Source organism: Leopardus geoffroyi, chromosome E2 (assembly GCF_018350155.1).
Source record: "Leopardus geoffroyi isolate Oge1 chromosome E2, O.geoffroyi_Oge1_pat1.0, whole genome shotgun sequence".
Taxonomy (NCBI): Eukaryota; Metazoa; Chordata; class Mammalia; order Carnivora; family Felidae; genus Leopardus; species Leopardus geoffroyi.
In genome coordinates this window covers 51,287,481-51,347,933 of record NC_059335.1, presented here as the reverse complement: position 1 = coordinate 51,347,933, position 60,453 = coordinate 51,287,481, and the positions used below count along the sequence as shown (strand labels likewise).

Below are 60,453 nucleotides of genomic sequence, written 5' to 3'. Positions count from 1 at the left end.
AGAAGGCAGAGTCCCCCTCGAATAGAACATTTTAAGGCTAAATCTAGATTCCTCACCCACAAGAGGGCATGGTCTGATCAAGGGTGAGGCTACCATGTGCCATCCTTGGGTTGGGGAGAGGTGGGGTGAAGACACACAATCACTGACCCCAGTGCGATCTCATGACTATTCCTGGATGTGCACTGGTTAGGGGACGGGCTGGGGCAGACCATCCACTGAGCATCTGCCCAGCCCTGACAGGAGGGCTGGGTTGGGACATTGGCTTTGCCCTGCGTGTGACCTCCACAGATCACCTGCCAGGGCATGGGCCTGTGTGACACCTGTGTGACAGAGATGTCATTGTTAGGACAACACCTTGTTTCCTCACCAAAGTGGTGATGCCATCCTTCACTGTTTATTTGCATCATGCTATCTTTACAGCAATAGTTGGTACCACGATAATCTTGTGCACTACCATCACCAGTTGAAATAAGCGTAAATGTGATGCTTTCATTGACATTATAATTACCTTACCTATATAATTGCTATTAGTTCTTTTTTTTTATTGCTATTAGTTCTTCTGCAAACATGAAGATGCTCCTATAAACAGGTTTAGATAATCCATACTTTACATGTTTTTGAGACATGTGAATGAAAGGTAACCTTTTTTATAATGTAATGTCCACAACTGCTGCCATTTTGTTCCTCACATATAAGAATCATAGTAATTAGCATAAGTACATGAACAAAAATAACACTAGAGCCACATGCATTATGTGCTGAGCACTGCTCCATGCCCTCTATATGTTTTAATAATTTAATAATTATGTAATTGCTCATAACCATCTTGGAAGTCAAAATTATTCCTATTTTAAATAGAAAGCTGCGAGGGACGGAAGTGATAAATGTTCTGCCCTGTGGATTCACAATCAGGACGAACATTTCCTGGATTCGATCCTAGGGTAGTCTGAGGTCTAGCTCCTTTCTCTTTGACAATGTTCCTCATAGAAACTTGTTACAAGCCTCTAGTGTCTGAGTTTCATCCTTACTGTACTGATGTCATGGCAGTGGTGGTGTTGGCAAGGTCAGCTGACGATACGCACTTCCACGAACACACACAGGTCAGTGAGTCTGTGTGGGGGCACCAATGAGGCTGGATTCCCCAGCAGAGCCATTCTCGTGTGGGATAGTTGACTCATGCCAATTGCTTTGTCCTTCACGAATCCCTGTGGTTGCTTCCTATCCATGTGTCTGGTAACACGGAATCCCTCACGTCAGGCGTCCTGCCTTCTGAGCTGCCCCCAGAACACTGGGCTTGTGGATTCATTACCCTTGGGTGTTCTGAGCCTCTGGGATGGATCCCTGTGAACCATGGAATGTCCTTTCATGGAGGTATCTGGACACACTGTGTAGGCTCTAATGTTGTATCATGCTTTCCCTCAAAGTTGCCTGTGTAGCAGAGAACTGAACTTTAATATTTGTCATATGGGGTTCTGGGGGGGGCGGAGGTCCTTTTCTGAGCAAAACCAAAGCTTCCTAAAGGTAGGATTAAACTATCTCATGAGCAGTCCCCAGGGCTGCACCTGCAGCGAATGTCACTGTTGTGAGCTCCTTCACCTTGTTTCCTGGCCTCTCACTCTGCTTTCTGATCCTATCACTATTCTCTGTACCTCTGTCCTCCACTCCTTCTCTCCTTGTTCCGTTCTACCTCACTACCCCATCTCTCTCCTCTGTGGCTTCACCACAGCCCCATTTCTTTTTCTCACATGCCCCCATTCACTTCTCTTGTCTAATCGGGGTGGACTCCAGTAACGGAGAGCAGAGGGGACCTGACACTGCTGGACATTGAACTCTGTAGACAGATTGTAAAACTAATGTGAGTTGCTGCTTTCCTGAATTCCTGTCCTGTCCCATGGGGCATATTTGCCTGAAAACATTGAGTTCATTCACTTGACCTTGACCAGCTCCAGCCTGCCCTTCCTACTTGGTCACTGTGACTAGAATCACATAAACAAGAGCCTCCTGCATTTCACTCACCTCACCCAACTGATGAGCCGTCTTACTCCGTAGGCTCAACAAACCGCCCAGGCCACCCAGGCTCCCCGACGCCGTAAGTTTCCCAGGCACACCAGTCATGCCAAACACTCCATTCTTTCTTCCCGTCAGTTCCCTCCAAACCCTCAAAACTCACCAAGTGCATGATTTTGGATCAGTGCTTGGGCACTTGTTTTTTTCTGCTTCTTGACTTGCGTCTTAGTGAAACAGGTGTGTAGATTTTGTTACAACTCACAAAGCTGTACGCACACAGTGTTCATGCATTTTGTCGTTAAGTTTATGCATTAACATAATATAATAAGTAAAAAGTTGACAAACCTCCTCTGTGTTTCTTCATTCCATTTGATTTCACCACTTTGTGTTCTCTTTCATCTGCAAGTCGCACTCCTGACCCTGGTTTTTCTCCATGTCGAGTACAGCCTGTGTCTTTACGCCACCGAAAGTATAAAACCTGGAGGTAGACAAGTGCCAGGTCCAGAGTGCTCTAGGTTAAGAAAAGTTCTTATATCTCGTGAATCTCCCTTAAAGTCTGTGGAAGGCATGAGTCATCTGGGGTAGAGAGACAGGGAGAACACAGCCTGTCTGGAGGGTTGAGTGATAGGTCTGGCCCCTGATCCCCACAAGGTCTTGGTCAAACACAGGAGATGGACTGGAGATGTGAGTTTAGTTTAAGGAGTAGGTCCATGCTTCATGGATGCCACTGGCAGCTTGACCCTTTTTCTCCGATGAGCTTGTAAGCCTGGCTCCCGGTCCAAGGCAGGAACAGGGCTATGGTTCACGGGGTAGTGGACAGGCTTGTGGAAAGGGCATGATGCACAGGGAAAGCTTCCTGTGTTGTCCGTGACATCCCCCTGTCTAGAATTTGATTTTCTCCTGAAGATTAATGGCCCAGTATCCCTCTTCCTGGTCTCCTGTTTTCAGGCGGCTTTTGGGGAACTACACTGCTTGAGCCAGGAAGCACCTATTGTGGGTGCTCAGGAGTTATGGCAGACTAGATGAACTGGTCCAGGCCCAGACAATCAAACTTACCTCCTCCAAAATCCCCTGGGGACTTTGAGAGGACAAAGGGTGCACCTAATCAAATAGGTTTGTTTCTGATATGCATGATCTCCTGCTGTGTGCAGAGGCGGTCATGGGGAATGGTTACAGCCTGGGGTCACAATCCTAGTGAAGGACCCTGGAGGGCAACAGGGGCATTGGTGCCTGGCCTTCCTATGTCCTCTGGCCAAATGCCTGTTCATCTCTGGGTCTTCCCAGGACTGAGGAAAAGCTGAAGATTTGGCTACAGATTAATGTGTATCCAGCATTTATGAAGGTATGCTGATTGCTTTCTGACCTGTAATTGCCCACTCATTAAGTCTTTGACTTGATAGGGACATTTCCTTGCTTGACGTGTGCTCTCCTGTGACTCTTGCACACAGGATCTCCAATGCTCAAGGACACATAAGACTTTTTAAGGGGTTGACAAACTGTAGTGCAGACCAGATGAACTGGTTGAGGTCTTGAAGCCATGGGTAAGAGGAAGCCAGATTCTCTGTCCATTCCCTGAGGAGGCATGGACTGGCTTTGGTAATGTCTTGGGCATGGCCAATCTTGTAGTTTGGGATGAGAGCCATAAGCATCGACCACTGACTTGTGTGCGACCTTCCAGTGAGGGCCTGACAGGTCTTGAACATTCTTAGGATGGGGGTATGGCCATTAATGTTGCATATGATTGGCTCAGTCTAGGACCTGGGAGTTATGCTGCGTCTCTATAATGCTTCATCTATGGTTGTATTTACTTTTCTGAGAACCAGGAAAGGTTCTTTACTTTTTAAGATTCATACAACTAAGTTGGGCACACCCAGATAATCCAGAACACTCTCCCCAACTCAGTGTCCTTACATTTAACCAAATCAGCAAAATTCCTTTTGCTATGTAAGGTACCACATTCACAAGTTCTTCACAAGTACATCTTTGGGGGAGCCATTATTCTGCCTATCTTCTATGAATTGAATCATGCCCTCCATAATTCATATGTTGAAGCCCTAACCCCTAATGTGATGCTATTTGGATATAGGGCCATTAGGCCATTAGAAGGTTGTGAGAGGGGGTCCTCATGATGGGATTAATGGCCTTATGAGAAGAGACCTGAGAAGTTACTTTCTTTTTCTTTCTACCACCTGAGGATATGGCAAGAAGGCAGTGGTCTACACACCAGGAAGTGGATTCTCACCAGATACCAAGGCTGTGGCCACTTTGATTTTGGACTTCCCAGCCTGCAGAACTGTGAGAAATAAACTGGGTCTGTTGTTTAAGTGCCCCAGTCTATGCTATTTTATTATAGCAGCTTGAATTGACCCAAACACTCCCATACTCCTCAATCCCATGCCACACTCCTATCTTTTTACAGGTGATCAAGGCTACTGAAGGGGTATTTGAGTTCATTTATCTGACTTCTAAGGACAACAGTGTTTACATTCAGAAGTGGACACCTCGGGAGAAATTCTTCATCTAGGATGAGTTGATCACTCTCCAAACTCCTACCCCTAACCCTTGGCATGTGTTCCTCCAAAGCGGACCATTCATCTTCCCAGGCTAAGAGGTCACCCTCTCTGCACATTATTCCTCATGAGGCACCCAGGACACTGCACTCCCAGGACTGGTCAACCATGCCCCATTCTATACCTGCCCCAGGGTCCCCTGAGCCTCTGGAATAGACTATTTGTGGACCACAGTGTGTTCTTTTCTGTGGATACCTGCATGCACTTAGGTCACCCTCAGGCTCTGACTTCTTTTCCCATGAGTGCTTCTGAATCATAAGAAATTAAAACTGAAGGCAAGCCACAGGAATTACTAGGGAGAAGATTTTTAGTTGGAAGTGGTAACAAGGCAAACCACAGATCTACAAAAGAGGAGGCAGCTATGTTATTTATTTATTTATTTATTTATTTATTTATTTATTTACTAAAGTTTATTTTTACTTACTTTGAGAGAGAGAGATGGAGAGCAAGTGGGGGAGGGGCAGAGAGAGAAGGAGACAGAATCCCAAGCAAGCTCCATGCTATCAGCACAGAGGGCTCGAACTCACAAACCGTGAGATCATGACCTGAGCTGAAATCAGGAGTCGAATGCTTAACCGACTGAGCCACCGGATGCCCCGCAACTATGCTATTTTAGACTATATTGGGAACATTTTGACTATTATTTGACATGGTTCCTTTTAAAATCTTCCTTTTTAGTAAGTGGCCCACCCATTTGGTTTGGGAACACACACTCTGGCCTACTGCCATGGGCTGTAGTTCAGCTATGAACTTAGCTTTCAAAGCCTTTGCAATGTGATTCTGGGACTTCTTCCACTTGTGTGCTACCCAGAGGCCAATTGTGAAACCTGTTTGGTATTCTATACAGTAGTCAATTTCTCAAACATTTTGCTGTGTTGGCTCTGGTCATTTTCATACATGCATCTCTTAGGAGTTTGCCAGGACATCGTATACAAATTTAGTGAATCCCTTTCTCTGGCTCCATCGTTTCCATAAACAATGCTTATACGCTGTAGCTGGAATAGGGTAAAGTGCCATCTTGTTATTGAGGGGAAGTAACAAGGGTGTAGGGATGGAACGCCAAGCTCTAGGAAATAAGATGACAACAGTCACACACACACTGAGGGGGAAACAGACTTTTTGTCCAGGCAAGTCACTAACCAAACAAATAAAAATCCAGCCACCACAACCACTCACAAGGTGGGAACAGAATCCAAAGTTGGTACAATGTAGTATCTAAATCGCCAATTTTTCAGTAATACATGCAATGAAATAGGAAAGTATGCCTTTTACACAGGAAAAAAAAATCTGTCAGCAGGCATACTGAGGGGCCTGAGATGTTTGACTGAGCAGAAAAGGACTTCAAAACAGGTATTATAAATATGTGATTAAAATGAAAAGAAAGCATAGGTAAAGATGATTACATGACTCATAAAATAGATAATAGTTGAGGTTATGAATACAAACCAATGAGAATATCAGGAGTTTTAAAAGTATAATAACTCATACGGATAAGAGAGTTTCCATGACAGGTTTCAGCTAGAAGTAGGAGGAATCTATAAAACGGAAGACAGATCAATTAAGAGTATCCAGTTGATGGACAGAAAAATAAAAGAATGAAGTACACTGAACAAATCTTATGATACCCTTGGGGAGCCATTAAATATATTGCATTAAACACATAACCTTAGTTCTAGAAAGAGAACAAAGAAAGAGGCAGAAAAATTTAATGGCTGAAAGCTCCTCAAATTTGAGGAAACGTATTCATGTGTGCACTTAAGAAGGTCAACAAATCCAGGGGCGCCTGGGTGGCTCAGTCGGTTGAGCGTCTGACTTTGGCTCAGGTCATGATCTCACAGCTCGTGAGTTCGAGCCCCGCGTCGGGCTCTGTGCTGACAGCTCAGAGCCTGGAGCCTGCTTCTGCTTCTGTGTCTCCCTCTCTCTCTGCCCCTAACCCCCTCGCATTCTGTCTCTGTCTCTGTCTCTGTCAAAAATAAATAAACATTAAAAAAAAAATTAAAAAAAAAAAAAAAAAAAGAAGGTCAACAAATCCATAACAGCTTAGACACAAACATACCTGTCCCTGGAATCTATGGACTAGATGCACCTAGTCTAGGTCACTGTTCTACAGCGTCTCCCCTTTGGCAGTCTCAGCTGAGACGCACCACAAAGTTTTGGCAGGGCCTTCAAGCTCCTGGGAGGATGTACAGTCAACTGTAGTTCATTTTCATCTTTTGGGGCGTAACCATGAGTAAAATACAGGCTAATGATGGGTTCACGGGGCAACTGGAATAATTCTTCTTAGTTTCCTTTACATTGGTCGCTAACTCCACCTGCCCATGGGCTCCTTTGTTTTATTTTGTTTATTCTTTTAGAGACTTTTGATTCTATTTGTTTATTAATTTTTTTTATTTTAGAGAGATAGAGAGGAGAGGGAGAGAATCTGAAGCAGGCTTCATGCTTAGCATGGAGCCCGATGTGGGGCTGGATCCCAAGACCCTGGGATCATGACCTGAGGGGAAATCAAGAGTCAGATGCTCAACCGAGTGAGCCACCCAGCTGCCCCTAAAATTTTGTTTTTTAAAGTATGACTTTTTAAATAAAGTTTTAGGGGTACCTGGATGGTTCAGTTGGTGGAGAATATCCCTCTTGATCTTGGGGTTGTAAGTTTGAGCTCTGCGTTGGGTATGGAAATTACTTAAAAATAAAATCTTTTGAAAAAATAAATAAATGAACTTTTAACTTGGAATAATTTTAGACGTACAGAAAAGCTGGAAGTTAAGTATGGAGGGTTCCTATATACCTTTCATTCAGTTTCTTCAGGGTTAACATCTTACATAACCTTGGTGCACCTGTCAAAACAATGAAATTAACATTGGTACAATACTGTGAGCTAACCTAACTTTATTCCCATGTACACAGTCTTGCCACCCATAGCCTTTTTCACTTCCCTGATCAGATCCAGGAGTCTCTATTTGCCTTCTTTAGCTTTTTACAATATGTGACAGTTTTCACTCTTTCCTAATTTTTCATGATCTCGATAATTTTGAAGAATACAAGTCAGGTATTTTGTAAAATGTCTCTCACTGTTGGTTTGTATGATGTTTTCTCTTGGTCAGATTTGGATTATAGGTTTTTTAGATGAATATATCACAGAAATGGATTGCCCTCTCATTGTATCATATCAAGTGATATCACTACGAGTTATCCCTGGTTATATTCACCTTGATCCCCTGGTTAAGAAGGTGTCTTCCAGATTTCTCCACTCTAAAGTCACTACTTTTACCTTTTCGTATGTTATTTGGAAGTGAGTGAGTCACTGAATCCAGCCTGCACCCAAAGAGGAGGGAAGTGAAGTTTTGCAGGGGTTTCCACAATTTGCCCCTTTTCTTCACTGATTTCTTTATTAATATTTTATTTACCACCATCTGGTAAAATATACTTACTTTATTCTTTTGGGGTGTAAGCCTATACGACCAACATATATTTTGGGCAAATTGCCCCAGCTTTAGCCATTGTGATGTCCTTCAGATCTAGTGTACAACATGATGAACTTTGGTTAATAATACTGTATTGTATACTTGAAATTTGCTGAGAGAGTAGATATTAGGTGTTCTCACCACACACATACTCACACACACATGCACACAAAGTCACTAAGTGACAGATTTGTTAATTTAGCTTGACTCTGGTCATCATTTCACAATGTATACCATATATCAAATTATTACATTATATACCTTAAATGTACATAGTGTTAAAATCAATTGTACCTTAATGAAGCTAGAAAAAAAAATCTTTGATTTATGGCATGAGATGATGCCCCAGGACCACTGTGCATTTTCATTTCTTCAGCTCTGGGATCAACTGTTTCTCTAAGGTCCTGCACTCTTATCACATCCTACCAAATTCTTTCCTAACACAAAGCCTTGCGAGTGCTTCCCATGAAGTCAATAACTGAGAGAAAGTCATAATACATCCTAGCCAGGGACATATTGAGCCTGCTAGCAAAACAGGGGCAATATTTCAATAGAATAGTGGAATCTAGCTGTCATGTACTCACAAGAGCCTGGAGGTGGACAAGGGACAAGAACCTGTGATTGGTGGCCAAATGGTATTGAAGATTAAATTTGGAGACAGGACTTAACATCACCACGTTGTACACTGGATCCTGTGAACTTATTCATCTCATTTCAAGTTTGTACCCTTCAGCCAACCTCCTTTCTTTTCCACCCCTCACCCCCACTGGTAACCATGCCCTAGAAGGATGTACAGTTTTTAAATAAGTAAATAAAAGTTACAGATATACCAAAAGGACACGGGAGTCAATCTGAAGGGCATCACAATGGCTAAAGCTGGGGCAGTTTGCCCAAATGGCAGGAACTGCATTAGATGGTGGGAACATGTTTCTGGGATGGTTTCTAGAAGTGGGGAATGATGAAAGCCCTTGGTGGAGAACAGCCAGAATTGCTATGGCAGACAGCAGAAGTAGGCACATTCGAGGGGGTAAACTGTGTAAGACCGGGTAGTTTTCTGGCACCTGAGGGGTGTTAGCAGGCCTGGTAGTGTTTTGAGCCACTCTTACTACTTTTCGGACCTACTCCCTTGTGCTGACTTCCAAGTTAGATGAAACAGAGATGAACAACCTCCGTCAGTCCTTCAGATAAACCACCAGACAGGTTTGAGCACACACACACACACACACACACACACACACACACTAATTTGCCACTAAGGTCTATTCTGTTCCTTCCTGATTCAGGGAGCAGGGTGCCTCTCTGGAAATGCAGGTTGCTATTGCTTTAAAACCACCTTATAGCTGGGAATGGGGGGAATAAAGGCAAATAAAATCACCACAGAACTTTTCTACTGTGTTGAAGTCATATTGTTTTCTTGATTCAGCATTTGCTTGGCTGCTGTCAGTTGTTGATTGTTTCGCAGAGTTCTGATAAAGTTGGTTCTGACATTTTCTGCTTGTTTTTTGATGTGTCTCGGGGGGAGATGAGAGCTTGCAGCTGCCTACTCTGCCATTCTGATGACATTACTCCTCTGGATATTGGTTTTTAAATACCATACTCTGATTTTAAAAATATGGGCTTTGCAAACGGGTACAGAAGTCAACCTGAAATTACTCCCCATAGGCAAAGCTAGAACAATTTGAGCAAATACATAAATAATATGAGGACTGGATTATAACCCCCAAAACAAAATAAATCTCCATGAGTCCATAATAATGTCAAATAACTAACTAAATAAATAGATGGGGGTGGGGAACGGGAGCAGATCTCCCTTACAGAGCAATTTGAATTAATTCCAATTACTCTCCCTGCCCTGGAATGTGGGCTGGACTTAGTGACTCACTTCCAAATGAAAAGGTATGGAAGGAGAACATAAAAAGTGGCTTTACAGTGGAGAGACCTGGTAAGTCGCCACTTTAACCAAGTGATAAAGGTTAACGTCGCCAGTATCATGTGTATATAATGTACCCCTGATACGATTAGATGAGAAGGGCAATTCTTCTTTGTGGTAATTTTCTCCACAAAAACCATAATTTCAGTCTAATAATAAGAATACAGGAGACCAACAAAAATTGGGGGACATTGTACAAAATAGGTGAGCAACACTCTTTTAAGTTTTCTAAGTTAATGGAAAACAAAGAAGGATTAAGAAACTGTCACAGATCAGAGACTGAGGAGATACAGTGACTGAGGGCTGTGATATTCTGGATTAGATTCTTGTATGGAAAAACCACATTTGTGGAGAAACTGATGGAATCTGAATAGAGTCTGCCATTGAGTTAATAGTATTGTGTCCATGTTGATTTTTTAGTTCTGACCGGCGTCCCCTGGTGATGTAAGATGTTCTCATTAGGGCAAGAACTAGGTGAAGGGTATGAAAAAAAATTCTACGTACCATTTTAGAACCTTTTATGCAAATCTAAATTTATTCTATGATAAAAAATCGAATAGAACAAAAAATAGAGGATACGCTTTTGTGGAAGGACTCTGAACAAGTTTGGAGATGACAAATTATGCTAAAAGGAGAAATTCAATCAATTCTCCCAAACACTAATTTTTCAGACCTCACTTATTCTGTAAATTCTCTACAATTCTACCCTGGGTCTGCATCTTGCAGTGTTTTCATCTTACAGTGTTTATGGTATTTGGTTTTATTTTGGGAAACATGTTTTATTTTAAAGTAGTCAGATTGATTAATAATGGCCTTCACATTTTGTGCCTTCTGTATCTTGGAGTCCTAAAGATAGTCTCCTTTGTGTTATCATAAAAGTTTAAAACTTTAGTGTTACGGGAACTGGAATATTCTCCCTTTCCTCACCTAACGATTCTTGGTTGAGCAAATTACGTAGGGAAGTTTCAGGATATGTCAGCTGGACTTTGACCCCAGGCTTCTCTGGATCTATTTCTTTTTTGTATGCTCTGTTTTACTTTGGATGGAGTGAGGCGTCTGATGTTAGAGAACCCCAGACACAATGGATCTTTCCTTTCATTCAAGTTAATTTTGTGTCTTTTGAGAATGTTTACAGTTCATACATACTTTAGAACTTCTAATTTGTTGATAGTTTTTAACCGTTTTGAAAATTACATGCACATTTTATTGCTAAACCACACTGAAGGTAAATCACAGAAATCAGTATGTTTCACCCCTGAATATGTGCATCTCCTAAGAACTAGGATATTTTACACAGCCAAGAAACTCACATGGGTTAGATAAACTTACCTAATATATATTAAATTTTGAAACATTTTTTAATCATTCAACTAACATAAGGTTCCACATTCTTGGGCCTCTAGAGCCCACATCATAGACACCTCTGTTTAAACATCATTTATCCTACAGACCGTGTGCCATAGACAAAATAGATTCCACATCTCAGATATTTCAATATCCTATTCTAGACATTATTTCTAGAGACTCCATTGCTAAGTCCAGAAAAAAAATCCGTTTCTGGTACCATTTCAATCACTCAGGTCTCAGCCACATTCACTTACCCCACGGACATTTGCTACTGAACCCACAGACACTAATCACTGACCCCATACAAGTCCATCAGTGTCTCCATATACCACCATAATGAATCTCCAAAGTCCTATCACCTATTTCACAAACTAAATTCTACAACCCACTGTTCCAGTGAGATTTGTGGGCAAGTCCCCAGGTGGGGCAAGAAAGAAGAGAGGCACCAAAGACCCCATCTTTGCTCACATAAAGATTGTTGTCCTTTTCAAAAATGACCAGCAGATGGCAGAAAAATACATGTTTTGGATATGTAGACTCCTGCTCCAAACATTATGGAGCTTTGAGATAGGGTTTTTTTGTGTGTTTGTTTTCTGTTTTTGTTTTTGTGTTTGAGACCAGCTAATCAGCCTGGTGAATAATGAGAATTAAAGATCATTGTGATATCAGAAAATTCTCCATCAAAACATTTTCTTCTCAGCCCATTGCAGCCCACCAGTGTCACTGATAACACTCCAGTGTCACCGATCCCAATCTGTACCTATCTGAAGATTCTTGTGGTTCATGTCACCCTTCTCTTCATTAAAACCCATTAGGAGGAAATAACTACTTTGGGAACGATTTATGAAAGTCTTGAATGTAGTATTTCATGTTTCCTACTAGAGTTTTCGGCATTGCCATAGAGATTATTTGTTAATCCAAAGTGATGAATCTGTAATGGCCAGAGTGGTGTATATAACATATTTGGATGAAACTAAGAGTTCGTCTGCCTCTTAAATTAGGTTGGTGGAGGCTGCCCTATACTTTTTGTAATAATAATAAGAGCCGATGTTTGTTCAGCACTTACTATGTGCTAGGCACTGTACCAACCACTTTACATAGTAGGCAGATTGAATCTTCACATTAACCCCACAAAGCGATGACTATTAAACATTTTTTACAAAGTATACAGATGCCCAGAGATTTCAAGTAATGTGTTTCAAGGCCCTACAGTTAGAAAAATGCTCAGGACCGCATCTTTGCATCTATTCACACCATATGCAATGAATACTATGGTGGTAGCATTGTTGGGGCTTTATGGATTCAAAAGAAGTTCTTGTTCTCTTGCCCCTGCAACCCAATGTGTTGGAATCTTCTCATTACAGGATCTGGGAACCAGTTTCAGTTGTGTTACCCTGGGTAAGCATGACCATTAATTAGCTCTTCAGGGGGCATTGTGACAATATCTAGGCTGATGTGAGCAGAATATTTTAAACCAGGACTGTCCCACTGGCTCCAGGTTACACGACTCCCTTGAGGGCAGTGGAATGTTTAAATTACACATCCCAGCTGTTGGCAGGGATCAGTTCAAGTCTATCTTCTTTTCCTTCAGGCAAAATATCACTCCATTCTTCAACTTGCTGTGTTTCTCTGGTGGTATAGCTTGATGCTCAAGAGCTCTGAGCAGCAGCTCTGTATCAGCACCCCAGGGCTGTTGTGAGACATGTGGTGTGCAGTGTCACAGTGCCTAGAAAGCAGTTTCCCTACTCATTGTCCCATCTCCTACAACTTGCTACAGTAGTTGGGATTCTGGGTTGAAAGTAAGAGAAACCAACTCTAAGGCCCTCATTTAAAAGGGAGTTAAGAGGGGCGCCTGGGTGGCTCAGTCGGTTAAGTGTCCGACTTCAGCTCAGGTCATGATCTTGTGCTCCGTGAGTTTGAGCCCCGCGTCGGGCTCTGTGCTGACAGCTCAGAGCCTGGAGCCTGTTTCAGATTCTGTGTCTCCCTCTCTCTGACCCTCCCCTGTTCATGCTCTGTCTCTCTCTGTCTCAAAAATAAATAAACGTTAAAAAAAATTTTTTTTAAATAAATAAAAGGGAGTTAAGAAAGGGTTGCTCATCTTTCTCTATCAGGAACTTCTCCCTCACACACATGGCTCTTTTGGTCATGACCATCTTTCCCTGGACATAGAGTAGAAGGCTTGGGTCAACCCAGTCCAATCAGAGTACCCCAGGTCAGACCACACTTATTGGGGAATGAAGGGTACATGGCCCAGTGAGAGTTCTCGTTGGATTTTTATGCCCGAGAAGAGAAAAAGCTGGTTATTTTCTGTGGGGTTTCTGAGTTGGCAGATGAGAACCTGTCTGAGGAAGGATGCCAGAAGAGTCTAGCAGATTCACGAGGGGGAGAGACGGACTAAAAGTCCTGCGGGTATTGAGTCCTAGCATCAAGCTAGGCCTGAAGCCAGGGGCAGTTCTTTATTTCCTAATTAGGAGAGCTCATAGATCTCCCTCTTATGCTGAAGTGACTTTGAGCTAGTTTTCTGTCACTTATAACCTAACGTACTGGTTTGTATGCCTCAATCCACAACAGGCTCTGTGTGTTCCTTCAGGCCCTATTTAATCTTTTCCTTAATGGATGATTATTTTATTTGTAAGATCTTTATTTTTTTAAGTTTATTTGTTTATTTGAGAGAGAGAGAGTGCAAGTAGGGGAGGGGAAGAGAGAGAGAGAGAGAGAGAGAGAGAGAGAGAGAGAGAGAGAATCCTAAGCAGGCTCCGTGCTGTCAGTGAACTGTGAGATCGTGACCTGAGCCAAACCCAAGAGTTGGAGGCTTAAGCAACTGAGCCACCTATAAAGATTTTTAAAGGAGAGCATCTCACTAATCAGCAACAGAGCCCTAGAATGTCACCATTCATCATCCTTCAAAGTAGCCTCAATATCTGGTGCTGGCTTTGGCATCATCTGGTGTCACATTATAAATGAATTCATAGGTTTAGGGATATTATCTTGTTATTGTCTGTTTTCTCTTGGGTGAAAAATTTAAGGTCAAAATCATTAAGTAATTTTTGTAAAGGCAAATTGCTGAACTTGAGGAGAAAATCCACTAAAACTTTTCAACTTTAATATTAGGCATTCCTAAAACCTAAATACGGAACCAGGGGATAATTACGTTTGCACAAAAATTTGGCATCAAGAGCATGAGTTAAATCACACACAGATCACTTAAATTAGCACAAATGGTCTATCCTCATCATTTGTTTGCCAGCTCACTTCCCTGACAAGCAATGATGGTCTCAACCAAATACTGTAGAGACTCCTAAACTCCCCTCAGCTTGCAAAACCAAAAACTGAATTCAGAGTATGTGAAAGAGAGATGTTGTAAACATGCTTATAACAAGATCTGGAAATTACTAAGTATGCTATTTTTCAACATATATGTGCTAAGCATCATGAAGGCCAGGATACCTCCATCTTCTGTCATTAACAATATGAATTGGTTATCTCCGAGGGAAGTATTCAATTTGAGTCACATTTTCAGGAAACATCTTGAAAGACTGGAAGGTAAGAGCTTATATGCCAGTAGTCACATTTTGAGATTGTCTGCATTGTGTTAGTGGGTCCTAGATAGATGAGAAAGTCCAACAGAAAAAGAGGACAAAACTGAATGGTCAGCATTTCATTTTGTTGCATTATTTTAAAGTTAGTGGTTATGCAAAACCAACAGCATACTGTATACACAGTATGTTAGCCAACTTGACAACAAATTATATTAAAAAATAAATAAATAAATAAAGTTAGTGGTTATAGATGCAGTCATACAAATTAAGTATAACAGAGGTTTACAAAGGAATTGTAATTTAAATACAATGCATTATGCAACATATGTAAGTAAATTGCACTTTGAAAAGAGAAAAGGTGTTTTTTAAAATGTACTCAGAGGTGGAGTATGATTTTCATTGTATATGATATTGCTATAAATGATATCTGCTGTTATTAGCCTTGATCACCTGGTTAAGATGGTTTCTTCAGTGTTTTCCTACTAGAAAATCACTATTTTCTCCTTTCCGTATTCTATTCTCTGGGACATGGTAAGTCCTCTCCATACTTAAGAAAAAGGAAATGAATTTCCCACCTCCTAGAAGGCACATATCTACACATGCTACTTGAATTGTTTTTAACTTTTATTTATTTTTGGGAGACACAGAGAGACAGAGCATGAGAAGGGGAGGGGCAGAGAGAGAGGGAGACACAGAATCTGAAGCAGGCTCCAGGCTCTGAGCTGTCAGCACAGAGACCGACATGGGGCTCGAACCCATGAACTGTGAGATCATGACCTGAGCTGAAGTTGGACGCTTGACTGAGCCACTAGGCTCCCTTGCAATTCTTCTGTAAGGAAGATTTGTCCCTTCTCCTCATTTATTTAATATTTTGTTTTTATTGGCACAGAATGATGGATATTTATTTTATTCTTTGAGCTATAATTTAATATTATGTATTTGTTAGGAAAATTGTCCTGTATTTTAATTGTTTCAGTTGTTAAACATTTTGCTTGGAAAATTGTTCCAGCCATGGCTATTGGGAGTTTTTTCATATTGATTCATGTGTCTTTTTAATATACATGGGATCATCCTGTGTTTTAACTGCCCTTGCCCTGTATACAGCCCTTTTCCAAAAGAGTTCTGATTTCTTTTATTAGATAATGGTGTTTAGAAACCAAGATCTGGGCACTAGGTGTGCTCATTATTATCAGGGTGTCAATGCCTCTAGGTCTGCTTAGGAGACAGAGCCAGTAAACAAACAAACAAACTAATTTAATAAATAATACAAACACATATTTATATATGCATATTTATATATACATACATATGCTAATCTTTGTATATAAGCATATCTATTTGTGCATCTGTGCATCTGAATATATATTAAAATAAACATGAATTCATACTGCACTCATATATCTCTGACCACAGATACAATGTGGTCTTTCTCCCCCTTGCTTATGCAGGGGTATTAGATGAGTTCATGGGTGGTACTGAGAGGCCCTGATAGGGCATAGGAACAAGCAATTGATCCTTGACCCATTTGGCACCTTCTCCTGATGCAAAAGCCTGGGCATGTGGCTAAAATCAGGGTGGGGTGCCCAAGTGGCTCAGTGGGTTAAGCGTCCGACTTCAGCCTAGGTCATGATCTCACTGTTCCCGAGTTCAAGCCCTGTGTTGGGCTCTGTGCGGACAGCTTAGAGCCTGGAGCCTGGAGCCTGTTTCAGATTTTGTGTCTCCTCCTCTCTCTCTGCCCCTCCCCCACTCACGCTGTGTCTCTCTCAAAAGTAAACATTAAAATAAATAAATAGGGGAGCCTGGGTGGCTTGGTTGGTTAAGCGTCCAACTTCGGCTCAGGTCATGATCTCACGGTCTGTGAGTTCGAGCCCCGTGTCGGGCTCTGTGCTGACAGCTCAGAGCCTGGAGCCTGTTTCAGATTCTGTGTCTCCCTCTGTCTCTGCTCCTCCCCTGTTCATGCTCTGTCTCTCTCTGTCTCAAAAATAAATAAACGTTAGAAAAAATAAAATAAATAAATAAATATCAGGGCTCATGGCCTAAAAAAGATTAAATGTTATATATTAGAGGCATAGCAATAGGCCCCTGATTGGCAAGTAAGGTCCAGCCGAGTGTCTGCCTGAACTTGGGAATTTGCAGAGAATGGAGAGAGAATGGTCATTGTAAGTTGAGGATGTAGGGACATGGCTATGTACAAGAAAATTCATGGCCGACTTTGAAGGACATTGGGGGAAAGTGACTATAGGGACTAATCTCTGAGCAATTTTGTGACATCTTACAGAGTTCTTTCATATTCCAGGACCTTTCCAGGGCCAAAGAAGTAGTCACAAGAAAATATTGGTTTCCTTTTAGGAAATGAGGATGATTTCAGTACATTGTTAATTTGCATTATCATAACATTAAAACCATGATTAATACTACACTAGTGAATCTGGTTCCTTTTTAATCTATATGAAACTAGGATAGTTGTGATGTGCCATTGATATCATTTTTTGCTTTTACATTAACAATATGACTGAAATTAATACTGCAATTAGGAATGAAGAGATAGTTCAAAACTAGGAGAATACATTCATATTTTTATGAGTATGGTGAGGCTTGAAAGAGGTAGATCCTTGGGGTGCCTGGGTGGCTCAGTTAGTTGAGCGTGCAATTTTGGCTGAGGTCATGATCTCATGGTTGGTGGGTTTGAGCCCCACACTGGGCTTTGCGCTGACAGTGTGGAGCCTGCTTCAGATTCTCTGTCTCCCTCTCTCTCTCTGCTCTTCCCCCAATCACACTCTCTCTTGAAAATAAATAAACATTAAAAAAAAAGGGTTAGATAATTATTTATTAAAGTAGTGTTCATTATTGCTAGTGTGAGTAATAATAACTACTAACCATGAAATATACAATACAAGTCCAATTGATTGAGTGCTTACTTGGTATCAGGTAATACTTCAAGTACATTTCATATTTTTAACATTTAATCTTGGCAGTGGTCCTGTATGAAAAGTTCTGTAATTATTTACATTTAACAGTTGAGGGTTCTAAGGAGTGAGCTGTTGAACGAGCTGTCCTGAGGTCCTACAGCCAGAAATTAATGCAATTTGGATTTTAACCCAAGTACCTTGAGTCCAGGTACTATTAAGTTAAAATTTGTCTCTCATGATGATTAAAGGAATACTTACCACAAACCACTATTATTATTTATCCACATTCTGTAATATTATGTTATATCAGTAAAGACAGAAGGACTGTATGAAAGTCTTTTCCTAAATCCTTCATTGGTATCCAGGCTCCTACCTGGCTCCCAACTTCCTGGTGGTCTCTGTATCCTCCTGGCTATCATGGCCATGCCTGGGCAAGTCTACTCTTGTATGCTATTATACCACTGGATTGTTTACTTAGAAGTTGGTGAGTCTGTAAAGAATGCAGAGTCCCTGCCTATGGTATTTCACCATTTGGTTGTAAGGGGTAAGAATTCTCCCTGCTGTGGGGGATAGGGCATGTGGGTGCCATCGGGCTACACATTTTGTCTTCCTGAGACTTGGCTGGAGACACATGAATACATAACCATGAGAGGGCCCATGTATACTCTTTTCCAGCCTCTCAATCAAGATGTCTTTATTCTAGGGCTTCACCATTTCAATAGGAAAATGCAACTCTATGAAATCACATTACCAGGTTCACCCTACCAGCTCCTCTCCATACACATCTCCCTACGAGAACAGAGGATTCTCCATCCTGCTGTGAGAGAATGTGCAGTACGTGGGGGTCAGACAGGTCCTGGTCAAATACCAACACTGCAGCCTCCCATCCCACACATATTCCTGAGTCTGCATCATTTTTCCTCTTTCCTCCACAGATGATCAAGTCTCCTGAGGAGAAATTTCAATATACCTACACGTCTGATGAGAAAAAGTACCATGGTGAAAAAATACATTCATGAGTGAGTATTTTCTAGCAAAAAAACACTCCATTTAGAATGAGCTCATATACCCCAGCACTTTGTTTTCTCTGACCGCCAACGTGAACCCTCAATTTTGGCCAACAGACCAGAAGCACAGTCATTGTCTCTCCTTAATAATTTAGGACATTGTGCTCCCAGGACTGCCCATCCAGGGCTGATCTGCTTCCTTGCCCAGGGTATCCTGAAGCCCCAGGGCTGGATTCACTCAAACTACAGAGGGAACACAGTGTGCTGACACTCCAAGTTTGACTTCTTTCTTCATGAGCGGCTTTGAGTAACAATAAATTAAAATTGAATAGATGTAGCATGCAATATGGGAATGTACAACTAGGAGCAGAAAGAAAGCATCTTGGTGTCTACAAGGCAGAAGCTAATTCTACCATGAGTGATCCACCAAATGTTCTTTCAGCCCAGGAGCTATTGCTTTCTCTCTCCAGCTGTACCTTGCTCCGTCTCCCTCTTCATTTTTTTTTTTTTGTTTTTTTTTTTGTTCTCCTTCTATCTTCATTGCCTTTACTTATTCCTTGTTTTCTTTCTGTTTTTGCCCATTCTTTATATTTGGTGTACCTCTTTGTCTTCTCTTTTCCCTATCATCACTACCTGCACCAAGCCTTTTTCTTTACTCACAAAATTTGACCCCCTGATGGACAAAGACAGACCAGAGTTGTTAATAGATGGGCTGGCTTGGTGTGTTGAAACAAGGTGAAAATGGATGGCTACCATATGATATGCTAACACAAGGGTGACTTTCAGACAAAGAGATGAGGGAAAAATTCTCCCAATTCAGAGAGGACAAGGAAGTGCTCCTGGTCATATTGTTTCTGTGGAAAGAGAAGTGACCTGAAGTTAAAAAATACCTGCATTAGTTTTCTAGGACTACCATAGTGAAGTAACACAGACTGGGTGGTTTAAACAACATAAATTTATTTTCTCACAACTATGGAGGCTAGAAGTTCAAGACCAAGCTGTGAGTAGGGTTGGTTTCTTTTGGGGCTTGTCTCCCTGGCTTGTACATGGCTGTCTTTTCCTGTGTCTTCACATGGTCCTTCCTCTGTGTGTGTCTGTGTCCTAATCTCTTTTTATAAGGATGCCAGTCATATTGGATTAGTGACCCAATGACCCCTAGTGACCTCATTTTATTTAATTATGCCTTTAATGACCCTCTCTCTAACTACAGTAATGTTCTGAGGCACTGGGGGTTAGGACATCAACATATAAATTTTGGGAGCACAATTCAGCCTATAATAATAAATGGACACATGGGCAGTGGCAAATGAATGTTCCAGTCCATTTCCATCAGCAGCTAATTGCAGATGGTGTCACATGGAGGGGAGGCTCCACCTAGCCAACCCATGGAATCACAAGAAGTAATAAAATGATGGCTACCGATGTGATCAAATTTATAATGGAAATGGACACACAATGCAACTTGCACATTTCAATCACACAGTCTAAAGAATTTCTGTGAATAAATACACTAGGTAACAATATCTTAATCAAGAGACAGAAAAACAGCATAAATACTCCAAGTCTCTCATACACGTTTGGAGCTAATCATTCCCTTAGGCCAGACAAACATTGACCTATTTTCTATAAATGTAATTTTGGATGTTCTAGAATTTAACATAAATAGACTAGTTCAGTGCAATCTCTTTAATAAATGGTTTCTTCCTCTCAGGACAATGCTTATAAAATGCATCCACGTTGTCATCTATACTGGTAGTTCGTTCCTTTTCTTGGTGGTTACTATTACATTGTATGAATAAATCAAAATTTGTTTATTCATTCAATTACTGATGGCAAATGTTTATTTCCCAGGATTTTTTGCCATTATGAATAAAGCTATTATATACATTCACTACAAGTCTCCTTATTTTTAAAGATGTTCTCTGTTTTCATTATTTGTATAAATTATACGTTTGTAATCTGTTGATCCTATGATAATTGTATCATTAACTTCATAAGAAAATGTTGAATGTTTTCCAAGTTGGTTGCAATATTTTATAATCCCAAGAACAAACTGGAAGAATTCCAGTTACTTCAAATCCCTGTCAACACTTGGTATTGTCATTCTTTCAAATTTTAGCCATTGTAGTGAATATGAAGTTGTATCTTATAGAGGCTTTATTTGTGTTTTTCCAATAATATTTTTAGCGACTATTCGCCATTCATGTATCATGTTGTTTTTAATATTTTTTTAATGTTTATTAGTTTTTGAGAGAGAAAGAGAGAGAGAGCATGCTTACAGGCAGGAGAGAGTCAAAAAGAGGGAGACAGAGAATCCAAAGCAGGCTCTGTGCAGTGAGCACAGAGCTTGATGCCGGGCTCAAACCCACCAACTGTGAGATCATGACCTGAGCCAAAATCAAGAGTTGGCCACTTAACTGACTGAGCATCCCATGTATCATGCTTTATGAAGTGTCTATTCAGACATTTTGCTCATTTTTATTGTTATTTTTCCTTTTGAGTAGCAAGAGTTTTTTTTTCTTTTAATATATTCTGGATATAGCATGTTTGTCAGATATATGTGTTTTGCATTTAACTCCCCTCTCTGGGGCTCATTCTCTTATTTTTGGAATTGCAGCTTTTGAAGAATGAAAGTTTTAAATTTTAACGAGGCACAATTTATCACTTTGTCTTTTATACTTTCTGGTTTTTGTGCCCTATGTAAGAAACTATTCCCTATGCAACTGATAAATTTCATTTCATTTAGTCTCTCAGCAGATAAAGCTTCCTAGGAAATATATGTCACCTACATATACACAAATATTTATAAACATTTTTGTAACTGTGTGTGTGTGTGTGTGTGTGTGTGTGTGTGTGTGCACATGTGTGTGTGGCCTGATAGGCACAGAAAACCTTCCTGTTCCCATTTGGTTCCCTAAGTCTGTGCCATTTTTTCCACAGTCTTCTTTTCTAGAATTCTCTTCTGATTCCAAGGTCACTGGTTGAACTCCAGGGAGAGCGAGATCGCAGACAATTGGTACGTGGATTTGGCAGCCTCTTCTGTACCTATTAACCATAACCATGTCTACTTACATTCTTGACCTTCTGCCAGGAGATCTATGTTTCTCTGAGAGTTTTAAATGGGAAGACCTGCTCACTGGAAGGTTGAAATTGGGGGTCGGGATCAATTAGGTTGGGATTGTAGATGTAGAAATATCAGGCGGTGTCTTTATTCCTGGCAATGCATGTAAGTTCACCCAGATTTCTGAGTCTGCACCATGTCCCCTAGGGCCTCCTTTCCCAGAATGGACCCAGGTGTGTTTGGGACCCTTTGGGGCCTTAGGGTAGAAACTGTGTGCATGTGAGTTTGAATGAGTGGATTTATGTTAAAAACTACATAAACCTGGTACTATATTGGTAAATTTACTCTACAGGGGTACATGCTGAAACTACTTTACATATATACTAGGTTCGAACAAATAATAAAATAAAAGTCAAGTTTCCTATTGTCAGAAAAAAAAGGTACAAATAATCAATAGGTGAGAGCTATAATGAGCACTATATTATTCTGTAGTTGGCATTAGTATGAAACTCAGGTTTATTTTAATATATATTGAGAGAAAGGGTCATAGTTATAACCATGTGGATATACTTAAATTCATATGCATACATATGTTTCCTAGTTCTGTCTACTGAGAAGGCCTGGAAGCAGTGACACCCCAGTAGCAATGACGAACCCGTGTCCAGATACGATTTTCTAAATTCCATTATTCAACTAAAAACCAATGGGACATGGCGAAGAGTATAAAAAGGAAAAACGGTGCCTTTCCAGTGGAGAAACTAGGCGGACCCCAGCCTAACCAAGTGATCATTGTTAACACTATCAGTGATGTAATATCAAGGCTAGGTACTTGTGATACAGTGCAATGAGAGTAAGTATTTCCTCTTTGTGCTATTCTTGAAAATCGACAGCCCCAGTCTGATCATGAAAATACAACAGACACATCCAAATTGAGGGAGTCTCCAGAACACCAGTACACTGTAAAACTTCCAGGTCACTGAAAATGAAGTTCCATTAAGAAGTTGTCACAGACCAGGGGTGCCTGGGTGGCTCAGTCATTTAAGCATCCGACTCTTATTTCGGCTTGGGACGTGATCTCATGGTTCATGAGTTTGAGCCCCCATCTGTCAGCCCAGAGCCTGCTTGGGATTCTCTCTCTCTCTCTCTCTCTCTCTCTCTCTTTCAAAAACAAATAAATAAACTTCAAGAAATTAAAAAAAAAAAAAGTTGTCACAGACCAGACTAATTTCTGCAGTATCCTGGATTAGATTCTGGCACAAAAAAGAGGGAAAAGTGGTAGAAATCTGAATAAAGTGTCATTTAGTTAATAGTATTGTACTCATGTTAATGTCTTAGCTTTAACAAATATACCAGTGTTGCATAAGATGTTACCATTAGAGCAAACTAGGTAAAGAATATGTATGAATTCTTTGTACTATCTTGGTACCTTCCTCTGTAAATCCAAAATGATCCCAAAATTTAAAATAATTAACAAAATAAAATTAGATTAATAAAATACATAATTAAATTAAATAATAACACAGAGAAGACACTCTTTTTGGTAGGACTCTGGGAAATTTTTAAGTTCATAAATTATGTTCAAAGGGAAACTTCAACCAATTCCCCAAAACACTCTTCAGACCTAATTTTTATCATAAAGCTGTAAATCCTTTCCAATTCCAATCTATGTCTGTATCTTATATTTTTATAGTGTTTATGGTACTTTGGTTTATTTGGGGAAAGATATTTTATTTTAGAGTAGTGGAATTTATCAACATTTTCCTTCATATATTTTGGAACTTTTGTGATTTGAAGTCCTAAAAATATTGCCTTTTGTGTTCTTATAAAAGTTTAAAAGTCTTTTATTTTCAGAATTTTAATATGACAAGGAACAATGTTTATATTTGCAAGTGAGTCTTAATTCTGTGGGAACAAGGAATATCCTTTCTCCTGTGATTTATGGTTCTGCAAATCATCTGGGGAAGGTTAAGGGTGTGTCAGGTGGAGTGTGACCTTGGTCACATTGGATCTGGATCTGTCCCTTTGTTTGGACCCAGGGCTCTTGCTTTGAGAGGATGAGGAAATGTCAGGAATTGTGGAATAAGAAGGATTAGAGTCTGGCATGAGGTTGCTGGATGAAGAAGAAATAAAAGATAATTGATGAACAGAGAAGATAAAGGGAATTTGTCATCAGGGTGGTTTATCAACTTGGGATTTGTTTTTGTAAGTTTTATTGATGCATACACTACTTACAGAAAGTAAACAAAACTTAAGTGTACAATTCAGTGGAGGTGTACAAAACTAACTCAGTTCTGTTAACAGCAGCCAGACCAGGAGACAGAATATTAAACTCTATTATATGATTTCGGGCCTAGTGAACAGAGGTCACTGGAGCCGAGGTTTGGTACGGATAGTTCATCTGGATGCGGGTCCATTCACAGTACCCATTCATGGAGGGCACACACATGGAGAACAAGGAATGGTTTCCTTCCCATACCTTGTAGTTACAGTCTTTTTGTTTCCACACACACTCTCCAAAGTCAGGTTGAGGGCAGGAATGCCAGCAGTGGAGGCAGGGCTGAACCTAGGTGTGGAGGGAGATACAGAACTGCCCACTTCCTGTTCATACACTCCATCCTGGACCGACAAGGGCAACAAGGGTCTGTCAACAAGGAGAGGCTAAAGGGAGCAGTGAGGAGGGAAAGGACAGAAAGGAAACAGTGGGAAGAGGTCAGGAATGGAAGGAAGGTGAAAGAGCAAGGGTCATCCAGAGGGAGACAGCAGGGAGGAAGATCTGGGAACAAGGACATGGGACAAGAGCAGTGCCTGGGCTGCAGAGAAAAATCACCAGGTTGGCTACTCACTTGACATTTGCATCCTGTTCTGTATGCTGCCTCAAAACCTAGCCTCTGCTCTCTGGTGAGCCGGTACCAGAAATAGACCAGATGGCATCTTGTGAAGCGCAATGTGCCCCCCCTCAGATAGCCTGCAGTGATGGGGGGGCATGGCCTGAGTTAGTATACCATGTATGCATATCCCCTGGGAAGTCAGACCAGAGGGTCTAGAACTCCTGAGGCTGGTACAGAGTCAGCCATGAATGAGGGTCCAGCATTGCCCCAGGAAGAGTCTGTCAGATCATGATAATGGGGCCCTTGGTCCTTGGTGGGGTTAGCTGCAGAAGTCAGGTGGTCCTTTTAGGAGGAGGTAGCAAGGTTGAGGGGCTGTATGTGGACAGGGATGCTCACCTGCGATAAGTAATAGTGATTGTTGATTGGTCCTCAGCCTGTAACTACAGTCTCTCCAACTGATGGGTGAGTAGATCTCGTGGATTGTTGGGATGCCTCTGGGAGCCTTGAGGACCCGCAATGGGAGGGAAAGAGTGACTAGGACCTTAGGTTTACATAGAAGTTGCTAGGCTCCAGAAACCATCCAAATCTCTCAGCAAGAGCAGATAGTCTTGCTTATTTTGAGGAAAGGAGGTAAGAAGAAAGGAGGTACTGAGTTTACCTTAATGACATTGACTCTGAATCCTTGTTTTGTCACGGTGCTGTTTCCTGGTCCTTGTATATCAGCTAATATGACTGGGAGGAGGAAGAAATGGGTCAGGGGCCCGTAGCTTCATTCCTCTAGGATTCCCACATCCAAAGTCTCATGAAGGCATTGATCAGATCACCCACCTCTGAGCTCCCCCACCTCTGCATTTCTACACCCTATGGTGAGAGCTCCTTGGTGGAGACTTCTCTAAGGTGTCCCCTTAGACTCACCGACATCTGATGTGCAGTAATATGTCTGAGGGTGCTGAATTTTACAATCACAAGCGTTGCAAGGTGTTGACAGGGCCAGGAGCAAAGGAAAGATTACCAGGAATGAAGGATCCATGATTGGGCCCTAGGGAACACAGGGCATAAATTACAGCATAAACTTCTAGCCCAGCTCCTCCATCCACCTCTAGACAGAAACTGGGATAACTTCGGATGACTGTTTATCTCCCTTAATGTTTAAGGGCCTGAGAAAGATTGGATCTAGCTCCTGGATGCATGAAGTCTATGTTCTACGTCTAAAATGCCTTACCTCTGTCAGTCTGAGCCAAGGTGTCCCGTGGCTTCTGCAGAACACCTAGCACTAGGAAGGATAAATAGCCCTCTGCATTTCCTTTTCGCCCTAGAGCATATCCACTGGGGAGGTACAATTTGATAAGTGGGTGTATTAGCTGGAATCATTTTTCTCTCATCTGCATTTCCTTTCATCCTTCAGGCATATCAACCAGGCAGGTACTGTGTGATTATTGCACGCACTGTCACTTGGAATCTCTCTGTATGGTTATTCAAAGAGCCACCAAATTGATCCATTCCTGGTCAGTATTTTGGGCTGAGCTGTGTCCCTCTAAAATTCCCATGTTGAAGTCATAACCCCCAGTCCCTCAGAATGTGACTGTATTTACAGATAGGGTCTTTAAAGAGGGAGTTAAGGTAAAATGAGGTCATTAGGGTGGACCCTAATCTGATATGACTGGTACTTTTATGAGAGGACGTTAGGACACAGACACACATAGAAGGAATGCCATGTGAACATAAAAAAAGAAGGTGGCAATCTATAAATTAAGGACATACTCTCAGAATAAGACAACCTTGCTGAAACCTTGATCTTGGACTTCTAGACTCCAGAACTGTGAGGAAATAAGTTTCTGTTGTTTAAGCCACTCAGTCTATGGTGCTTTCTTATGGCATCCCTAGAAAACCAACAGACACCTTTGTTTTATTTTTAAATATATTTAGGACCATGGGGTGCTTGGCTGGCTCGGTTGGTTAAGCATTCGACTTTGGCTCAGGTCATGATCTCATGGTTTGTGGGTTCAAGCCCTGCGTTGGGCTCTGTGCTGACAGCTCAGAGCCTAGAGCCTGCTTCGGATTCTGTGTCTCCCTCTCTCTGTGCCCCTCCCCTGCTCACACTCTGTCTGTCTCTCTCTCTCAAAAATGAATAAACGTGTAAAAAAAAAAAAAGAAATATATTTAGGACCTTTATACAATTTAAATTTGCATTAGGATTTTAAGAAAACAAAGTCACCTGCAATACCAAATCTACCAAACAAAACTTATTCACTCATTCAATTTCAACTCCTTTCCCGCAGCTCTCTTCTCTGCTACTTGCCCTACACCCCCCACCATGATTCAATTTACTATGTTGTGGTTTATCCTCCTGTTGCTCCTTTAATGGAAATACCTATAGGCACAGACACAAGGGGTGCCTGGTGGGCTCAGTCAGTAGAGCACGTGAGGCTTGGTCTCTTGATTGTGAGTTCAAGCCCCACATTGGGTGTGGAGCCTACTTAAAAATTTAAAAGAAAAAGCACAGACATAAGCACATCCATTGTGGTGCACTAAATATAGCTTTGGTCATCTTGCCATTTTTATTTTCGGGCATACCTCATGATACGCCTCATTCTTTATACAGTTGTATAGTACTCTGTGTTGATAGGCCCTGGATTATCCAACCATTTCCTAATAATTGGTTCTTTCAACAGTTTTCTGTGGGAATACATCTTGTTGGAGCACCTGGGTGGCTCAGTGGGTTGAGTGTTTGACTCATGATTTCAGCTTGGGTCATGAACCCAGGGTCGTGGGATCGAGCCCCGCGTTGGGCTCCACGCTGAGTGTGGAGCCTGCTTGGGATTCTCCCCCTCTGCCTCTCTCCCTGAGTTGCACTCTCTCTCTAAAATAAAGATCGGAAAAAAAAATACGTGCATCTTTTCTTGTATTTAACAAGGTGTCTTTATTTTTTAAGCGTATTTTTACATTTTTTATTTTAACCACTCAGTGCTCACCATGACAAGGGCTCTATTTATTCCCCATCTCCTATTTCACCTGGAATCCCTCCACCCCTCCTCTGGTAACCATCAGTTTGTTCCCTACCGTTCAGAGTCTGGTTCTTGGTTGTTTCTGTCTCTTTTTTTCCCTTTGCTCATTTGTTTAGTTTCTTAAATTCCACACATGAGTGAAATCATATGGTATTTGACTTTCTCTGACTTATTTCGCTTAGTATTATAGTCTCTACCTCCATCCATGCTGTTGCAAATGACAAGATTTCATTCTTTTTTATGGCTGAATAATATACATGCTACATCTTCTTTGTCCATTAATCTATCAGTGAACACTTGGGCTGCTTCCATATCTTGGCTATTATGAATAATGCTGCTATAAACGTAGGGGTGCAGGTATCCCTTTGAATCAGTGCTTTTGTATTCTTTGGGTACCCAGTAGTGTGATGGCTCATTTGTAGGGTAGTTCTATTTTTAAATTTTTGATGAACTTTCATATTATCTTCCACGGTGGTTGCACCAGTTTGCACTCCCACCAACAGTGCAAGAAGGTTCCCCCTTCTCCACATCCTCAACAACACCTGTTTCCTGTGTTGTTGATTTTAGCATCCTGACAGGTGTGAGGTGATACCTCATTGGAGTTTTGATTTACGTTTCCCCGATGATAAGTGATGATGAGCACTTTTTCATGTGTCTGTTGGCCACACGTAGGTCTTCTTTGGAGAAATGTTTGTTCATGTCTTCTGCCTATATTTAATTGGGTTATTTGATTTTTGGGTGTTGAGTTTTAGAAGTTCTTTATATATTTTGGATACTAAGCCTTTATCAGATATGCCATTTACAAATATCTTATTCCATTCCATAGGTTGCCTTTTAGCTTTGCTGATTTGATGTAGTCCCAATAGTTTATTTTTTCTTTTGTTTCCCTTGCTTCAAAAGGCATATCTAGAAAGAAGGTCCTGTGGCCAATGCCAGAGAAATTAACTGCTGTGCTCTAAGATTTTTATGGTATCTGGTCTCACATTTAGGTTTTTCATCCATTTTGAATTGATTTTTGTGTATGGCATAATAAAGTAGTCTAGTTTCATTCTTTTGCATTTTGCTGTCCAGTTTTCCCAACACTATTTGTTGAAGAGACTATCTTTTCCCCATTTGATATTCTTTCTTGCTTTGTCGAAGATTAATTGACCATATAATTGTGGGTTTATTTCTGGATTTTTCTATTCTGTTGACTTATGTTCTATTTCTGTGCCAGTATCATCTGTTTTGATTACTACAGCTCTGTAGTATAACCTGAAGTCTGGAATTGTGATGCCTCCAGCTTTGCTCTTCCTTTTCAAGATAGCTTTGTCTATTCGGGGTCTTTTGCTGTTCCATACAAATTTTAGGATTGTTTGTTCCAGTTTTGTGAAAAATGCTGTTGGTTATTTGATAGGGATTGCATTAAATGTGTAGATTGCTTTGGGTAGTATAGACATAGATATATGTCTTTACAAGTGACTTCTAGAAATAGGGTTGGAGTAAGAGCCATTGGCATTGTTTTTCTGTGACTTGTCCATATCTTGTCCTATTTTTTCTACAGGGTTATTGACTGTTTCTCTATTTTTAGAAACTATATATTAAAAACATTAACTCTCCATGGTATAATTGTAATTATTTTTCTCATATAACATTTTACTAATCTTGAGTTAAAAAATATATAATCAGTTTAACAATATTTTGATTAACTGCACCTGGAATTTGAATCATAGTTAGCAAATGTTTCCACTACTAACAAGTATTAGAAGATTTTACCATGATTCTTTCCATAATTTCACTTTTTATATTTAGATCTCTAACCAATTTGGGATTTCTTTTAGTATCAGTATGATTCATGAGCATAATTTTATTTTTGCCATATGGATATTCAATTAACCCAATACCTCTATTACAAAGTTCTCTTTTTCCATACTTAACTGAGATATCACCTTTAGCATATACTAAATTTGCAGATGTATTTGAGACTATATAATGATTTTCTATTTAATTTGTCTATTTGTGCATTCCTTCATCAGTATCACATTAGATTTTAAAACATAATTGAATATGTCCTAGATATTTTAATATTTTTCTAGAGAGGAATTTCTCTTTTTCATTTTTGGCTTTTTCCAACTGCTGGTTGCCCCCAGTTTTGGTCTCATGGTGCCTTTCCATCTTCCAAGCCAGCGATGGCTAGTCAAGTGTATCTCACATCACAGTGTATGACATTGACTATTCTGCCGTCTTTTCTCACATTTAAAGGATCTTTGTGATTGCATTGGCTCCACTCTGATAAGCCATGATAATCTATTTTTTAAAACTTTTTAAATGTTTATTTATTCTTTAAGATAAAGAGAGAATGAGAAAGAGAGAAAGAGAGAGAGAAAATGAGCAGGGGAGGGGCAGAGAGGGAGACAAAGAATCTGAAGCAGGCTCCAGGCTCCGAGCTGTCAGCACAGACTCCAACGCGGGGCTCGAACCCACAAACAGTGAGATCATGGCCTGAGCCAAAGTCAGCGGCTTTAACCAAGTGAGCCACCCAGGTGCCCCCATGATAATCTATTTTTTTTTTATTTTTATTTTTTTTCAACGTTTATTTATTTTTGGGACAGAGAGAGACAGAGCATGAACGGGGGAGGGGCAGAGAGAGAGGGAGACACAGAATCGGAAACAGGCTCCAGGCTCCGAGCCATCAGCCCAGAGCCCGACGCGGGGCTCGAACTCACGGACCGCGAGATCGTGACCTGGCTGAAGTCGGACGCTTAACCGACTGCGCCACCCAGGCGCCCCCATGATAATCTATTTTTAAGTGACCTCATTACAAACTTGATTCCATTTGTAACATTAATATACATAATGTTATTTAATATGACATTTATAGGTTCCAAGGATCAGTATCTGGTTACCTTTGGAGGGGCATTATTTTGACTACCATAGGGGTCTCTCAGTCTCTCTCTGTCTCTCTCTCTCTTACACACACACACACATTTTTCCTATCCAGGGATATGGAGCTCCACCAGACACATTATGAGAGCTCCACCAGACACACCATCCTTTTTACATTTTGTGAGGCTCTTCATTGGAATTATCTCGAGGCAAACAGAGCTACATTGATGTATTTCAAGTTAATTGTTTTATTTTTCAATAAATTTTAAATAAATGGTTTTATTTTATTGCATAAAATATTCGCTGTTTTCTTTTAGTCTGGCTTTTTTTCTTTAAAGTGTCTTCTGAATAATACACATATTTTCCTTTAATTAAGCAAAAGTTGTTTTCTAAACCTTTCATGTTTTTGTCGTTGTTGTTATAATATAGGAATTCTTTGCCTATGCCAAGGTTGTAAAAATGTTTTGTTTTCCTCTAGAAGTTGTAGGCATAAACTTTTGCCCTAACGTTTAAGATCCATTTCAAGTCAACGTTTGTGTGTGGTCTGGGGACAGAATAAAAGTTAATTATTTTCCATATAACATCAATTGTTCTGGCATAATTTCTTGAGAAGACCAACTTTCTCCATTATATTACCCTAGCCTCTTTGTTGAAAATCAACTCACCCTACATGTGTGAGTTTGTTTCTGGATATTTTCCTCTACTACCTATATAAGTATTCTCATGCTAATACCACATTTTGTTACTGTAGCTTTATGATATACTTGAAATTTTGTAGTGTTATTCTTTTAGATGTATTCTTTTTTTTTTTTTAAACCCATCTTGGCTATTTCCATTGCATACAGAGCCTGCAGCATATACAATTTAGATACTGCTTGTCAAAAATGCCTGCTAGGCTTTTGACTAGAAATGATTTGAATCTAGAGATTATGTTAAGGAAAACTGATACCAATATTGAGCCTTTCAAACCATGAGCATTTTATCTCTATTTATTATACCATTTAAAATTTCTCTCTGCAGTTTTGTATTTAGTGTTATGAGTCTGGCACATATTTTGTTAAATTTGTTCTTAACTATTTCTTATTTTTATGCTGTTGAGTAGGTATTGATTTTTATTAAAATTTTTTTTTAATGTTTATTTTTGAAGGAGAGACAGAGTGTGAGTGGGGGAGGGGCAGAGAGAGAGACACACACACACACACACACAGAATCTGAAGTAGGCTCCAGGCTCCGAGCTGTCAGCACAGAGCCCGACGCGGGGCTCCATCTCGTCAACTGCGAGATCATGACTGGAGCTGAAGTCAGACGCTCAAGCTCAACCGACTGAGCCACCCAGGCGCCCCAATTTTTAATTTCAATTTGTAATTGTTCCTGTCATATACAAATGAGTACGAGTGAATTTTCTACATTGTTCTTGTCCCTGTGACTTAGTCAAGTTCATGTATTGGTTATAGTAGCTTTTCTTTAGATTTCTTAAGAAATTTTACATACAAGATTTTGCCATCCATGAATAACAACTGTTTTCCTTATTATTTTCCAATCATTATGACTTTTATTCCTTTGAATTGCCTTATATACTGACTAGAACTTTTGTTACAATAAAGAATAGTAGGGTTGAATAATGGTGGGCATAAGAGCGGAAATCTTTACCTTGCTGCCTATCTTAAGGAGAAATCATTCAGTCTTTCACTATTAAGTATGATGTTGGTTGTAAAGTGTTATTATACCTTCTTTAATATGTTAACAGATATTCTCTCCTATTGCTATGTTTCTGAGAGATATTATCAAAAATAACTGTTGGGGGGTGCCTGGGTGGCTCAGTTGGTTAAGCATCTGACTCTTGGTTTTCGGCTCAGGTCATGATCTCATGGTTCATGAGTTCGAGCCCTGCATCAGGCACTATGCTGGTGGCTTGGGGCCTGCTTGGGATTCTCTGTCTGCCCCTCCTCTACTTCCACTCTGTCTCTCTCTCTCTCTCTCTCTCTCTCAAAAAATTGAATTTTGCTAGATTTTTTTTTCTGCATCTACATATATAATTAAATGGATTCTCTTTAACCATTTATTTGGTTAATGTAGTAAACTGCATTATTTGGTTTTTGGAAAGATAAATCAATTTTCAGTCACATTGCTGGATTTAATTTGCTAATATTTTCTTGTGGAATTTATGTGTATGTTTCTGAAGAATATCAATGTTAGAGGGTGTGTGTGTGTGTGTGTGCATGTATGTATGTATTTTCTTGTGTTCAGTGTCATAATAATTTTTCACTGATAAAATAACCTAAGAAAAGACATTTCTCTTCTTTTTTCTTAGAGTTTGTGAATGAATGTATTATTTCTGCCTTAAAAGTTTGTTAGATTAAGTAGTGAAGCAAAGTTTATTTGGATGGTAAGAAAATTTCAGTGAACAAAGTCAATTTCCTTGACTGATGCAGCGGTAATTAAATTTCTAATTATTCTTGTGTGTATTTTGGAAATCTTTATCTTTCATGGAATTTGTCCAATTCACCTACACTTTCAACTTTATTAGCACGAAGTTCTTTATAATATTCCCTAATTTTATTTTTATGTGTGATATATCCGTTGTGATGTTCTTTTATCATTCCAGATAATGGTAATCTGCACATTTTCCCATTTTTCCTTGATTAATACACCCCTTGAGTTGTCAATTTGATTGCCCTTTCTTTTTTGGTTTAATCACTATTCTCTATTTTCCTATTGATTCCCATTCGTTTTCTGAAAGAAGGTAAGAAGAGACCCTATTTCTGATTTTCCATATCCTAGAAGCAGTACTCCTTCTTGCCTGGTCAGTGTATATATAAGACCTGGCAGATGGGGATGGGGAGAAGGGCTTTCATAGTAACAGAGAGAACAGTAGCATTAACAGGCATTCACTGAGCACTCACTATGTTACCTGCCAATGATTAATATTAATAAGGGAAGGCTATCTTTCTGCTTCTTCAACTTTATAGCATCATTCATTTCTCATTATGGCGATGTGAGATTGTTCAGTATTGCAAGTATTACTGTTGACTCACCTAATAAGCCTTGGTCTTTGATTACCTCACAAGCAGAGCAAGTATTGCCCAACCAGAGAATATCATTGCTTGTTTCCATTTACCATGTATCTGGGATCAAAAACGAACAGGGACATTGACTATGTAATACACACCAACTTGTCACTGTGGAGTCTAATGTTTCACCCACTAGTTTGAGTATCAAAAAAAAAAAGTCTTAGTCTCACCAGAAATTGCTATATGATAAGGAACTCTTTTGATTCAGTTCTTTTCTAAAAAATTAAGAATGATGTGCTAAATGTTTTTTGGCTCTTACAGGGGAGAAGTCTGTTTTATAGCTATTATAGAGCGAAATTAAATTATAGTCAGTAAAACTGGTTTTGAACAGCTAAGTTCAACTTTGAGTTGGGACACTCAGAATTTAACCATTTTTCAATATTTCACCTAAAGAAGAACAACTGGTCTTGAGTCAAGGCAAAAATACTAATTAATACATTAAAAGGTGGAGAGTTTTATGATGTTTAAAATGAGTGACAAAGAAAGTTCGGTAGAATGATTAAAAGAAAACTATGAGGGAGAGATGAAGAAGGATGTTTTGAATTAATTATTTTTGTTTTTAGTTTTACATTTGCTTCATTGACTATAAGAATAGTGTCCATACATCATTCTTTGATTCAGGTATTACTTATGGAGCACCTAATATAAGTCAATCCCTAAGGAAACAGGAGACAAGAACAGTCTGATTTTCCAAGTTAATAAAAAGGTGTGTTGGTGGAGGTAGGTGGCTGGGAAATGTATCATAATAGGGTGACAAGTGCATTAGGACATATAAGAGACACCTCATATGGTCTTGGGGGTAGGATAGAGCATGGGAGGAATTTACTATAAGCTTGAAATAGGGAAACATGCAAAAATAGTAAGAGAACAGGAGTTTTAATAGTTAATCACTACAAATACGTGAAATCAGCTCTACAACGGAAGATAAAATTACCTTGCTGGTGACAAGGGACTAGTCTCCCCATTGCTGCTTTATGTATTGAGAAGATAACAAGAGTAAATGAAAAAAATTTAAGGTCTTGTTTTTTTAATAAAACCTTTTTCTTAAATTATGAAAGACATGAAAAGGACATCAAAGACATAGAAAGTGAAGATTTTGTGGGTCAAGATAACAGGGACACAGTGACCATAACAACCAAGAACAAGTTTAAATAATTCTTAAGAATAATTAACGTCCAAGGGCACCTGGGTGGCTCATTCAGCTGAGCAACTGACTCTTGATTTCTGCTCAGGTCATGATCTCAAAGTCATGGGACTGAGCCCCACATGAGGCTCTGGGCTGAGTGTGGAATCTTCCTGAGATTCTCTCTCTCTCTCTCTCTCTCTCTCTCTCTCTCCCTTGCTCCCTCTGCCCCTCTCCCCTGCTCATACTGTCTCCATGCTCTCTCACTCTCAAAAAAAAAATAATAATAATTATGTCCAAAACTTAAATGAAAAGATGACAATGTGTCCTTTTTAAAGTCATAGGTCATCATTAAAAGGTCTCATCCAAGGATTATTCAATTATTTAAGAGGATCCATCTGTGTTTGATTTTGTTCTTTACTACTTGATGGGAGCATTGATAATATCATTTAATATGTTCACTTTTAGATTTCTATCTCACCGGAAATCTACACTCCAAAGGTTTCAGTTTATGGTCCTAAAGAGCATTAGCCAGTTTTATATCTATTAACAAATTCATTTCACCATTCATCTGAATGACTCTTTACATTCCTGTTCCTTGAATTCTGCTTTGAAACAGGTATATCATCTGATTGATTGCTTCATTTCTTAACAAACTTAATTAAACTGTTGGCATATCCTTATCATATGTTTATGTAAGTTGTGTTTTTAACTTTTTGAAATTATCCCTCAACAAAAGGCATTACTCTATAAGTAAAGTCCAACAGGAAATGCTGAGATTATTAGACGTGATTTAATAATAGACAACTCACAACCCCTCTGTTAGAGCAATCTGAAAGCCTAATTTGCTCTTGGCTTAAAAACTGGATCAAAAATCTAAAGTTCCCAGTGGGCTCCACCCCAAAGATGAGGACCTAGAAATTATATGGCCCACCATTGGGGTGCCTGTGTGGCTCAATCAGTTAAGCGTCCTACTTCAGCTCAGGTCATGATCTCGCAGTTTGTGAGTTTGAGCCCCGCATTGGGCTCTGTGCTGACAGCTCAGAGCCTGGAGCCTGCTTTGGATTCTGTGTCTCCCTCTCTCTCTGCACCTCCCCTACTTGCACTGTCTGTCTCTCTCTCAAAAATAATTAAACATTAAAAAAATTTTTTTTAATAAATAAATGGCCCACCATCACATCAAAATAAAATCTTACTGCTGAGTGAAAAGTTCATGATTTTGTCCTAGCACTCTTTGTATATGTATACACAAACAGATTTGAAATGATAATTACCATATCTCAGAGCAGAAAGGTATGAAATGATAAGGTGCTTTCATTTCCCACTTGGTACAACTGTATCATTTAAATATTTGAAAATGAGCATCTATTAGCTTTAATAAAATATAAAACAACAAAAATATCCCATACTGAAAAATGGCAATTTTGTATTATTTGTATTAATCATTCCTACTGTAATGCTTTGAAATCAACATGGGTAATTTGGAAAGGAGTATTCCACTTAAATTTTTTCTTCCATTGGTTGAATACTGAAAATCCTATAATAATACCACTGCCAGAAGTATCCTCCCCGCCCACTCCCCCCCCCCCCCCCCCCCGGCACTGGCAACAATCATAATTCACTGAACCAATACTGTGTATCATGTATAGGAGACATCTGATATATACTATCTCATTTAATCCTCAGCACTCCTTTGGAATGGCTATCACTATCCTATTTTAGAGATAAGTTACAAAGAAGCTTAGAAAGGCTGAAGCATTTAGTCAAGTCGAACTGGAATGTGCACCTCCAGACTTCATGAAGCCTCATCCACTATTCCACGCCACCTCTGCTCTATTCTAGTGCCCATATTAAAATGCGAGAGCAGGAGCAACCTTCAGAACTGCCTGCCCAGAATACAAGGCCACAATCTGGTCACCAAGACTCAGAAGGTGTCCACTGCATAATGGTGATGGGTGGGTGCCTCTGTTTGCACAGGTCCCTGGATCCCAGATCTGATTCCCTGTGGAAGTAATGAAGCCGGTGAGCATCATCATTCTTCAAAGAATTAGAAAACAAGAAGGAGCACAAAATCATTTCCAAGTCACCTGCTACCAGTTAAATAAGATTTGAATGGATTTTCTAATGTTTCAAAGTACTTCCTTGCAGATGACTAAGACATTCATAAAACCAGCCGTGAGAGTTCTATTCCCTGTAAGAGTAAACAGTTATGATAGAGGAGTAACTGCCTACACCCAGAGAGCCTTTTAAGAGGAGACTGATAAGAGTTTATATATCTCAGACAGAGAGAAAGGGCCCCTTTGATCATTCTCCTGCAAATCTCCAAAAGCTGACAGAAAGCTGCTTTAGGTTGTGCCATATTTTCTTTTTAAAATGCATATGGAACAACTAGCTTAGAAGTAACACTTTCCTTTTGAAGATATTTTTTTTCTTAAATTGGAAACAATTATGGGAGTTAGACTCTTCCTCTTTTTTAAATAGAAATTTTCATTGTAACTTTTTCTCTGAAAAACTCCTTTGGAGGTAAAGGCAACAAAACCATGCAGTTAGCTTCTGGATTTGTTTATCAGAATGGCTCAAAATTCCCCCCTTTTTTTCCCTCCGTCTTGTATGTAATCAGAAAATGAGGCACAAAACATCACCACCAGCTGCCTTATTTCCTATTCCTTGGATTTCAATAGAGACAGACCAAATGGTCTCCTGACTTAGCTGAAGGAGATAGAAAGATGCAGTTAGGGACCCTTTATTTTTTTTTATTTTTGAGGGGGAGGGAGAGAGGAGAGAGGAGGAAAGGAGAGATAGAACATGACTGGGGAGGGGCAGAGAGAAAAGGAAAGAGACAATCTCAAGCAGGTCTGCGCTGTCAGCACGGAGACCCATGTGGGGCTTGAACTCAAACTGTGAGCTCATGACCTGAGCTGGAATCACAAGTCGGACGTTTAACTGACTGAGCCACCCAGGTGACCCAGGGACACCCCCCCTTTTTTTTTTGTTTAACTTCCTGTGACCTTTTTCTCCAAGAAAAATGCCTTTCTGGTACCCTCTACTTCTCTGGTCACTGTGATGGGTCTCCAGTTTTCAGGTGAAATGGGGTCCCTTATTACTTGCTTCACTCCAGTGCTCTCATTACTTGAAACAGTGATAGAATTCTGCACAACACAGTGGTATTATCAAATTAGGCAGGGAGGCATGAGCACCTTCTTCCAGCTCCTCTCCCAGTCTAGAATGTCCTACTCCCTTTCTCCCACTACATCTTCCAAGTACAGCTTTAGCATTACCTCTTCCACGGACGCACCATCATTCCCACTGGCAGGCACCACAGAACTTTTTGGAATTCCTAATAAACGTAATGATCATCAGGCTCACAGAAGACATTGGGACCTGATTGTTCTGTAATTATTTTTGGATAATTTAGCTTTAATTTATTTCTTCATTAATTGAGCACATATTCCTTGGGGCCTTCTAGGGGTTAGATGGCACAGTCCATGCCCTCAAGGACCTGCCAGTTTCCTGGTGATGGTAGACAAGTCAACACCTTTGAGGCTCAGTTGGATAGTTATCCTCAAATTCAAATTGTTCTAAACTGAACTTCATCCCCTTCCTCCAAACTCATTTCTTCTCCTAGTTGTGGCAATAGCAGTCAGGCCCAAAGTGACTTAGGTCGTCCCCTTGAGGTCACACTTGCCTCTGCCTTCTCCCCCATGCTCAGGTCCAATTTTTAACAGCCAAGTAAGCTCCCCCGGAACCTCATGGGTACTTGGGGTCCTTCGCTGTCCCTTCTGCCTGAATATTTTCCTTTAGTCTGGTAAAGTTGGAAGGAAAGAGTCTATGAGGACTACTGCAAAATGTATGGACACTTTGCATGGGGTTGATAGGAGTTATAAATTATTATTGTTGGTGTCATTATTACTTCAAAAGGGAAAAAACCCAATTCAAGCTGGCTTAAATAATAAATGAGCTTTGTTGGCTAACTGAAGAGAAAGGAGAGACTAGCTTAGGGTCATACTTGGTCCAGGGCTCCAATGATCTGGTCAGGATTCCAGTTCCTTCTCCATTTCTTGCTCTTCTTTGTTGGGGCTCACAAGTTTCTAGCAGTCTCTTTTCCTCTGATTCCAAGACGGCTTCAGCAGTTTCTTTGGGTATATATGTCCTGCTTATGTCCAGAACGGATCAGAGAGAGTCCATTTCTCAGAAGTTCCTCCAGAAATCTCATTGACTTGGGTTGGTTCCTATGTCCACCTCTGAACCAACCACTATGGCCAGGAGAAGGATCACTGAGAGTGGCCTAAGCCAAAAAAGATCCACTCTGGCCTTGGAAGTGAAGTCAAGACTACTCACGTCATAGCAGGGAGTACTTTTCCAAAGAAAATTCAGGGTGCTGCAGCTGGCAGGAGATGGGAGTACTGAGGAAGTGACACACAAACGTCCTTTCTAGGGCCCAAAGAATGCTTTGATGGCAAAATGCAGGTTTGGATGCGATAATGGCAGCAATGGGAAGCCAGTGGGATCTTCATGTAGTTGGTTATTTTCAGATTCCTCTTTCTTGTTTTTTTTCTTAATGTTTATATTTGAGAAAGAGAGAGGGAGGGAGGGAGGGAGGGAGAGAGAGAGAGAGAGACAGAAAGGGGCAGAGAGACGGAGACAGAATCCCAAGCAGGCTCCACGCTGACAGCAGCGAGCCCTAAGTCTCTCGAACTTAACAAACTGTGAGATCACAACCTGAGCTGCAGTCTGATGCTAAACTGACTGAGCCACCAAAGGACCCCATCCGGTCTCTTAATTATTGAATAGAATAACGATGAAGGGAAAAGGAGAGACTTTGGAAGTTGGTAGAATGTTACAAAACGTATGGTAGTCATTTTTGGAAGGGATTAAGCCAGTGTTATGTCTTGGCAAATGGAAAAGTCTAGGTTAAATAAATCCAACAAATGAATAAACGTGTATTATTGGTGTGATTAGCCTTTCTAGCATTCATCAAAAAATATCTGAATATTAAAAACAAGCCACCTACTCACTGCTCTTTGCATTCTACAGACTTCAGAGTAAATGAATCAATAGTTAAGAGGCTTTACGCAGAAATTAAGAAGGAGGAGCTTCTCCAAGAGGAAGATGATGCCAGAAACATTATACCTACCCACCTTATTACTGAGTTGTCCTAAGGAATGCTAAATTATTTAACTGTCTAAATGTTATACTTTCTCCTCAGTTTAGTTTTATTAATGAAGTATAGATAAGCTTCTTTAGACAAATATTTGCAATCTGAGAGACACTGGAACACCAAAATATCAGAGCTAGCAGGAATCCATAGTGTGACCCATCTGATAGAAGAGAAGGTGGATTGGGAAAGGGAAGTGGCAAGCCTGAGGCCACCCAAAGAACAGGTGGCTAAGGTATTGCTCTGGAGACAGCCAGTGTGGAGCTCTAACCTCCCTGAAGATCTAGGCCTTTGTGTTTCTTTCCATCTCATACGGGATCTCAGTCCCTGGAAAGTGCAAGCCGAAGACGATGATGCCCAGGAGTTGTTGTTACTTACGTAGCTTTATTAAAGTATATAACTGATACACAAAACCTGCACATATTTAATATGTAAGATTAAATGAGTTTGGGCATATATGTACACCTGTGAAATCATGATTCCGCTTATAAAAGGTACGTAAAACAGTCAAACTCCTAGAAGCCAGTCAGGTTCTTGGGCACTGTCCAGGGTGGGACAATGCCTTCTTAGCTCACTTAAAGGCAGTTGTCCTCAAAAGTTGACCGCTAGATGGCAGAAAAAATCCATGTACCTGATAGGGAGGCACCTGTTCCTCAGATTTTGGAGCTCTGAGTATCTCTGAGGAGACAAGCTCATCTGCCTGGTGAGTCTGGAGAATTAGGCATCAGCCTACCACCATGTCAATTCTGCAAGTCTGCATCTCTCTCAAGAGTCCATTGGTTAATTGCATCCTTCTTTGCAATAAAATATATTAGAAGGAAATGATCTAGTTGGAAAACTATTTTCGAAAAGGTTTAAATGACCATTAGGTAGTATTTCATATTTCTGAACTAGAATTTTCTACATTACAGAAGAGATTATTTGACAACCCGGAGAGATGAATCTCTAACTGCTAAAGTGGCATCTGAAATATTTTTAGACAAAGGGGAGGGAGGTCATCAGCCTCTGGAGTAAAGTCAACGGAGGCAGCCAGATACTTCTAGCAATAATAATAAAAGGCTCATCTTTGTTCAACACCTACCATGTGCCAGGAACTGTGCAAAGCACTTTATATTGGTAAATTTACTTAATATTCACAACAATCGTGAAGTAATGCATATTAAATCTGTTTTACAGAAAAGTATACTGAGGTCCAGAGTTTAATTAATTTGCTCAAGGTCATATAATCAGGAAAATGTGACTTAAAAATGTATATAGACTGCACAGAACTAACAATATGGTGCTTAATGTTAGCATCGTTAGGGCCTTATGAATCCAGATGAAAAGTAATTGTCCCTTTGGGCCTGGGACTCATGTACGAAGAACATCTCATTACTGGAACACTGGAAAAAGTGGATCTGGAAAACAGTTTTAGCTGTGTTACTCTGAGTAAGGATGAGCAGAAGTTCTTAAGGGAGCATTGTAATATACCTAGGCTGCCGTTAGCAGAGTGTTTTAGACTAGGACCAGTCTGCTGGCTCCAGGTCGCATGGCCTTCTGCACAGCGGAGTAGTCAAGTCACACATCTTGGCTGCTTGGAGCAGCCAGCTCAATCTGTCTTCCATTTCCTCCACAGGCAAAGCACATCCAGCCTGACGTACTTCTCTGGTGTGTAACTTGATGTTCAGGAATTTTGTGGAACACGTCAGCACCCGTGGGACAGAGTAAGCTTTGTCGGGGGTGTGGCGTCCTGTGCCTAGAAAACCACCTCTCGGCTCACTTGGCCATGTCCTACACTCACTGCGGTTGTTAGGATTCTTGGTACAAAGTGAGAGAACCCAGCTCCAGACAGCTCATTAAAAAGGTGGCCATGAAATAAATTTAAATATACCTCATAGTACATAGAATGGAAAGCGGCTAGACTTCAGGTTGAGATTAGAAACTGGAAAGATCCTGAGATCTTCTCCCTTCACCTCCTGTCCCCACCTATACTTCTCTGTACATCTTCATTATTCTTGGTTCTTAGCCCTGAACTTTTCCTGCTGCTTAGTAAAAATCCTGGCCATCCACGGCTCTGAAATCCCCATGGTATGTGTTCTGCCACACAAGAAAATCTGACTTCCAAGTTTCTCACAAAAATATAGGATTCTGAGACGTTCTGGGACAATATTGTGCAAAGACCTTAATTCTTCTGGCTCAGGCCGTAACAGGCTTCAGAAGCTTTTTGCTTTGCTTTTCCATCACGATGGGGGCTGTTCTTGCTCACTTTCAGATAAGGCTGTATCAGCTCTGCTAATATAACCTGTTAATTTCAAAGGACTTTGTAAGTTGGCTGTGATTCAGATTCTCAGAATTGGGAAAATCTGTGTCTTTTGAGATAGGAGAGTTCTTTTCTTTCTCCTTCTAACTTTTGTTTTTTCCCCTCAAATATCAGAATGCAATTTTTCCAGGTGCCACGTGGCTCCTCCACAACATACAGACCGCGGTAGTTGTTTTTAACGAACGTTATCACCAGCCGTTCAGCCGTGGCAACTTTTGTTTCAGTGTTGTTGTTGTTGTTGCTGTTGCTTTTAACTTTGGGAGGTGACAGAGAACTCCTTGTAAGATGCACACACCGAATGTCACCGTCTGCATCACTGATATTCTCCCGGGTACCAGGAACTCGGCACTGCAGAGGGCGCCAGCACTCATCCTGTCTCTAAGTGTGCACACGCAGGGAAAGCCTTAGGTAAAACTGGCAAGTGTTAACAGGCGTCACTATGTTTGGACCCCAGTTCTCTCCTGTGTTGCCCCCTTTCCCCGGCAAGACCACCCTGGTGTGATGAGATGTGGGTATGTGGAACTTGTCTGGTTGCCTAAGAATTGCTAAATGGGATCCAAAGCTGAAGGAAGAGGCATCAGAGCTCAAACAACTAGGGACAGATCCCAGATCCCAAGAGAAGTCTCCAAGCTGTCTCTGCTGCCTCAGTGTCATCCCTCACCCTTTCCTGCCAAGCTTATACAAACAGAAGATTTGGAAGAGGAGGGTGGGCTGTACTGTGGCTCTTCCCACCATGCTTTTCCACCTATGTTCTAGCCTTTTAGAGATTCTCCAAGACCATCCTTTATGAAGGACACAGGCCTTGGGAAGACAGATAAGCATTCTTTTTCCCCAGCTCGGTATGTCTGCACATATAGGAAGACGGCCTGTGTCAACAGGGAGCAGGAAGGAAAGAAGACAGAGTGCAGTGGAACCCAGTTATCTTGGAGGGTCAAGGTCATGAGAGTGACCCAGGGGTCAAGAAGAGTCTACTAAGGGTCTTGACCTTAAAACCAATAGTTATTATGAATTCTTTCTCATGCCACAGGCAAAAGTCAGTTTCAGGTAGATTACAGATCTAAATACGAGAGAGAAAACAATGATGATTCCCATCTATGATTTACAACATCCCCACGACCCCGTGGCTGGCAACAATTTCTTCAACCGGACACACTCACATGTACTGTAGCAATGCTATTTAGTGCCAGGTGTTTTATAAAGTTTATGTTCTACTCACACAATTCTATGAGGTAGGAGTAACTTTCCACTTCTGTCTGGGAAAACACAATTCCATATCTGACTGGTTGCAAACTTGACAGGCATGTGTTGAGAAGTCTGCTTGGAGTTCTCATCCGAGCGCTCATCTCAGCCCACAAGTTGGCCGCAATGACATTTCTAGTTAAATCAGGACTCCTTTTCATACAGAAGTGTTAGATATTGCAAACTGAGAGAAAACAAATCTACTATTCATTAAACACCTATCATGTCAAGGACTAAGCTAGCTCATTTATATGCTTATTTTGCTCAATCCTTACAACAGCCCTATGAGGCATATATAATTATGCCCATTTTTATAGTTAATAGAACTGATAGAGAAGTCAAACATCCTCCCCCCAGGTCACAAAGCTAGAAACCTGGATAGGAGCCAGGACTGGATCAAGATAGTCATCTACATTTACTACCCATGAAATGAAAAGGGTAGGGGTTATCTGGCTTAGAAACTTTTCAGAGCATATGCTATTCACCTTTGGCCTCCACTATGGGATACTCTTCGTTTTCTTTCCATGGAACCAAAGGGATTCCATGTTCTTCCTTGTCAACAGCCAGTCAAGGGGTTATTTTCCAATTATACTGAAAGATCTTTGGGGCTAGATTCACTTGGATTTTGGAAATTTGTCCTTAATGATTTTAAATGGCAAGTTCAGTTATATAGGACCATGGATGTTCTATGCTTGATGTTTCAGGGCAGTGATTCATGCTTCCTTTAAAAACTTAAAGAGATTTAAATTTTCAATTTTATCAGATTCATAGAATGGGAAAAAAATATATGCAAAGGTACTATGGGGCACAGAATTTTTTCTGTTGTTGTTTCAGGAAAGTTTTCTTTATTGTCCAAAAGTTTGTTTTTAAATAAAAGTTCAGAAGCAGAGACACTATCACTGATGAAGATCATTTATCTCACTCTTTGATTCAAACCTTTGTATTTCTGGCCTTCCCCTATTTTTCTCCAAGATTATAAGCTTTTTCTGTGAAATCTGTTTTCCACTCAGCTTTCCTCCAACCTCCCCACACTCCCTACCCAGTAAGCACTGGAGACTCAAGACACAGATGGTAGACTTGGCTTGAAGATGGAGGGGGCCATGTGAAAGTTGTGACAAGGAAATGAGTTTGTCCCTTCTCGCCCTCCTGTCATCAGGAATTGGGCAGCGACTGCCATGTCTGTGGAAAAGTCTCACATATGGTATCACAAACTAACCTCAGCATGATGCTGGAACAGTAGGTGGAAACAGAAATGCCCATCCTTCGAGGTGATAAAGCCGTCCGTGACTTTCCTAGGAAATAATCATATGTGATAGTTGGATAAACCCATCCATGACATTTTGAGGAAATAACCATATAACCTTATCTTGTATTTCAAATTACTTTAGGTATTTGGTAAAAAAAATCATGAGTTTGTGCCACTCCTCTGAGAAGTGGGTTTATCCTGGTTGGAGAGTCAGAGAATAATAAGGTGACGTAGTTGCCAAAATAATTTACTTAGAAGGATAGCATCTGGTCACGAGAAGTTTAGAAACTTGGATTGAAGGTTTGGGGATGGCGGTAACCTATAGAAGGAGTAAGGTTCTTTCAACTTTAGCTTAGCTCAGGGAGAAACACGGCAGGACAGACCTAGCAGCAAAGTTATGTTCAGATCGTACTTGGAAGGAAGGCAGCTGGTGACTGACAGAATTCCTGAAGGGGACAGTGTCCCTGGATGGAGAAACTCCACAGAGCAGGACCAGGCAGAATATGCCAAGTCTGTGGTGTCTGTGCCATAGAGGACAATGGCTTCCTAACACCAGACACTTTATTCTGGTGAGTTGAGAACTGGAGTTAAATTTTAAAAAGTAGTACTTAACATACCACTTGTTGATTTAATGTACGTCTCCTTGAGGAAGGGTCTGTCTCTTTAACTCTTGTTTCATGTTATTTAAGGGTTAACCTAAAAACAAAGTTATGTTTGGTTAAACAGCTTTATTTTTTAACTAAACTGCATTTTATTAAATGGCAAAAACAACAGCAAAGAAACGGGGAGATGTGGGGAGCCTGGGTGGCTCAGGTGGTTAAACATCTGACTCTTGGTTTTGGCTCAGGTCATGATCTCACAGTTTGTGAGTTTGAGCCCATGTCGGGCTCTGCGCTGACAGCACGGAGCCTGCTTGAGACTCTCTCTTTCTCTGCCCCTCCCCCACTCACATACACACACTGTCCCTCTCAGAATAAACATAAAACAAAAGCAAAAAAAGAAACAGGAAGATCTGATGGAATTAACTATGGTTTGAAGTCAGACATTGCTGGTCTTCGAAATCTTGACCTGCCACTTCTTAGCTGGGTGACTGTAGTTAGAGCACCTACTTAGTTTTCAGCATTCTTGTTTTTAAAACTGGGATAATGGTATCTAACTTTTAGTGTTGCTGCGAAAAACAAGTCAAATAATAAATGCAAAACCCTAGTTTAGTGCTTGAAACTTAGTATGCAACTGATAAACAATTCTGGTAAAAGAACATTACGTCAGTCTCTTCGTTATACACATCAAAGGAGTTATATTTACCCCTAAACCCTTCTTCCCCAGCTGGCACCAACCTTTCTAACAAAAATGGAAAATACAGGTATAGGGTTCATGAAGAAACAATTTCTTGATAACTTATTTTGCAAATGTAAGGTATTTTAGGAATGGCAAATCCACGGCTCACAGCTGCAAAACTTACATGAAGTTTCTCCTCTTCCCATCATAAAATGCTCCAGAGATTTGCACTGGGTGACTATTAGAATTAAGGAAAGACCATGACCAAGTCTTTAAAACCCCCAAATAAGAGGACAATTGGGTACACTTTGGGAAGAAAGGAAGCATTCCTTTACCTTGGTTAAGTAGATGAAGCCACCAGTACTCTACCCGAATGACAAACACAGTTGAAGTTGCACATGCAGGTCATGAGGAAATAGTTGCTCCCCAGCGGTTAAAATCTAGCAGGTATTTAAAGAACATTTGGAGATGTGTAGCTTTCGGCCCAACTTCAAAATGGTTTCACAGGGGACAGCTTGATTGAGAACTGACGATAGTAGTGTTTAAAAAGTGAAAGGATCGGGGAGATCCAGGCCTTCTCATTCCTTTCAACTCCCATTTCCCAGAGCTCAGCAGCCCCCAGCATGAAGGTGAGGTCTGCAAGAACTGGTGGGAATCAGCTTCATGATCAACAGAGCCAGCCAAGGAACAGCACAATGGTGGTTTTGTACGAAGACAAAGCGGATGGCTGTGTTTCAACCAATTTACCTCTTTATTCCATCCTATTAATATTTGCAGCCAGGGATAAAGGTTCTTAAATACTTTTTGCAGCATTTCACTGTTTTGATGAATTACAATAACAACATAGAGGGCTGTGGCTGCAAAGAATGGAAAATGATTCTGCGCAGCTTAAATGCAAAAGGAAGTTATTTCAAGTCTTATTGGGTAGCTCATCAGATTGAAAGAAGAATTGAAAATCAATCAGCACAGTATCAAGGTAGGTCTAAGAACCCCGTAGCAGGAGTGATCAGTCAGTCTCTGTGGAGACTGATATACAAATGGCTTAGACCTACCTCCACTCCCATGGTAGGTCATTCTTCTTGAGACTCAAGTCCTGGGAAAGGGAGTCGAATTATCCTGAATGTCCAGTGGGGAGGGGGAGAGTACAGGGCACTGTGATTGATACAACCAAAGATGTTGATCAGTTTTGCAAAGGAAAACCAAAATAGTATTACTTAAAGAACTCTGGAAGTATTCTGGGCAGGCAAAGCCTGTCTCTACAAGACACATCATTCTGGCAGGTAATGATTTTACCTGGAGTAAAGCTTTCCCAGTAAATCAGGTGCTAATGATGAGTGAAGTATAACAGGAGCTAATTATCTGACCGACACCTCACTCCTATTAGAGCTCAGGAATAGCAGGCACTTTGGCATAGATGATTTTACAATGAGTAAGAGGGAAGAGAAAGAAAGAAGAGGAAGGGGGAAAAGGGAAGGAGGAGAAAGACCCAGTGGCTCACATCAAAGCCATGATAACCCAATGAGGGCTTGGGGGTGGTGGTGGAATAAATATCTTCAGCCCTTCCATCTTCCCTGTGTGCAACATGCTTCACATAGTTCTGTCATCATGTCACAAGGCACCTGAAGAAAGGGCAGGTAGAGCCTATTCCCAGAAAGAAAATCTTTCTCCTAGATCAGCACTGCCTACAAGAAATACAATGCCAACCACGTAAGTAATTTTAAACTTTTTAGTAAGGCACACTACAGGTAAAAATTAACAGGTGAAATTACTTTTAATAATATATTTTGATTCATTATATCCAAAATATTATCAGGCCAACATATAATCAATGAAAAAAATGAATGAGATATGTGACCTTCTTTTCACACTAAATCTTTGAAATTCAGGGTGTAGTTTATGCTGACAGCATATCTCAGCTGGGACTGGCCACCCTCCAATAGCCACATGTGGTCAGTGACTACCATATTGGACAATGGATGCTTAGAAAATTCTGGCATTCTGGCTTTGCTTTGCAACATCGAAGTAACTGAACAATTATTGTATGATTATACAATTGTATCTGGGGTATGTGTGAGGGTGGGGTGTTTTGGTTTTCTTTCATTTTAAGCAAAAGTAAAGGGAAACACACTTTATTTCCATTCCATGTTTCCCAAGCTAGGACATTGTTTCTGTTCAGATTCACAGTTGCCATTTTTTTTCCTAATCCTGTTTTGGGAGGAAGCCAATGTTCTGTGAAACTTCAACAACGGTTTCTTGGGAGACAAAAGAGAAGACTCCCATACAGATGAGGAACATGAGGCCAAGGGAGACCAAGTAACTTGCCCAAAGATTGCAGGCTGCGTGGTTGCAGAGCTGGGATCGGAGCCCCCATGCACGGTGCTCCCATCCGTGGGTGCAGAGCTGCCTCCTCCGCGGTGTGTCCCTGACCTTTGTCCTGCATCAGACACACTGGTGTCTGGCCCAGCAACTTCTCCAAGTCCTCATTCCCGTGCTATCGCCTTTGGTGTGTGGCTTACTGCTCCCTGATTTTCCAGGTGAGGATGGAGGTGGTCAGAAGGATAAGTGCCCTACTCTGTGTGGGTGAGGAATGGACTACGGGGAAGAGAAAGCCGCCGCTGAGTCCTTCCTGTTCAGAACACTTATTCTACACTCTACAAAGGCAGACTTAGTGGTCTAATGACTCTGTTTGATGATGCACACTTTTAAAGCTTCATTCTTTTGGGTACAGGGAGGCCATTTGAAGGGCATAGGAGGGCTTGGAGAATGACTTTGTTCTCACTGGACTCACTTGGCTCCATTAGTAGCACTCTTCCAAGTCATAGGCTGGTGTGGGTCACTTGTAGTTTTTTTAAATTGTAGCTTTTTTTCTGATTACGACAATAGTACATGATTAATGGAGAAAATGTGGGGAAAAATATGTCTGCATCAAAACACAAGTAAATAAAAATCACCTGTATTCCTAGAAGGCGGGGGAAAGAAAGGCTCAAAATGTTGAATTCTGATGTTTCCTTCTGATATTTTTCAAAAATATGAATATGACATGTATACAGTTTGCAGTTTTAGCGAGATTGCACCGTACGATTTGTTTTTTAACCTAGTTTTGCCCTTTGCTTCGTTGAGGCCTGTGGGTAGATTGCAGTTTCTAGTCATTTTCCTGGGCCGCCAGAATTGCTTTATACAAGTCCTTTCTCACTGGCCTTATGACCTAGCTGAGGCAGGACCCAGTTCCCCAGGTCTCTATGGATGGAAAGCTTCGATCAGCTACTCTGACTCCTGCTGGATTCCCAGGACTGAGGATTCCAATAGGTTAATGTCTCAAAATGTACAAAAACTTGCTTTGGCCTGCTGGACAGCTCCAAATATAGCCGGGAGTGTGTCAAAGACTTCGTGGGTTTGGAAGAAGGGTGTTTACCAGCTTGGGGCTTGGAAGGGTGTGTGGAAAAGGGATACAATACAATAAGTAGAACAAAGGTGAATAAATGTGAATTCTCAGCCCGGTCTGTGATGGGCAGGCATGGTTACATGAAACCTAGGACGCTGCCATGTGGCCAGCTCATGCTTGGTTCCCTCCACCCCAACACACACCCGAGCAGTCCCAAGGGAAGGCTTAGCTTTCCCCTCTTTGGGGATGTAGGACCTAGATGGGCCCTGAGAAGAGGAGATGGTTGTCTAGGTGGTACGTGTGAAGGCAGGGGACCAGCGATGCTGATGCGTGTCTGCCCCATGACTTCATGTTCCCGTTCATCAGGTACATTTGGCTAGAACGATGGGTTCCTCTTCCGTTGAGGGAGTGAATTTTTGTTTCCTTTTCCTAAGAATCAGGAAGCAATCGATTATCTTTTTCACAGTAACAAGCAGCAAGAAGCAGTCAAAATTTCTTTTCCTAGTTTTTTCATGGATACATTTGTTGACCAACTCCCTGAATTCATCCTAACATGTGCTGATAACTGCATGAGAAAAGCAAGGAGAGAGAGATTTTTCCACCTGTGAACATATGAATAATGGCATTTGTTTTTCCTTTACTTAAAAAAATAAAACGTACTGTCTACAAATACTGAAGATGACAGGAGTATATGCACAGATAATTATATGAATTTAGCGATCCATTTGTCTAGGGAAATCAGCTTTGTTTCAAAGAAGATTAAGGAACAGTGCTCTCTCAGAGTACTTTTCTCTGCTGATCACCTTCTGATTGTTGACAGGGAGATTTGCCAATTTCTTTTTCCCAGAAACTTTGTGCTCATGTCAGGATTCTCTCCAGCAGTGTTCCTGCAGAGGTATTGATTGTTCTTTCCCTGAGTAAAAGAACAGCCAAGCCCACCTTCAGCGAGGCCACTCTGGCTCTAGAATGATCAAACATTCTGCCATTTACACACTATGTAGCTCTGGGCGAGTCACACCAGCTTCAGGAGCCAGACTCCTCACCTGCGAGACGGGGATGAGTCTGACTCCCTCACTGGGGTGTGGTGTGGACACAAGGAGGCGTGACTGAATGCTGAGAAAATGCACGGCTGATAAAAGCAACAGTGTTATTGTCCTCCTCTCCCTCAGAACCGAAGGACAATGCCAATCCCTGCCATTTACTGAGCATGTGAGTGTACCGGGTATCTAACCGGTATGTTCTTGTTTAATCTTTGGGACATCGAAACAATGTGATGAAGTGAGTATTACAAACTCACTTTGCAGATGAGAAAAACGATTGATTTAGGGATTCTTTTCATTATAAATGAAAGAGCCAGAATGTGAGGCCTGAGGAGTGAAACTTCAGAAGGGATCATCGCCAGCACTTACCAGTTCTTCCTTACAGGGGATCTTGCTGCCTGATACATCCCCAACAAGCTGGCGTGTGTGTGTTTGTGTGTGTGCGTATCTTACCACGTGGGAATAAACTAGGAGTAAATGTTAGGAACTCAAAAATACTCTTTCCCCAGAAGGAGACACTGCCCGTTTCTCTCATCTCCGCACTCCTGAGTGGGTGGAAACCAAGCACTGTCCCAGGTCCCTTTGGCATGGGGGAAGGCTCCCGTTCAGAGCACCCTTGGCCACGCAGAGGCAACTGACCACTCAGTCCCTCGATACAGACTCGGAAGCTTACTGGAGAGGCTGCGTCACCCCTGCAAGCAGCATCTACCCCTGTGCGCACCTAGAGGGGCGGTGAGCTAGGCCTGGGAGACAGTCCTTCTCCCCCTTCCCAACATATGCTACCAGTCAGCTGCCCCTGCTTCTGAAAAGAGCCTATTTATTTTCATTACTAATATATGGTTCTCCCCTCTGCCACAACATTGCTCTGTGAACCTTTCCTCTGAATCCCTGAATTCCTTCTTGGGCTATGTTCTGTGCTAGAAGCTTGGCAATTCAGCGGTGACCGGGACAGGCTGTGTGAGGAGTGTCATACACTCTGATCAGGACAACAGACATCAGGCAAAATATCCTGAATTAGTATTTGCAGGAGATCCACGTGCAGGCACAAGAAGTACAGAATGCTTTGCAAACATAACACCGGGGGCCTCTGAAACCCTCAGTCTCAGGTCCTCATCATTAAAACTGGTAGCAAAATTTCTTCTCAGGCTGATAACAGCAGATTTTCTGAGAGTCAAATTATAAAGTACTTTGTAACTTTTAAATGTCTTATGCTATTTTTCTGCTTTTTAATAGGAATAATTATGAGGATACCTAAATTATGAGGAAGCATATTACCATTACTGATTATAAAATAATCTTAATCACATTTAATATTTTTCCTACCTTCTCTACAGACGAAGTAATTCCACTTCCCAAACCTTCTTTGAGATAGCATATTCTAATCATTTGTACAGATGTGGATAGAGCCCTTCCTGGACAAAATTGCTAGCTGTGGGGGTCATAGGCAATGAGGGCCAAAGGGGATAGGAGATTGCTCAAGAGAACATGCCTTGAATGTCTACCATCTGTGAGCATCTCACAACTGCTTTACAAGATGGGTGTTCTTTTTCCAGTTTTCCGAAAAGGAAGCAGTTTTTAGGGTTTTCATTGAACTTGTCAAGGCCACTCAGCAGGTGGGTGGTGCAGTCCTCAGCATCTGAAGCCTGTGCTCTCCCATCAAGCCGACAAGCATCCCAGGAACATTAACTTTGTAGCCTTTTTGCCCCTTGGAGGTGCTTACTGAGCCGGCACTTTCCTGGTTTAAAAAAAGGAAGTGGATGGACATTCACTGAAAGTGTTTTTGACTTAGCTGTGAGCTCCCCATCCCAGTGCTGAGCTCCTGGAAAATGGAAACTCCCTTTTGTGTTTGGTTTTTGATACTATGAAGCTTCTAGAAGGTATGCAATACAAAAATTTAAACTGAACCAAATGACCCCTTTCAATGTCATTTCTATTATAAAAAATGACTCAGAAATGGCACTGGCTCCCTTTGGCAGTGTTCCAGATGGAGCGAAAAGTCTAGAGAAGCAATTAATGGTGTGCATTCTCCAGTCTATGGGGGCACCCTCAGATCTGGCTCCCCACTCCACTGACTCATAATTCTTGCTGAGGCTTGAGTTCTTTTCTGGAAGGCACTTCTCCAAGTTCTACATCTGGCCCTGCTCTAATTCTTGGTGAGCACAATGAGGCTCGTGCTCTGTAGCTTGCCAGGGTACAGGGTAATATTTCCCATTTGCTTTCTCTCCTCAGAAAAACTATTCAATGCAGAGAATTAAAAAATGTGGCAGACACAAGCATTTTTTTTTTTCTTAGCAGCAAAGTCTGGGATATATGCCCTTCAACAGCAATTAGGTTTCTTGTTCACTTCAATCTCCTGTATTATCTTACACCTTGGCATGATTTCTGATGTGACATTTTCCTGTATAGACGCAAGGTAAGACACTGACACTCACTTTGCATTTGACAGGAAGTTGTTAAGGCAGCACTCACAGTTTGGAAGATATAGGAAAATAAGTCATCTTTGCATGACTTATTCCCAAAGCCCATTATAACAAAAAGCCCCTGATAATTCCAGTTCATATTAAATTTTTGTCATTCAGAGAAAGAACAATTTGGGCAAATAAGTGCTCATTAAAATTTATTTAGAGGGAATATTTTCCATTAGGGTATTTCATTATTTAAGAAGAAAATAGAAGCCTATGTAGTAATGCATAACTCTCACACCAACATGGCATTTCAGATAAATTACATTTGGATAAAGATGAACGTGTTTGGGTTTGGAAGGCTGATTGATTCTAGCAGGTACTGTAGTTGCATAATGATAAGCCATGTTGAAAGAAGTTACTAAAAAACAAGGATGAACCCAAAGAAATCCACCAACAAGCCAATACAAAATTATTCCATGCTGGCCTAATTTTTGTTCCTTTGGGAACTGAGGTTTGGGGCCCCCATATAGAAGGAGCAGGCCCGTGTGCATTCCTGAGACTGGGTGGTTAAAGGGATAGAGAGGCAGTTTAAGGAGTCAACAGGGAATAGTAGGCAGTCTCAAGAATACAGACCCTACCTCACGGCATCACATTTCATTTTTTTTTAAGGCAAAGGAAAGATGACTTGGCCAGATCTGGGGTTGGGCCCACCAGGGAGCAGCCGTGAAATTTAGGTAATCACACATCTGTCTTAAAGAGCTGCATTTTCCATTCATAACTGGCTTAGTAACTTTTTTAACACAGACTCACAGCAAGTTCTCAGGATGTCACTTTTTGCCTCAAGGCCCTCTGCCCAGACACCTCGGATGATTAAGCTTTCTCTCTAAATAGGTTCTAGTACCAATTCCAATGTGTGTATGTGGTGGGGGCGGGGGGGGCGCTTCCCACACCAACAGGCAATTCTCAGGATACCAGCACATTGTCCTACAATTCAACTCAATTCCGACACCATCTACCTGGAGACGGCATCAGATTCCACAGGTTAGAGGCTCAGTCCTACAAGACTGTCCCCAGCCCCTACCCCAGCCCCATTTACATGCCAGTTGCAAGCCCAGGCTATTATTTGCACTTCTCACTGATTGGCTATACAGTGGAAGTTCCCAAGAGCCTCTACAGTTGATTAATTTGTTAGAGTGGCTCAAAGAACTCAGGAGAAACATTTTACTTCCTGGATTACTGGTTTATTATAAAAATATAGAGCTAATAAGGAATAGCCAGACAGAAGACATGCAGAGGGTGAGGGGTGGGAACCGGGTAGGGAGCTGCAATGCCCTTTCCAGGGGCGCCACCCTCCCAGCACCTCCACGTATTCACCCCCTGGAAGCAATGTGAACCCTGTTGTGCTGGGTTTTTATGGAGGCTTCATTACATAGGCATGACAGATTAAAATCGCTGGCCAATGGCGATTGATTCAAACCCTGGCCCCTCTCTTCGCCTTGGAGGTCGGGGGCGCCAGGTCCTGAAAGTTTCAACCCTCAAATCATGTGGTTGGTTCTCCTGGCAACCAGCTCCCCATCCTCAGGTTACCTAAGGACATTCCAAAAGTCACCTTGGTAACAAAATGAAAGACACCTCTGTCACCCTCTGCACAGGAAATTCCAAGGGTTTTAACAGCTGTGAGCCAGGAATAGGCTGATAACCAAATATATTTCTTACTGTCCATCACAATATCACACTCTCCACCTCCTACCCAGGTTTTCTTCAATGAGCTCCCTTTCTGCCTCCACATCTTCCTCAAGTGGCATCCTATGCACATAGTTGCCATGGTTACTTGTCTTTCTGTTGTTCCTACTACTGGAATCCAACAAGTTTCACAAACCCTCACCTCACCTCTCAGAGGGTACATTTACTTTACTTACCAGCTCCAACTTGTACCCATTCCTCACTCCTCAGCCTGAATGACTACATCCTGATGAGCCAGAAGAATGAGGGAGCACAGCACAGGTAGGGAGAGCTCTGCATGATCATCCACGGCTTTGGTACCTGGGCCAAGAAAGTCCATTACCTACTTTAAGCCTCAATTTCAACATTTAAGAAATGGGCATAAAACATCCATTTCAGGGAAATTCTGGAGATAAAATGATATAATGTATAGGAAAAGGCAAGCAGGTTGTTACCGATTCAACAAACATTCATTAATCAAGCAACATTTTATGTGCTGTGAGCTACACAGTGTTTCCTGGTCCTTGTTTTCGTGATCCTTGTCATCTGCTGTCTGGAATGTGGTTGGCAGCCAATTAATAACTGAGAGTAACACTACCAAAACAACAAACATTTTCTTTATTCTATGTTATTAAATTAAATGCTTAACTTCTGCTTTACTCAGCCCTGTATATGATCAACATTTATTTAATATTCTAAGCAGGTTGCCTGCCACAGCTTAAAACTTTTGAATGCCAAGGGCCAAATCAGATTCTTATCTCATACAAAGAAGCACTTGGTAAATCTTCTGATGGATTTCAACCTTCTGTCATTTAGCATATATTAGGAGTAAGTCTCATACATCCCATTCATCAAGTGATGTCCAACATGATTAAGATGTGAAATATGTGCTTACCCAACTGAAAGAGACAGTTGCTAGTAAGTTAAAAATCGGTATCATTCTTCTCCATGTTTCCCAAACTCAGTAATTGCTGGCTAATTTGAACTTCAAGGATAACTGCCAGGAATTAGAAGACCTGTAAGGTAAAATGAATTTTAGTTCTAGACAGACCACCAGTATTTTCCTTTTTCTTGTCACTACATTTAAAAAAATATCATTTATCATGTTTGAGCAGCTCTGATTCCTCAGGGAAACAAAACTGATAGTAAGCTATAGAGATACAGTTTCCAGAAGTATCAAAATAAAGCAGGAAGGAGGAAATCAAGATATTTCATTTTTCCCAAGATATTTCTGGAAAACCTGGAGCTCTAAATCCCATGCTCTTAGTTGATTATTCTTCGTATACATACATTGCCATCCTAGTGAGGGCCCACTTTGCAGTCTCATGTTCTTTCACTGGTGTCAGACTTGAGTGGGGATAATGGGGATAATGCAGGACCTGTCTGGCAGTGAAGGTCAGGGACATGTTTTCAGTCATGGAACTAAGAAATGCTCGGACTTGCTGACATCTATATCTTCACGTACCTAAACTCTCCTAACCAATATATGTTTAGTTTTAATTTTAAAGCCTTAACTTCAGAACTCAGAGTTTTTAAAAATTTTTAAATTTACGTATTTATTTTGAGAGAGAGAGTGCCTGCAGAAGTCGGGGAGGGGCATAAAGACAGGGAGAGAGAGAATCTCAAGCAGACTCTGTGCTGTCAGTGCACGACCCGACATGGAGATCAATCCCACAAACCATGAGATGAGAACCTGAGCTGAAGTCAAGAGACAAGACACTTAACTGACAGACCCACCCAGGTGCCCCTCAGACTGAGTTTTAGTCTCACATGAGATGCTCATTAAAGTCAAGAGTTATTTATTTATTTTATCCTTATGCAATGGTTATCATCAATTAAACGGCAGTGGCCAAGTTAAACAGCATTGTTCCCCTACCAACAATCGTGTATGCTTCAAGTTCATTTACATAATGAATACAAAATTTAACTGTTTATAGTTTATAGGGGCCAGATAAAGAAAGAATATTATGATTACTATTTTTAAAGTACATGATCAACCAGGACATTCAGTTGAGATCCCATAAAGTCAATGCCATGTGGGCAAAGACATTATGCGTTAGGACAAAACTGTCGTACATCCAACCTAACGAAACCTAAAAGTGGGCCTCACCAGAAACAAAGTGATCTGTTGGTATTTTAACTGCGCTTAGGACAAAAGCCAACACTCTTTAGGAGAAGATAACATAATATGCAGTCTCATTCACAGTGTCCAGCATGCAATAAAAAAGTAACCACACATGGTAAGAAGTGTCCAATTATAAATAGAATAGTCAATAGAAACAGACCTAGAGGTGATCCCAAGTTGGCAGGCAAGGGCTTTAAAAAAGTGGGTAATGTATAAAAAATAAAATGAATGTAACATTGAATATTTCAATTGAAAATTGTGATCTATAAAAATAATCAATGTCCTAGAAATGATAAAATACAGTATTTGAAGTAAGGAACTCTTTGAATGGATTTAACAGTAAAATGAACACAACAGAAGACAGAATTAATAAATCTGAAGAAATATCAAAGCAGAGGTCAATGTACATGAAGCACGAAGAATGAAGAAAAACAACAAAAAAACCCAGAAATAAACAAAAAGGAAATGTAGGACACTGTCAACAAGTCTAAAATATGTGTCATTGGAAAACCAGAGAGAAGATGTACAGAAATTATATTTCAATAAATAAGAGAGCCAAGACTTCCAAACCTGATGACAGACACTACTCCATTGACCAAGAACTTCAATTAACACCAAGCCAAAGAGCTACAGAGAACACCACACTCAGGTACATTACATTTCAACTGCCAAACACCAAAGATAAAGAGAAAACCTTAACGGTAGTTGAGCTATGTGTGCATTTTGTTGTTGCCATGGTAACCTTTAATAGCAGAGCTAGGTGTACATTTTTTTGTTTCTATGGTTACGTTTGTCCCATAGGGGAAAAGGAAATGGGTAGGGATTTATGCCTTTTGTACCACCCCACCCTCCATCTTTCTTGTAAGCACCCAGTGATGTCCACGAAGAATAACCTGTGAGTTGGTACAAAATCTCTTTGTGTCTGAGAACCTCAGGAGTTCTATACTCTCACACTTGCCCATGCTTGGTCTTTAGCAACTCATTAACATTTTTTTGCTGAAATATGACCCAGTTGTGTGGCTTGGTGAAGAAATTAGGATGGTCTCCTTATTCGAGGCATAGTTGTGTTTGTGTCAAGTTTTCTCTGACTGTGGGAAGCCCAACCTACGACGGGGGAAGGAATATTTGGTCAACCTTGTCCATGGAATTAGTTCTATTGGTCTAAATTCACTTTCTGCATCCAGCCCAATGCATGGTAACTACTGCATTTGGATGGTTTCTTTTCTGGGAGCAAACGGCTGTGGGTCCAAGCTGTTGATACATTTCTAAAACTATGTATTTATTTTGTGATTTATCAAATCTTATAGTCTTTGAGATGAAGTGTGATAATCTATTAATTCCCTTTGGAACTTCATAATCTGTGGATACATGCAGAGCAGAAGGAATCTTCCTAGACCCTTGACAGACACATGTGCTTTCAGCATGAACTGCTCACAACTACAACTCACACTGGCTGACGCATGACAACTGGACTTTCTGGTGGAAGTGCACTTGTAAGATTTGAGGTCCAAACTTTAGAATCATTAATTTAAAAAGATCGAAAAGGGGAAGGCACTTATTATGGGGGAGGAGGGATCCCTTTTACCATGATACCAGACTTGCTGGTGTCTTATTTAATAGCCATTACCCCCCATAGCTTTTTTTCCTTTTATGGTGAGGTTCTTCCTTAAGCCTGTCATGATATTAATTCCCTTGGTCAAGGGCTGGTTTAGGAAGGGACATGGGAAAAATTATGACCAGGTGATGTGTGTTTATGGGTATGGATGAGAAGAGTGCTGGGTGGTTTGCTAATTTTGTTGTTGTTGTTGTTTGTTTTTGTGGAGACACTGTGAAAGTAGACCTCCTTCTTTCATTGGATTTTTTTTTTTTATGACACCTGGGGTGGCAGCAACCAACTTATGTCCTAGTAGAGTAGAAAGAGAGAAAGAACATAACTCCTTGACAATGACGGTGAGACAGTGAAATACAAATTAAGCAGTCATATAAAAATCTAAGCAATATACATAAATCGTGGAATGACAGTATTGATAACTTGAGAAGTATATACCAGCACTCTAATTTTAATAAGTACCTTATTTTCTCTAATAATAAAATGAAAATACCTCCTTAGTGAAAAAAATAAATGTAATACAAAAGGGTATCAACTTAAACATGGACCTTTCTCTGTACCACATTCTCCCTCTCGGGGGCCGTCCAGCTCCTCAGAAGTAACCATGGTCTTTGTTCAATATCCTTCTCATTCCTTTACCTTGCATTTGAGCCCTAACAAAAGGCTTAGACATATACATACAGTTTCATTTCACAAAATGGAATCAAAGCACATGCATGTATCTTCATAGTGATTGTTTACTTATTAGGCTATATTTCTGATTCACCACATACATTGTATATTTATGTACATAAAAAAGCAATTCAGTAAGACTCTGGGAAGAGGATTTGCTGCACCAGTGGCTATGCCTATTTAAATTTTGGCTGATGCTACCACACTGCTATCTAAACCAGTGTTAGCAGGTTACGCTCTCACTAGAAGCGTGGGAGAGAAAGCAATTTTATATTTTATGGAAAACTTTGGAGAACAGATGACAATCAAACAGAGAAGTTGTTTTCTGATAGGTATCAGATTTTTATTTTCTACACCCAATTCCCCTTCTAGAAATTAATCTTACAGAAATAATTACACAGCAAGATCTGTCATAAGGATGGCAAGTACAGTGATGCTTACATCTTGAATTGGAGACCACTAAATGTCTAGCAATAGGCAATTTGTTAAATAAATTATGATATGAAAGACTGTGTGCTTGAGAGATTTAATATGTCCCATAACCACCCAGCTCAGGGAATATTTGTTCTAAGAACATAATCCCTAAAATCTAATGCTCTTAGTTCCAGCTGTCTGTGGACGCTTCCATGAACATTTAACCCACAGGTAAGGGTTAAGATCTAGCAAATGAAGCAGCAGAAAACAGGATTTCAAATTTATATTCCCAAATGTTTCCTCATATATTGTTTTAAAAAGACAAAAACCCTAAAAAACGATTTGACCTCAGGATTTAAAAGGTGCGTATCAAAATCAACCAATAAAAACGAGGAAGATAAATGAACTCAGATCAAAGATATGAAAAGTTTTAGTAGAAGGGAAAGCAGAAATGTTTGGTGGTATATGTGACACTCTAACACACTTCCAGTTCTACTCAATATTCATTCCTGTCCTCTCATGCAGGGATAGAACTTTGTTTTTGTTTTTGTTTTTGTTTTTTTTTTTATGAAAATCTACAAAGGCTGCATTCCTAGCACTCCTTGCATCATGCTGCGGCTCTATGAAGAAGTTCTGGCAGATATATACACAAAAGTATGGTCAGCAACTTCTGGGAAGGCGAAGAAAGGGGGCTGAATCATCGGCAAAGTGATCCTCTTATCTGCCTGTCTTCTACTTGCTGCTGTCCAGTAACGTGACTCTGATCATTAGAGCTCCAACAGTTATCGTGAATAATAAGGATCATAAGGGTGGAAGCCAGGTGTTGGGAATGCGAGCATGAAGACAAGTCTGGGTCCTTGATGATATAAAGGTTCTGACACAATGGATCTCTTTTCCATGAAAGGAGAGTGAACTTTTAAGATACTGTTCCTTAACTTGTTGTAATATGCTACACGTTCTATGTTGCATGATACAAAATACACATTTTGTTCTTTAAGAATACAATAAAAAGGGAAATCCCTGGCAATCCTAACAGACAGACATAGAAAATGAATATACAAGGTTAATAATGAGATACAGTCTTCAAATACAGTAAAGCTTAAAGATGTATTAAAGCATTGGTACAAACTTACCATAACAAATACGG

The 60,453-nt window shown here is 40.7% G+C and overlaps 1 protein-coding gene and 1 long non-coding RNA gene across 2 annotated transcripts; both read right to left on the bottom strand.

Moving 5' to 3' along the window:
- Positions 1 to 24,021: 24,021 nt before the first annotated feature.
- Positions 24,022 to 26,217, bottom strand: LOC123579481 (metalloproteinase inhibitor 1-like). Its single transcript, XM_045443607.1, has 6 exons — positions 25,879 to 26,217; positions 25,572 to 25,695; positions 25,312 to 25,388; positions 25,053 to 25,164; positions 24,672 to 24,793; positions 24,022 to 24,391 (listed from the first exon to the last, which is right to left on the bottom strand). Exons 2-6 carry the CDS (start codon positions 25,684 to 25,686, stop codon positions 24,179 to 24,181), a joined length of 639 nt encoding a protein of 212 aa, XP_045299563.1. The 5' UTR covers positions 25,687 to 25,695; positions 25,879 to 26,217; the 3' UTR covers positions 24,022 to 24,178.
- A 21,155-nt stretch (positions 26,218 to 47,372) lies between these two features.
- Positions 47,373 to 56,059, bottom strand: LOC123579480. Its single transcript, XR_006702788.1, has 4 exons — positions 55,777 to 56,059; positions 55,382 to 55,502; positions 54,684 to 54,807; positions 47,373 to 49,884 (listed from the first exon to the last, which is right to left on the bottom strand). It is a non-coding gene; the product is annotated as an uncharacterized LOC123579480 (long non-coding RNA).
- Between the last annotated feature and the right edge of the window lie 4,394 nt (positions 56,060 to 60,453).

Coding starts and splice junctions, on each gene's coding strand:
- LOC123579481 (XM_045443607.1), bottom strand. CDS start 25,686: ATGGATCCTTCATTCCTGGTAATCTTTCCTTTGCTCCTGGCCCTGTCA. Junction 25,389..25,571: donor TTACTGCACATCAGATGTCG/GTGAGTCTAAGG, acceptor TCCTCCTCCCAG/TCATATTAGCTGATATACAA. Junction 25,165..25,311: donor GAGTCAATGTCATTAAGGTA/AACTCAGTACCT, acceptor CCATTGCGGGTC/CTCAAGGCTCCCAGAGGCAT.